The sequence below is a fragment of the Ipomoea nil genome, unplaced genomic scaffold, assembly GCF_001879475.1.
Source record: "Ipomoea nil cultivar Tokyo-kokei standard unplaced genomic scaffold, Asagao_1.1 scaffold2705, whole genome shotgun sequence".
NCBI classification, from domain to species: domain Eukaryota; kingdom Viridiplantae; phylum Streptophyta; class Magnoliopsida; order Solanales; family Convolvulaceae; genus Ipomoea; species Ipomoea nil.
Genome location: NW_017619133.1, coordinates 3,153,919 through 3,226,007, shown reverse-complemented (window position 1 = coordinate 3,226,007; position 72,089 = coordinate 3,153,919). Strand labels below are relative to the sequence as shown.

General features: G+C 34.0%; 6 protein-coding genes across 13 annotated transcripts in view; 2 read left to right on the top strand and 4 right to left on the bottom strand.

The window, feature by feature from the left end:
• Positions 1-891, bottom strand: part of LOC109156418 (probable serine/threonine-protein kinase WNK4) — a 4,784-nt gene extending 3,893 nt beyond the window's left edge. For both annotated transcript variants that reach the window (XM_019304276.1, XM_019304278.1), the window contains exon 1: positions 483-891. In XM_019304276.1, coding sequence (XP_019159821.1) covers positions 483-566 — 84 coding nt within the window. In that variant the 5' untranslated portion in view covers positions 567-891. The remainder of the gene's footprint in view (positions 1-482) is intronic.
• Positions 892-13,227: 12,336 nt separating this feature from the next.
• Positions 13,228-20,457, bottom strand: LOC109156416. Of its 4 annotated transcripts, XM_019304274.1 has the most exons (11): positions 20,033-20,457; positions 19,564-19,861; positions 17,662-17,847; positions 16,999-17,091; positions 16,196-16,378; positions 15,992-16,094; positions 15,628-15,813; positions 14,518-15,072; positions 14,009-14,478; positions 13,571-13,929; positions 13,228-13,486 (listed from the first exon to the last, which is right to left on the bottom strand). In XM_019304274.1, exons 2-11 carry the CDS (start codon positions 19,783-19,785, stop codon positions 13,453-13,455), a joined length of 2,391 nt encoding a protein of 796 aa, XP_019159819.1. In that variant the 5' UTR covers positions 19,786-19,861; positions 20,033-20,457; the 3' UTR covers positions 13,228-13,452. The 4 variants fall into 4 exon arrangements, with proteins under 4 accessions (XP_019159819.1, XP_019159818.1, XP_019159817.1 ...); XM_019304273.1 differs by having other exon boundaries at positions 14,009-15,072; positions 20,006-20,457; XM_019304272.1 differs by having other exon boundaries at positions 14,009-15,072.
• Positions 20,458-24,859: 4,402 nt separating this feature from the next.
• LOC109156342 (protein FAR1-RELATED SEQUENCE 5-like) lies at positions 24,860-26,793 on the top strand. Its single transcript, XM_019304177.1, has 3 exons — positions 24,860-24,893; positions 25,012-25,852; positions 26,436-26,793. Exons 1-3 carry the CDS (start codon positions 24,860-24,862, stop codon positions 26,791-26,793), a joined length of 1,233 nt encoding a protein of 410 aa, XP_019159722.1.
• Positions 26,794-26,802: 9 nt separating this feature from the next.
• On the top strand, positions 26,803-27,813 carry LOC109156341 (protein FAR1-RELATED SEQUENCE 5-like). The gene has a single exon (XM_019304176.1). The coding sequence runs from the start codon at positions 26,803-26,805 to the stop codon at positions 27,811-27,813; it is 1,011 nt and encodes a 336-aa protein (XP_019159721.1).
• Positions 27,814-39,616: 11,803 nt separating this feature from the next.
• On the bottom strand, positions 39,617-43,309 carry LOC109156363 (uncharacterized membrane protein At1g06890). 3 transcript variants are annotated; one of them, XM_019304194.1, is made up of 8 exons: positions 43,184-43,309; positions 42,608-42,764; positions 42,021-42,205; positions 41,553-41,620; positions 41,141-41,273; positions 40,808-40,969; positions 40,464-40,736; positions 39,617-40,083 (listed from the first exon to the last, which is right to left on the bottom strand). In XM_019304194.1, exons 1-8 carry the CDS (start codon positions 43,283-43,285, stop codon positions 39,964-39,966), a joined length of 1,200 nt encoding a protein of 399 aa, XP_019159739.1. In that variant the 5' UTR covers positions 43,286-43,309; the 3' UTR covers positions 39,617-39,963. The 3 variants fall into 3 exon arrangements, with proteins under 3 accessions (XP_019159739.1, XP_019159742.1, XP_019159741.1); XM_019304197.1 differs by having other exon boundaries at positions 43,026-43,206; XM_019304196.1 differs by lacking the exon at positions 39,617-40,083 and adding an exon at positions 40,167-40,212 and having other exon boundaries at positions 40,393-40,736.
• A 10,735-nt stretch (positions 43,310-54,044) lies between these two features.
• LOC109156361 (nardilysin-like) lies at positions 54,045-62,044 on the bottom strand. Of its 2 annotated transcripts, none has more exons than XM_019304191.1 (19): positions 61,592-62,044; positions 61,351-61,426; positions 61,138-61,184; positions 60,810-60,922; positions 60,653-60,726; positions 60,425-60,520; positions 60,204-60,323; positions 59,571-59,804; positions 59,207-59,355; positions 58,790-58,946; positions 58,289-58,441; positions 57,430-57,803; positions 57,105-57,254; positions 56,792-56,974; positions 55,889-56,092; positions 55,673-55,779; positions 55,398-55,551; positions 54,665-54,786; positions 54,045-54,535 (listed from the first exon to the last, which is right to left on the bottom strand). In XM_019304191.1, exons 1-19 carry the CDS (start codon positions 61,907-61,909, stop codon positions 54,292-54,294), a joined length of 3,075 nt encoding a protein of 1,024 aa, XP_019159736.1. In that variant the 5' UTR covers positions 61,910-62,044; the 3' UTR covers positions 54,045-54,291. The 2 variants fall into 2 exon arrangements, with proteins under 2 accessions (XP_019159736.1, XP_019159737.1); XM_019304192.1 differs by having other exon boundaries at positions 60,810-60,914; positions 61,592-61,705.
• Between the last annotated feature and the right edge of the window lie 10,045 nt (positions 62,045-72,089).

The window sequence follows — 72,089 nt, the reverse complement described above, 5'->3', positions numbered from 1 at the left end:
CAATAATTTCCAGTAGTGAATGCTTATCACTACGTCAAAAACTATAACTAGTAGCGAATTGAAAGCGTAACTTTTTTTTTTGAAAACCGTCATCACATTTTCTAGAGGCAGGGTGCTAGACTTGGTCTTTCATTTCATTGACCTCCGCCCAACAATCCCCTAACCACCAATTAATCAACAAAATTAACCCACAGATTCTTGACCCACACAAAACTGTTCCAATCTTTGCCCACAAACCCAGATCGAAGAACTTGCAAAGATTACATTTTTATATACAAGTCCACCAGAACAACAAAGGATTTTCAACAACTTCTTGCACAATCGATTACCCAGCAATATATATATATATATATATATATAATATATCTCAATAAATATATGCATGCATGTATGTATGTAAGCCCCAGAAACAAAGACAAAAGAAATTTAATTAATTTGGAAAAGTGAAAAATAAAGAAATCAAATTAAGCTGAGTAACTTACGCGACCATAACGTCCAGTGGGATCATATTCGACATATCCGAGGCCATCTTCGTCGGAGCGGTCCGCTAATGCTTCCTTATACATGTTTTTTATAAGAAGAATAAAAACTATTTGTTTATTAGTTGTGTTTTCCTTAGCTTCCAGACAACGTAGGAGCTGAGGTAGCTAGCTAGGAAAAGCTTTAAGTTTCTTTTGTTGTCTATAATGAAAGAAAAACCAGAAAAAAAAACCAAGGCTTTCTGCGTCTCCTGCTGTCCTAGGAGAGGACACTCTTCCACTGCTTGTAATTATTAGGCACCACCTGATTTGATTGAGAAAAATAATAATAATAAAACCCAAAGTCTTATTATTATTAGTGTGGGATTTGACAGAGGAGGAGAATGGGAAAAAGATGATGTGAAATGTGGGGTTAATTGGTATCTGTTGTTGTATATATATCTTAACAATATAATGCAAGCCTACAAAATGTTGTTTTCGTTGACTGTAGTTACAGGGTGCAAGATTCCATTTTTAATCCAAACATTAATTAAAAGAACTAATATAAGGAATTGATGCTTTAATCGTGATTAAATTGAATCTGCATAATAATAAGAGAGTGAATTGAAGAAAATAAACGTGAGTTTTTTGTATGGGTTGGGGTAGAAGATGATTCTGGAAAAGCAGAGGGACCTGAAATTTGAAGAAGAATCTGAAACAATTAATATGTAGCCGTTTGGGTTTGACATTTGTCCAGTAATCAGCAATGTAATCTATCTGCAAGAAGAAAATGGGCGGAGAGAGGGGTTAGGATTAAGCCAATCGTTATACTGTGAGCACGTGCTCACCTTGCATGGAGCGCACAAATCTATATTCATAATTTTTATACTGTAAATTCATAATTTGTATACTATATATTCATAATTTCTAGACTTTTGGTGAGCTAAAATTTATACTTTAGATTCATGATTTCTAATCACGAATCTATATCTATAATTTTTATATTGTAAATCCATAATTTCGATACTGTATATTCATAGTTTCGAGACTCTTGGTGAGTTAAAATTTATACTTTAGATTCATAGTTTTAGCTCACCAAGAGTTTAGAAAATTATGGATTTATAGTATAGAAATTATAAATCTATAGTATAAAAATTATGGATATAAATTCGTGTGCATTATGTGTTATAGATATAGATTCGTGTGCATTATATGCATGGTGAGCACGTGCTCAGGGCATAATTTGCCGGATTAAGCTAAGGTGGTGTCATGTGACTTGACGTTATGTTTGACGGAGTTAAAGAGATTCCTGTTGGGGATTGCCAATTGCCAAAGCTTCAACATTTCTTCTTCTAATAAAACTCATTTTCTCCCAGGCAAATGTCAGTATGTCACTCCACTAAAAATGAGATACAATAATATTGTATCAAGTCTCATTTTCTAATTTTTCATTTTGCTTTATTGCCAAGTACATTGTATAGAATTTTTTTAGTGCAATTTATCTCTTTTACATAATTTATGAGCTATATATATAAAAATGTATTTTATCCATTGTTCACCTTTAGATAGTAACTGTTGGTGGAAATACAAGAGATAAATGGTAGGTTTTAAGTACGAGCCGAGCGAAACACTCTTTCCCTAACTCCTGTAAATAAAACATAGAGTTGTAAAATCTAGTTAAGTCATGACATTAAATTAGGCCCTTTTTTCAAGCTCATTTTGAAATTTTGAAAAAAAAAAGTCTTTATGCTATACAATTTAATAAGTTTTAGAGCGGTTCTTGTATAAATAGTGATGTAAACTCACTTCTCAAATCAATGTGGGACAAAGGCTACTTTAAAGTCTTTCGCCTTCTTTTTCCAACTCAAATGGGTCTACTTTGATAATTAATTTCTCATCCACTCATTATCTGTTTTGAGCATACAATATATTAATCTCTTCGTCTCACTACGAAGAACTCAAATCCACTTTGACCCGACCCAAAATGGAAGTGGACATCACTAATAACTGTACCACAAAATAACCACTTAAAATGTCATTTTATGCTATTTTTTCAACAGTATGTACAATTTACAGGTTTTTCTCATTACTCAAAAAAACAAAAAAAAAAAAAAAAAAAAATCACGAACTGCTTACCAATTGGTTAACTCTATTATGAATTAATAAAGAGAACTGTGAGTATACAAATAATCAAATAAAAAATTGAATGACCAAATGAATATCATTGAGTGATTTTATTAATATGAGAGTACATCATGACACTTTATTTAGTTAATGGATATATATAGAATTGCATTCTGGTGTGAATATGCGAATGCCTGATATCCGTTCACGTGTCCAGATTTAATGGATGAGAAACAATGATTTTTTTTAAAAACGTGATGACATTTTCGTAAATAATTGAACATCGAAGTGCAAATAAAATGTATTACAAGTGCATGTAAAATGTATTATAGGTGCAAGTAAAATTTACATTACGCATCAATACTAAGTGCACCTATAGTTAGTTATAAGTAGTTGCACCTAGGTGCATGAATGTTTGCGGGTGGTTTTCACGAGTACTACTACCCGCTGAACTCCCCGCAAGAACAAAAACCATGCCAAACAGAACGAACTTAGATCAATGAATGTTAACAAGACAAACTTACATGCACTTGCAGGCGAAAGTAGGTGTACTTGTAGGTGTACCCGATCAATGAATGCAGGCAAAAACTACATGCACTTGCAGGCGAAAGTAGGTGCACTTATAGGTGAAAGTAGATGCACCCGATCAATGAATGCTGACACGTGGTGCGCGCTATTGATTCACATTTCTCTCCTGGGCACCTATTCACACCTGAACGCGACCCTATATATATATATATATATATATATATATATATATATATATATATATATATATATATATATATATATATGTAAACACAATTTGTAATTTAAGAGCTAAACGAATGAAGCCTGTAAATTGACTGGATAGTCCAACGTAACTCTGTATCTTGGTGCAAAAGTAAGTAACCATTAGCAATTGGTGAAAATGCGAGACAGTGGTAGGATTAAAGTTATGTGTATGTGGAGTGTGCAACGAGCCCACAATATATTGTGCAAGACTGGTATAGTGCCCAGAAAATTAAGTGCGACAGTGGTAAAACAAGTTTCGAAATCATGAAATTTAACCACAACACGAACATAATATGGAAAATAAAACTTAAAGAAAAAACTTCAAACATTTATTCAAACAAAACGAAACGACTAAAGTCACCACACGAGCAGAAAACTTAAAACAAAAATAAATAAATGAAAGTTTGACTCAAATAATAATTCCAATGCAAAAGCAAGCTTAATTTTTCTCTTTGCGCATGGGGCAAGTACGGTTATTATGGCCATACTCGTCACATGTGTGGCATTGTCACTGACGACGTTTCGACTTCTCAACAGCTAACTCCCTCGTACTTTTGATACGTTTGCCACAACCCTTGTTATTAGAGAGAGGAGGGGGACGAATATCAACGTCACTAACAACCTCATCACAAGAAGGATTCCAATACTTCGTCCCATCGGGAAACACGTCCATGACACAAGCCTGTTGAGAACTCGACCGAACTGCACAACCATCCATCCCAAAAAACTAGGTAAACAACATGATTAAAAACGTGTTACAAAAATGCACAACATGCCCAAAACAAGGAAAAAAAAACACACTGTCAGCACAATGAAACCCCCCATACATGCACAGAGCAAAAAGAACAAGTATCAACCAAAAACATATGTTGGCAACCTACACAGTTTTGAATATTGACAAACTAATGAAAGGAACTAGTTGCACACAATGTACAAGGAGGCTGCTTGCAGTCTTACAAGAAGTGGTAGTGCACAATTAATTGTTGCAGATATAGGGGATATAGGTACTGGTTGCACACTAATCAAATGTGGGAGTGCACAAACTATAGTTGGAAACATAATTTGTTACACATTGGTTGCACAAAGTAACATGGTAAATTGCACAATTTAGAATGAGGAAAATGCGTAACTAAAAACAAAAACGAACTAGATACAAAACAAGACTAGAAAACTTTAACAAAAATGCAAACCCCAAAAAAAGGGAGAAAAAAAACCGATAATAACCTTAAAAAAAAAAAAAAGAAATAGGTACAAAACAAGACTACAAACATGTAACATAAACGCACACCATATCAGAAAAATAAACAAATTGCCACCACAAAGACAACTCCCATGCATGCACACTGCATACCCAATCCCCCCCCCCCCCCCCCCCCCCCAAATACCAAATGCAAAGAAAAAAAAAAAAAGGAAAACGATAATAACCTAAATAAAAACTAAAGCCAGATAGGTAGAAAACAAGACTACAACGAAACAACAAACCAAAAATAAATAAATAAAAAATTAAAAATAACCTACTGTATGCACAATGAAAACTCTCATAGAAGCACAGTGCGTAACCAAACGCTACAGCCCCAAATGCAAAAAAAAAAAAAAAAAAAAAAAAAAAAAAAAAAAAAAAAAAAAAAAAAAAGAGAAAAACATAATTTAAAACTAAATCCCACACCACCACCCCGCCACACGAAACATAATTTTCAATATACAAAGCAATAACAACACAATATACGTATTTAACAAGAAAAAAGAAAAACAAAACGCAAATGAATACTAATAACCATTGAAATTGTACAAAGCAACAACCCAGTAATAAAAAATTGCAAAAAGATCAAAATGAAAAAATGAAAAGAAAAAAGAAAAACACAGGCACCGCAAACGAAAAACATATTTACCCCAAAAAATACACCCACCGTATATGCGTATAAGAAACAAATTCCAAACGCAAAAAAGGAGCATAATAATAAATACATTAAAAAAACATCAACAATATTATACAACACGATGAACTTAAATACTACATGCATACAAACACCAAACCCAAATGAGCCCACAACACCCACACCTAACAACTACAAAGGAGATACATAACTACGCACAAAAATTAAAAACAATGATGCACAAAGAATATACATTTGAAACAAGTCGACACCTACACCAGATGGTCAGTAACACCCACACGTACAGAAATGAATAAAAAAATAAGGAAAAATGAAGAGTCAGCACCCCTATCAACCCCAACAATAACACACCAAAATAACTAATACAGGAATACAAAAAGATACACAACAACAACATTAAACGGTGCACAACGAAAATATATTGGAGACAAATAAAATACACACCTGGAGAATTCATAGCCACCACCGCGAAAAAAAACACAGAGATACTGAAGAGACAATAGGGACTGATAAAACACAATGCAACACAACTGAAACCAGAGAACTAGGCCAACAATATATAAAGACACGGTACAAAAATGATGGAATCGATAAAAATCTTAATTGCCATATTTAAGCCAACTACAAACATGCAATCACCCAAAATAAAATAAATAACTAAATGAAGGAAAAAATAAAAAGACAAAAAACACCCCACCTAAAGTGGCAGCAACAATCAAATAAAATCCTCCTAAAAATAAACCAAAAAATAATAGCCATAGATCTAACTAAAATCAAGAGTCAAGATTTGACCACAAACCTCATATAGCAATATGACCTCATTTGATCCTCTACCTCATATATAAAGTGATGAAATGTATCTGTTTATTTAAAGAAAACGTATCTGTTAAAATCTACTATACTAATAAGAATCAATAAAGTTAGGCTTATAACAGGGAACTAAAAAATATATGTCCAATTATTGGATGAAATGAATGGTTCAAGTAATCAAGTTATTTAGATTTTAGTATTTTTTTTATTTTTCTAGTTCATATCCTATTATATTATTTTGTTTTATTAAATAAATCACATCGATCTCGTTAGTATAAACTTTAGTAACGAAATATTTTGTTAACTATTTATTATTGTTATTTTACTCATTGATTTCTATAAGAGAGGTCTTAGGTTCGAACCACATTGGCATAATTGTTAAACATATACTACAAATATGTTAGAGTGTAATATTAAAAAAAAAATACAATATAAAATTTAACATAAACTTTAGTCAAAGAATTAGACTAACTAAATATATAGCTTTCAAAGTTGAGCATCAAACATTATAAATAAGGAACATTGAAAATAAAATAAAAAATAAAAAATAAAAATTAAACAAGTTTACAAATCATTCTCAGAATTTTATCAAGAGTAAATACCCAAAATGGTCCCTCGACTATAGCTAAATTCACAAATTGGTCATCGACTTTTAATTTCAACCAATTAAGTCCTCAACTTTGTAATTTTAACACAATTTGGTCATCTGTCTATTTGACCGTTTGTTGACTGTGATTTTTGAGAATATATATGTAATTTCATGGTCTGTCGTCAATTTTTTAAGGTTCCGATTGCATTTCCAGACCGCACAGTTACATTCGAATCCACTGTCGAAAGCAATCTACCAAATCCGGTGGCCTTTCTTCATCCTCCCTTTGGATTCAATGTAGTTGAGTTCGTAACAGAGCGAAGAAGACGACATGTTTCCGAACCGGTGCAACGTCATCCTGGAGGCCTCCACGTGCTCCGACGAGAGCTGAAGGTTCTTATGGAGATCGTCGATCACGGTCAACAAACAGTCAAATAGATGGAGGACCAAATCGTGTCAAAATTGCAAAATTAAAGACTTAATTGGTTGAAATTGAAAGTCGAGAATCAATTTGTGAATTTAGCTATAGTCGAGGGACCATTTTGGGTATTTACTCTTTTATCAATGCATGAAAATTCTAAAGAAATTTATAAATTAATTTTTTATTATATCATCATAACAATATTTATTGTAACCATATATTTCGAATTATTTATAATATATATATATATATATATATATATATATATATATATATATATATATATATAATTATTAAAAAAAAAAATCGATGCAAGGCTTATGTAGATAAAATAATTAGTCACAAACGAATGGAGCCTCCAATTTTGAATTCCAACGTATGGAGATGGAGATAGGTCTTTGTAGTAAATCTTGTGCAATGTATCATCACCTTCTATTTATTATAATCAAGTTCTCAAAGATGCAACATATCATCACCTTCATGGAGTAAATTATTTTTATTAAAAAAATATTAAATTCAATCTTAGAAGATTCAGGTAGTCTGTGTGAGACTTCTTATCTGAGATGAATAATACTTTTAATAAAAATATAATAATGTGTATAAATCAACAAGTATTATGTTTTTATTTATCTTTTCAAGAAATAAGTAATGTTTTTTTAGTGAAATATAATACTTGTTAACTCATAAAAAGTATTATATTTTAAAAGGTATTACATATTTGAGATCAATCTCATGTATGTATTACTGGATTTACACAAATTTTTATTTGTGTAGAAAATATTGTTCATTTATGTCAAGTAAAAAATGAAATTAAATAAAATAGAAGTTTTATATGACTTTTTTTAGTAAGAAGAAAAACAATATTACTTTTTAAATAGTATATGAATGTATTCTAACAAATTAATAAAGAGTTAATACCCAAAATCGTCCTCGACTATAGTGGTTTTTCTCAATTTCGTCCTAAACGACTTTGGTGACCTAATATCGTCCCAGACTTTTGTGTTTCGCTCAATTTAGTCCTCCATTTGTTATTTCATCAAATTGGTGTTAAATAAAGAGACAATTCAGTAATGTCAATATTGATCTCTCTTTACTTTCAACATATGAAGTGCGAAATTTCTCTTTCTTGTACGAATTACACCCAGAATTACTCCCGGACCTGCAAATCAAATTTTATATTCGCAGTTTTAGGAGTAATTCTGGGAGTAATTCGTAAAAAAAAAAAAAGGTTTTCGCAGTTCACATGTCTATGAGTAAAGAGATGCCAATATTAAAATTACTGAATTGTCTATTTATTTAACACCAAATGGACAGAATAACAAATGAGGGACTAAATTGAGCAAAAACACTAAAGTCTGGGACTAAATTGAGCGAAACACAAAAGTATGGGATGATATTAGGTCACCAAAGTCGTTTAGGACGAAATTGAGAAAAACCACTATAGTCGAGGACAATTTTGGGTATTAACTCAATTAATAAATAAATATTGAATCTTAACATAATTAACAACAATTTGCTACAATACATCTAAATAAACTAGTATTCGCATCCCACAAAATGAAACTAGTATGATCTAGTCTTTACTATAATAAAAACTTTATAGATATTGAGACTATATTTAGTGTATGAAATCAACCTCTTTATCTCATGAAACACCTAATTAATTAAGTATTGGAAAAATTATATAGATAGTATCTACTCACAACTTGAATTTGGAAAAATATAAAACCTGTATGGGCAACTCAATTGGTTATAGAGGTGAAAAGTTGAAAAAAATACCAGGAATCGAGTCTCACCAGCAGTAGTGTGGGAGCAACCTCTCAAAGGTGATTCATGTTCAGAAAAAACCGAGCAACCTCTCAAAAGTGATTCATGTTCAGAAAAAACCGACGACTTCTCTGTTAGGCCGAGACTTTTTTTTAAAGCTTTTTTAAATATTTTTTTTGAATAAGATGCTATACAAGTAAAATTAACTAATTTCAATTCCTTTTAGTAACCTATTAAAAATGTTAATTCCATAATTTTAACAAGTTTAAGAATTCAATTGAAATTTTGTTTTAATTCAAGAGTCTAATTTCATTTTTGATATAAAGTCTAGCTATTTCACTCTTTTCTCATTCTTAAATTTTATATACAATATAACTAATTATTTATTTATCAAATATTACTGTAATACATTACTAAAGATCAGACTAGTCAAACACTAAAATATTGTTTTGGAAAAAGGAATCCCTTGTGTATATCAATTTTCTTATTGATCTTCTTCTTTAAAGGCATACAATCATAGGGAAATAGCCACGTATTCCCGTTATCCATTCACATATATTATAAATATATAAATAAAGATGAAAAGATGAAATTGAAAACTTATAATAATAAATAATTAAAGTTGTACCTCAACTTTTGTCTTTCACTTTTTCTTCCTACCCTTTAATTTGTCATTATCCAACCTTCATATATACAAATATATGTATGTATATATAAGATAAATAGATAATGGCAAAAATATTAATTTGGCCCCTATAATTTTGTTTTATATCATTTTTAGTCAATTATATTCTATCTTTTGCACTTTTTGTTCAAATTTCCCATATTGTGAAATTATGTTAACTTCGATAGCACCAAATGTCAAATAAATAGAACATAAAGTTATCGATGTTAAAAATATTGAATTGAATAAAATGTGCAAATTATAGAATGTAATTTACTGAAAAAATAACATAATACAAAATTAATCAATTGATAGAAATATAGGGCCAAATTGATATTTTTACCAATAGATTATAAAGTATGAAATCATGGCAAACAAAAGGAAGTAGAATAAACTATTGCATTATATATTCATGGAGACATGAGGATCAACTCAACAACCCATGTCTTAGTTGGAATCTTAGAATATTCCATTTGTATAGTATGATGTCTTTAAATTGTGAACCATCAAAAGTTAATTTCTTTGTTAAGTAAATTAAAATTAAACATATAATATTATTTTTTATGAGAATAAAGTAATAAATCACAATTGCATCTAAGTAATTAAATGAAAATCCATTATTGTGTTAATTAATAAAGTTGCTACTATGAGGTCAAATGAAAAGTAGTTATTATCATCAATATCTATATAACAATGCAACATTTTGAACAAACTTATGCAATCAGAAGAATAAGAACGACAACAAACGAGTAAGTGTAAGTCGCTCTGGAGCAAAGAAAGACGTAATCTCAAAGTTTTATTGAGTTAGCAAGAATCTAAAATTAAGGTTCTGTTTATCATAAAATTTTAACTTAGGGTCCGTTTGGAAACTTGAAAAATGACTTCTAAAAAAGATTTTTAGATTTTCAGTGTTTAAATGCAATAGGAAAATCCAGTCAACGGAAAATGTTTTCTCTTGACTAGGAAAAATGTAGGCATTTTGGCGGAAAATGACTTCCGCCAAAATTTAGCAGAAGTCATTTTCCGCCAACACTCAAAACATGGTTTTCGCTAGTTTCCGGCGGAAACCAGTGTTTTTAAAAAAAAAAATTAAAAATAATATTATTTTTAATATTATTATAAATATTTTTATATTCTAAATAAAATATTTAAAATGTTTAATTATACAATTCTACTCATTTTTCAGAAAATGAACTAAACACACCAAACCATCTCCATTGTGGTCTGATGGTACCCGGTATAAACTTTCAAATGAAAGGTCCCAGGATTGATTCTCATCCCAAGCATGGGTCGGTTGAAATATAATTCCTTGAAAAAAGGGGGTTCGAGAATCAAGGGGGGGTCTAGAACTAGAGAACCAGGATCTAGATGCACCAAGGTGAAACCAGGAACCAAAAAAAAAAAAAAAACTAAACATACTAAGATTTTTCCTCTTTTCTAAAGAGACCCTTAATTAGAAAACTATGGGATAATTATTATAAAGTTAAGTGATTTTCCTGTTTTCTAAACAGACACTTAATTAGAAAATTATGAGATAATTATTATAAAGTTCGGCCTTACGAATAGAAATTGTCAACTTCGAAATTGTTTCTTATCACGAAAAAAAGAAAAAGATGATGATGATGAAGTAATTGACCAAATAACCTATTCCGGATACCACACGATTTATACAATGGAGAATGGGAAGTTACGTTTATGCGCAGTACTTGGAAATGTCTTTTCTTCCACTAAAAATTGTTCTTCAATTGTGCACAAGCACAAGCTAGCTTTCCATATTCCATCTTTTATTCTTCTGGGTTTGGGGTCCCAATCTTCTTGTATATTCTTCTTCTTCATCATCAATTAAAACCCTAATAATTGAGCTACATATATATGTATTGCGTCATTAGGTTATTATGGATTCCGTGGGGATGTGATTTACTTATTTCTAATTATTCCAATTCCCCACTGCCTTTTTTGAAGGCAAAGTTATTGACTCTATTACAATTTAGTATCTGTCATACATACTTTCTTAACTTACTGAAGCAGGTTTGAACCTAAGACCGGCCTCTCATTTGAAGGGCCACAGCTATGTCGCTCGACCAGAAGGCCTTTGACACGAAAGTTTTTATAATATTGTAAATTTTGTGAAGTTGTATTTTGTATAGTAAAATTTTCTATTATTATTTAGGATCATACCTATTATAAATTCTGGTCACTTTTTTGTAACAAAATATGAGCATTCAATCCTCCTTAATTATAATTTTTTTTTTATTTTGTACATTGCACTGTGGGCCGAAACCAAAGCATCCACAATATGGTTTTTGGATGGTTCTTTGTAGGGTCACATATGAGGTGGAAGTGAGAGAAGGACGACAGAGAATGTGAGAGATCTTCTCAAAGAACTCTGATTTTTTTGTTCACTAGTACAAAATGGAGCAGAGAAATATGATCTTAGGTTACCCTTCTTTAAACAAGTAGTGTATTGTTAAAAAAAAAAAAAAAAAAAAAAAGGCGGTGGCATAATTGTAAATAAATGAACAAGAAACCGTACCCTTTTAGAAAAAAAGGTAGCGATTTTCAAATAAGTAAAACGTAGCTCTTGGTACGCGTGAGGCGCACTAGAAGCGCCCAGTCGAGCACATGCACTGCACACTCGCTAAGTGAGTTAACAATTGCTTTTTCCTTTTTTTTTTTTTTTTAACTCATTTTTCTTGTTTTTTTTTTCCTCCCTCCTTCTCTCCTACTTAGCATCTAAAAATTTATGCAAAAAATTAAACTGATGAGGATGCTAAAACAACATGACTCACTTGACATCATTACTAATAATATTATAGTTTTAGTAAAATTGTAGGGAGTATTAAATATTTTGTCTAGGAAAAAAGAAAACAACTTGAAACTTGTAATACTAATTTTAATAAAATTGTACTACATATGTTGTGAATGGAAAACAAGAATACAACTTGAAACTTGCTACTGCGTGCACGTGATGAGAGTCAGACTAAAAAGTGTTGAATTTCAAAAGCAGATAAAGAAAGTCAGCAATCGGGGGATATGAAATTAAATTAGCTAACTAGTTTGTAGTTTCCATTAAAGAAGTAGCTTAGCTTAGCTGAATTAGTGGAATTTTCCACGCGCATGACGTGAACAGAAGAATTATGCTAAAGGTGTCAAGGTAGGCCAAAGTCCGCGGACTAACTCTAAATCATCCCGCAATAGGATGAGTTAGGACTTAGAGTTTTTGATCCGTAAAAATACGAACCTTGCGAACTTGACCGCACGGGCTAACCCAAATATATATATATATATATATATATATATATATATATATATATATATATATATATTTGAATATAAAATAATAATATTTTTTATTTTGAAGTTAGGCTCGCAAGGTAACCCGCTTGAAACAGGTTAGAGTTGCATAATTCTAGCCCATGGGCATTGCAGGCCGACCCACAAAGGCCCACAAAAAAGCCCACGTTGAGGTGGCCAATTCACATTGACAGCCCACCACCGGCAAATTATATCGTACACCGCGGTGCATAATCGTGGATAGGAGCAATATTTGTGCAGTGAGTGTGCAGGTGGTGGGCAGTTGTTATATCGTGCACCGCAGTGCATAATCGATTATGCACCCCGGTCCACGATATAACAACTGCCCACCACCTGCACACTCACTGCACAAATATTGCTCCTATCCTGCACAACTTTTGCACACATATCAAAAACAAAACAAAGAAAGGTGGCAAATAACTATGCAATATATTTTTCTTTTTCCATTTGATACAAGGCAAGGGCCAAGGGGGGAGAAAACATCCAACATTGTTACAAACATTCCTCACCAGCCAAAAACAACTAACAAAGGGAAAAGGGAAAAAGTCAGTCACCTATACCATCTCTACACTTCAGTTAGCACCTACAGTTTCCCTTCACATGCAAAAGAGGCCAAGGGGGGGAAGAAACACTCATCATTCTTCGGGGGCCAACGATTGATCTGCAAGCCTGAAATGAGACAGACAGGGATTAACATGATATTCCACCATACACCCAAAAAAAAAAAAAAAATCACTCAACAAATTTTCCTACCTATCTTTTCTGCCCCAAACAGGTTTTGCACAGGGCACTCTCTGGGAGAATCTCGTTGTGGCCCTTTCCTGATATGAGCCACCCTCGGGATATTGCCTCGCATATCCAAATTCACCGACACGAGAATCTCCAGCTGAATGATGAGATGGCCTGAATCCAGAAGATTTCCCGCGCTCTTGAGCTGCTGCAGGCCATGCATGTGAACCCTCTCTGCTACTGTTTTCAGAAGCACTATCCTTGGGGGGCAATGCAGGAGCCCATCCTCTGCTAGAAGTGCTTCGGTGGTGCACACCATGGCCCCCAAAAGCCCTGTTTTTCCCCTTTCCTCTCAATGCTCTGTCATCCCTGTAAGTGTTAACCTTGAACAATATTTGTAATGTTAGGTCATGACAAAAATAATAAAAATAATAATAATAATAATGAGATGAAGAAGAGTACCATGGTTGGAATGAAAGTTCCAGTCCCACGCACTTTCGATCTCTCTTCAAAATTGTACGTAGCAGTGGATGGCATAGCATTCTCAGCAGAGTAAAGCATAGATCCTACAAACACAGGTGGCATGCTTTGTTGGTCACTGAGCAATAATTCATTGTTTTGGAACCAAAATGGGGATATCCCTGCTACACTCAAAGTATAGCCTTGGCAAAACTTTCCATATAGCAAGCTCCTAATGTGACCATCATAATCCCCAGTGAGGTCAGCCAATGGATTCCAAACTTCCGAATCTCCAGCTATGCTAGCAACATCCTTTTCCCTTAAATCCAGTGAAACATCCTCCTCTACAGTGCAGGTCTTCAAACTTGATATTGCTGATCCAAAGCCCTCGCCATACTCTGTTCCAAGCTGGCAGCCACTACTGCACCCTGGGCGAAATTCTCCATGTTCAGAACCAGAGCCCAACTTCTCATCCACAGAATCAGATCTGTGACTTTGACATACATTCCCATTCTCACCCCACACGCTTTCTGCACATAACATAGTGGAGGGCAGGTTCTGTGCAAAGTGCTCTCGGCCATAAAGAGAAGCACTGTAGGTTCCACCTGATGAACTTTCATTTGCAGAAGTTGGGTTCTGATGAGTAGAGGTGGCAAGGTCATTTGCATCACCAGATAGACACTGTTGCAGAACTGATGGCTCAGCTGCCAAGCAGCTAATTTCTGAAACCATCTCCAAAGACACTGCCTTTGTCAACATAGAAGTGCACTTATCTTCCACTTCTAAAGCATCGTGATCAAAATCACCAGCAGATGATTTCAAAACTAACTCCTCCTCACAGAAAAACTCAGCAAGGGATGGTGTAGACGATGATATCCCAGAACTGTCAGCATCAATACTTAGGCTTGAATTCTTTAAATTACCTAAATGACTGTATCCATGCCTCTTAATGGTGTTTGAAAAAAACTTTTTGATTCCATCTCCAATTTTATCTTGTGGTAATAAAAGGATTTGGCCAAACTTGCGGACCCCATACCTAAAAGCGCTACATATACGGTAGTAATTACCTGCACACAATGAGAAAGGAGTGAGACGACTGTTCAAATGCAATTAGGGTAAGTATCACAGCTTACATTTTAAATAATCTAACACATATTTTTCCATATTTAGAAATTTATGTGAACAATGGATAGTCTTAACACACTTGCAAAAAGCTTTACTTACATAAAAACAGTGTTATCCAATCCAGACCACATGAAGGAACTAGTGTTTAAAGTATGACTCACCTACTATTTTTATAATCAAGTTTCCAAACAAATCATATGGCCAAGAAAAAATTTTGATTACCGTCAAAAACATTTTAATGTCAGAACTTATTTTTTTTAAATGTATTCACATGTTTATTTTTGCAAAGTGGGATGTAAATATCCTTTTAAATTTATATTTTAAATGTTAGGATGACTTTCTTTAAACAAAGCCTACAATAGATTACAAGATTGTCTGTTCTCATATATTATCCACAGACTAAACAAAAAAGGAAAAGGGGTTACCTAAATAATGATTTATTTCCTAAACCAATAGAAAAATCTTGTCTAAGAAATACAGATTAAAGCTTACTATACCTCTATGAACACTTCGCCCAAGATTGTTATTTTCCTTCAAGGGATCAATTATATTAAGATGTTTTTGCTGAAATACTCTTTTGTTACTTTCATGGGTCCTTGCTGGAACTGAGAACATTTCCATATAGTTCCTCAAGAATTCTTCGCTAAGCAACAAACTATTCCTTCCATTGTCAGGCATCTCAACTGCAAATGAGAATAAAATATCATAAGTAAAACTGAAGAAAACATCGTTCTTTCCTGAAAATAAAATAACAGAAAGGAAAATAGAATAATCTATATACAAAGCATGGAAATAGACAAGAAAGTTACAGGTATTTAAAACAGTCAACTAGTCAAGTTCTAAAAACAATCCAATCCTTACCCACTATCTCAGGGAGGGAGGATTTGCGAACTGGACCACTCAAACTGATACAGTACTTCTCCCAATCAAATCTGCTGTAGCAATCCAAAAATCTATAGAGAACCTAAAAGCAACCAAACAACTATCATAAGTAAACTTGCAAAAGCACCTGTGCATAACCCGTGCATAATACAAAATCCCAATCGCAATTTCATTTTTAATTACCTCTACAGGAGTGTTCAATGATGCATGGAAGAATTGGAAGATATACAAGACCAGTATTTCCAATCCATATGTGGAGATCAAGCCGTGATGTGCACCAAGAATACGGCTTTCATAATAACACCAACACTTTATCAGCATAATACTTTGCTTGAAAAGGTGGTTCTTCCCAACAAGGCGATCTACCTGGTTCAAAAGAATTAGAGAAGTCAACAAGAAAAATAACAGCCAGAAAATACAAGATTTCAAAGTTTGAGAATGAAAAATCAAAGTGTAAACTAAATGGTATTTAGAATATTATGATTGAAAAACATAACAGGACTCACAAAGGATGCAAATGGAAGATAACTCAAATAGATTGAAAATATTTAAGTACAAGGTAAACTTATAAAAAGAAAACACATTATTTTTATTCACAAGCAGAGCAGAATCAGGTCACTGAACCACATAAAAGGAGGGAATTGCAGATGATCAACTGGAAAGAGTTAGTCCAAAGAAACTAGAGTTGCCAAATTAGCATGAGAAAAATTTAATTATCTGCATATAAAGAAAAAAAATCAACCAACTGCAAAATTCCTAATAGGAGAGTATTGAACCTAAACAATCAGCATAAAAATAAGAAGTAAAAAATTAAGTACGGTAAAATCTTCTACAGAATCATTTAATTGATTGTTTCTAGTTATATAAATTGAACAAATAGAGTTGAACAAATATGTTTAAATCGCTGCCCACAATAAATTAAGTAATATCACATAACAGGCGTCAAAGCAACAAAAAGAGGAAGGACTGAAGCCTTGATATCTTACCTGTTCAAGAAAACAAAGAGAGCATAGCCCGCCTAACTGATTAAAAGATATATCAATCACAATATCCTGTACAACACATTTCACCAGCTTAACCTGTTACCAAAAATCCAAATCCAAGTATCTCAGTAAAAGGAAATACATGAAACTGTGAAACATTAATGTAAACAATTACTTGTAAGTTATCAAATAAAAGGTCTGCTTAGGAAACAGTTAAATAACAAATCCACATTAAGTAAGCACACTATAAATTACACTTGCAGAAGATGAAACATATTTAACATCAGAATCAAATGCACAAAATAATGCTCATTAACTTTCAAAGAGAAGGCTTACGGCTTTACATTTCTGAACGCTAATACTTTATGCCATACATTAACATAGTGACAGGTGGAATTTTTAATTTTTATTTCAACTTTTTGGTATCAGAGGGAGATGGGGGCAATAAGATCCGTAACAAAGTCTCTAACTTGGAAAGGGACTTGGGTTACCACCTCCACCAAGCTAAGTCCTGAACCCCAACATAGTGGCAACTGGAAAAATTACCCATAATGCCAGAAAGAACCGAACAAAACGAAATGCAAATGCTCGCAAGTTGCAACTAAATTATTAATTGTGTAGAATACACAATAATATAAACCATTAAAAATTCAAAATAAAGAGAACCTCAGCATCAATAAATCGGGTATCCCTGACATGGTACTCAGCATTTTCATTCAGTTCTTCTGCCTGCAGAATAGCAAGGACTTCACGTGCCAAAGATTCTTCATTATCAGGAACGCTAAGAGCAGTTAAATCTATATCTCCATCAGGAAGATATGTCTTTAGTGGCACTGATCCATATGGAAAAACCTGAAAAAATACCAAATATTTTTAATGGAAAAATAAGCTATGATATAGGTGCTCAATACCAAAATTAAACAAATAATCTGTAACAGTAAATTATAATTATTACAGTATAAGAACACTAATCAAGCACATAATTATTGCATATCAAGTTCTTTTGTATTGTGGATCATCTAGAATTACACATTAGCTAATGGCAGTTAGGTAACAAGCATTAGGTTTTCTATTTGACAAAAAAAAAAAGTCATCAATCTTTGCTTAAATTAAGTTACTATATTGTCTTCATTTCTCACTGTACTTTTTTTTATTTCTTTCTTTTTGATGTTCAACTTTTTCTTCTTTTTTGGAAGGGTAGTGAGGGGTTTGTTTTTTGCACAGTATTCAAACATGTGAGTTATTGATGGAATTCCTCCAAAAAGTTCACTTGCAATGAATGTATTGCAAAATCATGCTTCTTAGATATTCAAAGTAAAACATTGACTCAATACATTACTTGATTTCAGTGATAGTTTCTTTCCTTCTACGAAAAGGCACATTTAATATTTGGAAGCTCTATTATTTTTATGTATATGTATATTCTTTGGCTTTCTAACCTCTAGAAGTACTAAGAATGGCTTATCCATCATCAAGCTTTACCACAGATCAGTCATTGGGAGAAGGAAGGCCAAGAACAAGAAACTTCAGGACTAGAAAGGATACTTATAATAGAATAAAATATTGATCCTTTTACATAAAAATGTATTATAGCAAACAAAGTGTAGTATGAACATTTTATTAGTGCTACAAAGCATCAACTCCACCAAATTTCAACTTCATTTCCCTTGCTTCAAATTGTATTTCAAAGGTTAGTGGGCAATATTTAAAATTTGGACATTAAATAAACTTTGAGGGTATGAATTACTGTCCAAGAACAGTCAAAGCCTAATTTGCTTATTTGTCTATGTAATCTGATAAGATGAAAACACACTGCATTTCTATCAGGCCCTATTTCAAAAGAAGCTTAAAAATTCAACGAAAAGAAAAACTGTGATAAATACTATGAGCATTAAGCAAAGTTAAAAAGTAAAATTATATTACAAATAGTAATATCCTGCGAGCCAAAAAATTGTGTGTCTTGAATTTAAAAGCAAATATTGAATCAAGACAAGCAGAACACCAGCAATCTCTCACAAGCACCACAAAATGTCATCTTGCACATCAATGTGAGCAACGATATCTCGTCAAAAATGTTCCCTGGTCAGCCTCACATAATCACACACTAAATACTTCAATTTCAAAAGTCAAATAAAATGGAAGAACATAAAACATATACTCCCCGAATGGTTCACACACAAAATGCTTCAAATTGGATAATAACATCTGATGGAAAATAGAATACTACCTCACTCATAACAGCACTCACCCATAAAATCCCACACACACACACACACACACACACACACACACACACACACACACACACACACACAAAAAAAAAAAAAAAAAAAAAAAAAAAACTGAACTTCAAATTATTGACACAAACAGAACAGACTAAATATTTCAGTCAATTAATCTATAGGACCAAAAGCAAGATCATGTATGGAACATTTGAAATAATTTGTTTTGAATAAATTAAAGAAAAAGCTATAGAGAAAAAGGAAACTAACTGATTACTAGAAAACACATACATGCAAAGATAATAACAAATGATAAATAAGAGAAAAAGGAAGCAGAGAATTATACCTCACAGGGAGCATAACATCTGATGAGTCTCTGCATGAAGTCAGTGACGTCCTTCCTCTTCTCCTCGGAGTCCATGGTTGGGTGGATATAATTCACCACTTCCTGAGCCGTTTCCTCGGCTAAGGCCCAGATATCCACATCAATCGCGGAGGGATCAGGGTGAATCGCTGTCCGGCGGCCTCCCATTCCCATCATACCAGACCCTCCAGCAAAAAAAGCCATATCGCAGAATTCAAAACCCAAACACGAAATCCACAGAAGCTTAGGGTTTACAGAAGCCCAACGGTGCAGAATGGGGCTGCGAACACAGAAGACACGAGAGACAGAGAGAGGAGAGTGAAGAGAAAAAGGGGCAATCAGAATGAATGAGAGCTTATCGTTGAAATGTATCTCACATATATATATACACGGAGAGGGAGAGAGAGAGAGAGAGAGATAAAACCTGAATGCATTTAGCGCAGATAGATACCTGTAATCTTCTTCTCCCAAAAGGTTGAATCCCCAACCCAAACCCAGATGCCTATAATCTGTTTGTATTAATGCTGGATGAGAAAAAGCAACGCCACGATTGGGAGACGGGCGACGAATTTCACAAATGCCGCATCTCCCCAACCCCCCACTTCTCCCCCCCTTACCTAAACGAATTCTCGTATTGTTCTTGTAATTTCAAACCCAGGCCCCCGGGCATCATATTTCGATTTCGGTTTTGTTTTGTCGATATTTACACATACATTCTGTATCTAAACTCAAAACCAAATTCATCTCTATTCCTTCTTCCCCTTTCTCTCTTCTCCCGTCGGGAATTCCCGCGGCAAGGCGGAATTGCGCCGCGACGCCACGAGAAAACAACCCCAAAAACCAAACAAATGCAAAAATGAATATACAAATATTCTTTGCGCAGTGCGCCAAATCCAAATGCAAATGCCCATATTATTATTATATTCTCTTCAAAAACTAAATTCTGATTTTTAGAAATACATACACATTTAGTTACATTTTAATTTATTATTTAATATTGGAAAACACTCCTATCATCTCTAGTTGAACTAAACTCATCCCATCATGCAATATTTCATTAAATTATTTGGTATATATGATACTATCCTTTGTAAATGGAGTGATAAATATGACTATAACTTATAATTTGGCTTTAAATTAATAAATGAACAAATATTAGTGCAACATATCCAATAATAGAAAAGTTGGACTTAATATATACTTATATAGTGATAATTAGTTGGCATGTTACATGGCATATTGTACAATTTATTAATATAAGTAAATAGAGTAATTACTTGTTACTTGCTCTAAATATTAAAATGATTATGGGATTTATCCTATGCATACCATAGAGTAATCGTTGCAGATTTTTTTCGTCACATAAAAAAAAAAAAAAATTAGAAAGTCATGTTACATTAGGTTGAGGCAAATTCGAAGATTTATCTCTTACAAGTAGTGTTGTAAAAATCGACATATGTGTCGACTAGGCACTAGGCTCCCTTAAGTTGAGACAATTTCAACCTTAGGCGTCTTTTAGTTGGCCTACTAGGCGTCTTAGGTGCCGAGTTGGGCACCCAACTTGACCGAGTCAGCACTCAACTCGGTTGAGTGATTTTTTTTGCCTGCTCAATTACTCATCTTCTGTATTTCTCTGATCATGTATTCAACTAACCATCTAACATATATAGTTTACTAGTTTGCAAGATTATAACAGTTTAACAACCAATAGTCTTGAATGAAAAAAATAGAAACAATGTACTTGAATTACTCGACCACCTAGGATGCACGCGACTAGAGCCTAGCGCCTTCGGCGACATTCTTTACAAGTAATTTTAATATTCATTTTGTGATGCATCATTATTGTCTTTCTTTTATTATTACATTTTATTAGTATATCGACTCATTTTATTACAATGTTTATATAATATAATTAACTCGTGGCAGGATTGGCTAATATTTGATTGACCCATCAATTGTCATATTAAAGAAAGAACATTAATAATTAATCTTCAAAATAGAAACTATGTATATTCATTAACTCTTAAAGCGACCACTCGGACACATTAATCAAATGAGTAAAAGAAAAAACTTATTTAATAATCAAATACAAAGGAAAAATCCCACAAATATAATTATTTATACTCATTGACTACGAATTAGTTGACAGACCACAAATTAATCAAACAAGAACTTATTATTATTATTATTATTATTATTATTATTATTATTATTATTATTATTATTATTATTATTATTATTATTATTATTATTATTATTATTATTATTATTATTATTATTATTATTATTATTATTATTATTATTATTATTCAGTAGAGAATACTTATGTCTTTTGTAACTTATTTCATTAAATATTCTTTAAATCAAACAAACACTGAAATATTATTACTACAATCTATTATTTCACCGAACCAAACAATATAATAGAATTTATATTATATTTATTGTCTATTCCATTCCTTATAGAAGTGAAATAAATATGATGTAAAAGGTAAAAATAAAATATACCAGAGTTTTAAAAGGTAATTTTATAAATGAAATATATCATAATTTGATTATATACTAAAATGATCTGTCTTTATGTAAATTTAGTACAAAAAGTTGAGACAATTAAATTTTAATAATATAATTACCTTATATATGATATATCGGGCCCTAAATAATTTACTGTCATTAAATTGGCATTATGGCATACCCCTCACGTGAGTCAGCATGGCGTAATCCAACTTATCCAAGGCCTAAATTACATTCCTATTTTAATCTAAAAAGTTCTATATATTAATGGGTTTGAATGCAATTTTCCATATAATTTTTTTAAGGGTTCAAATGTAATTTTATGCATTTTGAAGACTTCGAATGTAATTGTACATACAATTTACAAAATTTGGTTTTGGAGGTTGTAATTTAAAGCCTTTGGACCAATATGTAAATTAATAACACAATTTTCAAGTTATTTAGCATGGATTATTTTTATTTTATCAAAACAATAAGTATTCTTGGGATTATAATGCTACAAGCTTATGTCGAAACGCTACCTAAGGTAGCGTTCCAAAATAAGCTATTATTTTAAGCTATGAACTTATTTTGAGAACATTTTCAAACAGGATTTATAGCAGCTACGAATTTATTTTGGAAACATTTCTAAACAGGGTTTATAGCTTATTAATAGCTTAAAATGAACTATAAGCTCCTAAATAAACTCTGTCAAACAGACTCAATATTTGAATGAGTGCGCACAATAACACATATATTAATAATTAATTTATTACACAATAGAGGTGAAATGTTGAGACAATCTAATATGATCTAACCATAATTAGACAAAATATAAATTTTGTGACATGTGTTCAGTCATAGTGATCTCAACATGGTAAAGACCAAATACCCAACAAAAGGTAGTAGAGCATGACCATGACATGCAATTCAAACTCATATCATATCACTAATCACTCTACATGTATAAAATAGTGAGTACTACCACATAATATATAGGCATGTAATCTTTTATAATTATATTACGCTACAAATCGTAAATTGATTCAATACTTATAAAATACTAAGTTTAGGCACAAAGCTCTTAGCCGGTTAAAGTTATAATTACCCTTTTTATTAAAAAACGGTTACTTAATTTAATCAACAAGTACCAATTCCCAATATCTATGGGTCCAAAACTAAATAAGCATAATACAATTTATAAAAACGAATAATTTAAAATTTAAATTCCAAAGATTTTAATTAATGTTATCGATAAATATTGAATCCAATCACTGCAATTTGATTAAATAATTATCAGAATTTAGAATTGTAGTCATTATTGCATCCACATCATTTGACATTGGAATGAGCAAAATATGATGTTGTAAACGGAGAAAATTATGTGAGCAATTACTTTTTAGGAGTCAGGGAAGACCAATAAGAAATTATATTTGTAACGGGCTTTGACTTGAAACACCATCCTAACGAAAGAATGAGAAATTATGTGGATTATGTGGATAGGGAGTAGGGTGTTAGATTACAGATGAAATTGTGAGCAAATTGCATATTCAGTACCCGATTATTGTAATATTAGTACATTTGATCTTCTTTTTAAAGAGGAGGATTAAAGTAGCCTTCATCCCTGAAATGGATCCACTGCAATTTGACGTGGAGATCCAAGTCAAATTTTCATCTTATCTTTTTAATTTTTGAGATTCAAATAGTAATGGCATGATTTCAAATGTTGCAATGCTTTTAACAATTATTCATTACATGTTTTCAAAAAAAAAAAAAACAATTATTCATTACATATTTTCTCTAACTTTTAGCCATTTTTTGTACGTTTTCTTATATTATTTAATAATAAATTTAAACATTATAATTATTATTGTTATTGTTGTTATTATTATTATTATTATTATTATTATTATATTTTAAGAGAGAGTTAGAATTGTAAGTGATGAAGAAACTGAATCAATGCCCAAAGTTGAATGCATCCGGGAAGTAGAGGTCTACGGATTTAGTATATATATATATATATATATATATATATATATATATGTTAATATATTAATTTTATATCTCAAAATTATTGGCTTATATATTTGAATTACTTTCCTTATTTAGGTGAGATTGTGAGATTAAATATTGTGCATCAATCTAATAAATTTAATGGTCTAGATCAATTTAGATTAATCGTGTTCGCACACATTTAATCGCATTCGCACACACTTAATCTAGATCAATCTAGATTATTAAATTTATTAAATTGATGCACAAGATTTGATCTCACAATGTCACTTAGATTAATCTAGATCAATTGCATTTGCATACATTTAATCGTGTTCGCACACACTTAATCTAGACCATTAAAATTAATTAGATCGATACACAAGATTTAATCTCACAATCTCACAAACAGGTAATCTCATATATATATATATATATATATATATATATATATATATATATATATATATATATATATATATATATATATATATATATATATATATAGAGGGTAATTTTCTGGTGCACACCTTATTAACCGTGTGAATTTGTGGATCATTATGGTGCATTGATTTAATGAGTCCGACGGTCAGAAAGATTATGTCGCATCTGACTGCAGTGCACCTTGCCACACGTAGTACCCTGGTGTTTTACGTAATCCCTTTATATTGCGTTTAAAAAGAGTCCTAACCCGCTAAGTCTTTTTTCTTGTACGGGTTCGTGCGTAATTCTCCCCCTTATACTCAGGATGGTCGGTTCGTGCACTGTCGGAGGCCAAGGAGGGACGTTGACGATGGATGATGAAGACACCGGTTGTTCAACAGGTTGTATGCGCCTACCGATCCTATATTGCATGCGGCCGTTTGGCTTGGACGGCGTGATGATTTGCGTACCGCCGTGCGAGTGCATTTTATTTTTCCTAACTTTTGGATTTGACTACTGTAGGTGCCACAGAGATGTTGCCAGTAGCAGATGTTGCCGCGCCCGGTGCGGTGGGGTTGGCGACTTCACATTCGCTCCAGTGGAAGCCCAACGTGGATGATTCAATTTTGCCCGTAGTTGGACGCAAGTTTAGAACACTAGAAGAAGGTATCGAATTCTACATGAACTACGCTCGAATAAGTGGCTTTGACGTTCGCCAGGGGACATTGAAGCGAGACAGAGATGGGGTCATATTCATGCGCTATTTACTGTGTAGCCGGCAAGGGATCAGAGGTGGTGGGAGGATTAACCGGCTTCCAGACCGTGATGTTGGTAGAGGAAAGAACAGGGAGCGCCGTCGAAGGATTTCTAACAGAGTCAATTGCAAGGCCAAGATCTACTTGAGGAAGAAACGTTCTGGGGATTTCATCGTGACTGTTTTTGTAGAAGAACATAGCCACAAACTGTGCTCTGAACCTTCTAAAATGTTTATGCGGATTAACCGGCAGTTGAATGTATCCCAACAAGCATTCCTAGCAAACTGTGTTAAGACCAATATCGGGGCATCGACAGGCTTGCGGTTTTGCAAGGAGGTGGCAGGTTCCTACGGGAACGTGGGTGCAACCGACGTAGAGTTCCACAATTTTAAACGTGACCTCCAAACTTACGTCGAAGTCGGTGATGGCGAGATGATCATTGAGAAGTTCAAAGCGAAGCATGAAGTGTGTAGTGACTTCTATTTTGATTACCAGCTCGACGAAGACGATCGACTAGCACGACTTTTTTGGGCTGACCCCAGCGGCAGGCGCGCATTTTCTTGCTACGGTGATACTATTTCGTTCGACGCAACTTACGGCACAAACAGGTATGATGCTTACCCTGGTTTATCTATCCGTGGTTTATTTGGGTGTTGTGCATGACTTCCATTCTGTGTATTATACAGTGTACAAAATCAATCGTTATAACAGTGTGCCCAAAAGAAACAAGCAAAAAAAATTAAGAACCAGCATTAGCAATCAAAACGGTAAATGTGCCACAAAGAAACCACTCTAAAGATCATATAAACACATGGCAGAGAATTTGAGCCTGCACAGAATAATTTTATGCAATAAAGAAATCAACCATTTCGATCTTCACCAAATTATTGTGTGTGGCATCATTATGATTTTTATTGCTTTGGTTAATTTATTGTCTGCAAAAGAATGAATGGCATTTTCTAGTGTCATAAGTTTGTGTGCAGTAGGTGTAATAAGTTTGATTTGCCTCCCCTAAATAAAATTGAATTGCAAGAGTTATAACCAGTGGAATTATACCCAATAATGTATCAATGGTGTGTATGGGATATGGACTAATCGTATGGAATAAATAAATATTTAAGGAGTGCTATAATCACGACAAATATTCTACTGATATGGTTAACCGATTATGCATACCGTTTTATTGTTCAGGTATAGTATGGTGTTCGTGCCATTCACCGGGGTTAACAACCACAAACGATGCATCACTTTCGGGGCCGGTTTGCTCACTAAGGAGGATGTGGACTCATACAGTTGGCTATTGGAGAGATTTAAATGCGCAATGGGAAAGACCCCATTGTGTGTTGTGACCGACCAAGACCCTGCTTTGAGAGTTGCTATCGAAGAAGTTTTACCAGGGAGCCGTCATCGCTTCTGCATGTGGCACATCATGACCAAGGTCCCGGAAAAAATCGGGAATGAGTTAGCTAAAGACGAGAAGTTTCGCAACAAATTAAATGCTATCGTATGGAATGAGAGAATCACTAGTGCTGAATTTGAGGTACAATGAAACCTATTAATGGATGAGTACAATCTGACAACCCATCGGTGGTTTTGCAAACTGTACGCAGAACGGGAGAGCTGGATCCCGGCTTATTTTACAGATTTGCCATTGAGCGGGTTGGTACGTACCACATCTCGTTCGGAAGCAGAAAACAGTGTGTACGGAAAATTCACACGCCTTCATTCGAGTCTGGTAGAGTTCTACATGCAATACGAGAGTGTCCTTGAAACGCAACGCTACAGGCAAGCAAAATTGAATGCAGAGTGTGAGGGATACCTACCAGAATTCAAAACACCTTTAGCACTCGAGCGGCATGTTGCACAGCTATTCACGATAACTATTTTTTATGAGCTGCAGAAAGAGATCGAAGCTGCCTGCTTTTACTCCCGGGTTGTAGGAGTTCGCGAGGACGGGGGGAGCATCTATTACGACATCCGAGGCGAGTGTGACACAATTTTCAGCGTACACCACGATCCGAAGGGGCTCAGTGCATCGTGCACCTGCAAGTTGTTTGAAAGAATGGGTCTAGTCTGCAGGCATATGTTCCTAGTGTTCCGAGACGCACAGCTTGAGCAGTTGCCGTCCCAATACATTGTGACCCGATGGTGCAAACATCTAGCCTGCGGTGCATGCAGTGGTCAGTTATCCGTTGCAAACGGGTCAACATGTGGAGCGACACAACTTTGGGCTGAGATTAACACGTGTGTTGGGTTGGTGGGCAGTAACACGGAGCGACAAGCACGTTTTATCGATGTACTGAAGAGTCTTACGGTGGAATTTGCAAGCGATGGTAATACTGGGGAACCTATTAAGGGTAATCGTGGCGCCATTCAGGCATTATGCGGTGTGCAAGCACCACAATCCATAACGATCAAGGCCCCCGCACAAGCAAAAAATAAAGGTACTGGGAAGCGTATTAAGAGCAGCCGAGAGCTTGCCATTGAGAAGAATGTCAAAACTGGACGAAAATGTGGGATTTGTGGGAAGTATGCCCACCATAACGCACGTAGTTGCCCTCACAAGTAATATGGTAGTGTTTTGGGTCGTGTTTTATTTTCCATTAGTCAATGATATTTGCACTATAATTTAGTATTGAGACTATTATGCTTAGCTTTTTCGATCTGAATTGTTAATTATTTTCAATTGGTTTATTTCCCATTAGTCAATGATGTTTACCCTATAATTTAGTATTGAGATTGTTGTGCTTAGCTTTTACCAACTTAATTGTTAATTATTTTTCATCGGTGAATGGTGTTTATCCTATAATTTAGTGTTGAGACTGTTGTGTTGTGTTCAGCTATTACCAATTTAATTGTTAATATGGCATGAGAATTTACCAGACTGGTAGCAGCTGAGGGGGACATGGGTGCATACATGGGGTTGTCTCCTGTTTCTTTTTTAAAAATTGGGTTACCTGATGTTGGTATGGGCGTGTGAGCAACTGGGTTTATTTTGGTGCGAGTTGATGTGAGCAATTAACCAGAAAAATAACACCATATTAACAGGAATATTGCTGGCCATTTTTTTTTTAAACGGACACCAATACACAAAACTCGTAGCCCAAAAAGGAGCAAAATTGTGCTAATGGTTTGCGCGTAAAAATTGACCGTGCTCAGTAAACCAGAAAAGCATACACAAAACTCGTAAATAATTATATCTAGATAACTTTTAATGCTACCCGAAATTATTAAACTATTAATGTGATATCCCATTGGATTATGGACAACGAACCAATTGACTAAGCTAATTTAAATATGCCTGAATTTTAAATACGCTATTATTGTGGTGTCAACACTACAAACCACTGGCTACGAGGACTATTGCATACGTAACTTATTCATGGCTAACCAGTCCATACTGACGCTCCATCATTGTGGTGGCTGCCGTGGCCACCGAGCATCTGTGCTAATCTTCGGCGCTCAAACTCCGATGCGCGCGCCCCAATGCTGCGTGCATGAGTATTGGCCACGCTTAGTAGTATATTATGCATGTATCGTTTGCGTAGATTGACTAGTTGCGCGGCATTACCCCGCTGCAGGCCAGTGTCCCAGCTCGCGCACCCCTCCCCAAAAAAAGCCTCCATGTGCCGCATCGTGAAAACCCCGGAATCCGACGTAGAAGTCGTATCCCTCCACGCCATCTGCATCCTCTTGGGTTTCATGTTTTCAAGGCGTGCAGCGCGAAGAGGCTGGAGGTTAGAGTCCAAGAAACCAGCAAGGCATGTTATCTGCACCAATAATCACCGAAAACCGAACACACCCCTTTAATATATTTATGGATAACAAATGACAGCACTTAAAGTGCAAACAGTGTACAGAAGGCGAACATATGAGAACTAAACAGAGTTTGCACTTAAGAAAAATGCATCATGCATAGTTTCCACCCAGTACATCAAAAATTTAAGCTAAAAATAAAGCTAAACTTCCAAAATGAATGAAACAAATTAAAAAAACATACCTATATTTCTAACACTAATCTAATAGATTTAAAAGCAGAAAATTATACACCAACGTACCGTAAAACACAGAGGAATAAAATCAAATTCGCAGAGTAACGAACTTAATAATAATCCATTAAATCGCTCACAACTGTGAACGCTAATAATTTGCAGAAATTTGCAGCACACATAGCCGGCATAAAACGCTAGGGCGTGAACATATATTTCGGAGAATAGAGACACATACCAGCTCCTCCGGAGCGCCACGATACATTTCTTTGTTAGGCTTCTTCGCCGACGAGCTGTCGATGATGTCAAAACGGTAATGCTTGAAGTTAATGGCCATCATGTAGTATGTGCCATTGTCAAAAATCGGGAAAATGAACTGCATTGCCATTTTAAACGATTATTAAAACATGGGCGGTAGGCGGTGTGGCAATTATTTTACCGAGCAGGGAAACTCACCAAATCTATGTCGGCCGTCCCCCGACGTCCTATACTTTGCAACACCCCGTCCATGTGCTTCTCGAACCAAGCCACCCTCTCCTCCTCGCTCGATGAGACGCCAACCACAGTCCCAATCTGCATAGCACAAGCAGTAATTAGTTTGAGTTTGAAATCCACAAAGTCATGGGTGTGCACCAAGATGCTTACCGTCGTGCTGGTCGGTAAAAACAAGCGGGTCAGGTCACCAGCACTGTTAGCTGCCTCCCGGGCATTCATGACACAACACCAAGCATCGACTACAGTCTTAGACAGAACCGTCACCTCCCTCAACGTTTGCATTTGTGCCCACTTGACCGTCCGGTCACCGTGTTGGAATAGGACCTCGTTGCTACAAACCAAAAGCCATAATGAAAACGTGTGAATATTATACGCATAAATTTACAAACACCCCAACCCCACCCACACCCCCCCCCCCCGAGAGTGCAGATGCATTAAAACCACTTACCGGTCCCCCTGGGAGCACCTAAATACCCACATCCACACAACATACACGTGCGGCAGCGGAATAGATGGGTACCCATATGTGGTGTCGAAGAAAATGCCAGCAGATTGGTCGTGCATAACAAGTGGTTCCTTCCCTTTATGATTTGCCCCGTCTACCCGCCGAGTGGCTATGCATGGTGCAGCAAACTGCGTTGTGAGTCCCACACGTTGTGGCCGAGCTGGTGCCTACATATGTTCGTGTAAAGCATTAGCCTCAGAACAACCAATACCTAAGACATATGAACACAATCTACCTGCAGCGTTGGTGGTGCAACGGTGTCCATCTGATTGCCCTTCTTGTCCGCCTGCACCGGCCTTGCAAACTCCACAAGTGGTTCCTTCCCTTTGTGATTTGTCCCGTCTACCCCCCGCGGGGCTGGTGCCTACGTATGTTTGTGTAAAGAATTAGCAACAGAACTTACAGTACCTCTACCATATGAACGCAGTCTACCTGCAACAACGGTGGTGCAACAGTATCCGCCTGATTGCCCTTCTTGGCCGCCTGCCCTACTCTTGCAAACTCCTGAGTCAGCCCTAGACTAAAACTAGGCACATCGGACATGCCAATGGCCCTGGTTGCAGCCAACTCGGCTTGATCCAGCTCCCTTAGAAAGTCTGCATCGAACCATAACGATTCTTCGTTACTAACCGGTGACAGAATAGGAACTGGCGGTGCTGGCCTCTAAACAACCCTTTCCAACATTTTGATCGAGTCCACGACCCTCTGGTAATCGCATTCTTCCAAAGCTCTACTGGGGTGCTGGGAAAACAGGCCAACAACTCGCGTAGTGACCGAAATCAGCTCACCAGTGATTTCTGAACGCCTATGGCCAACCCCCTGCACCACCACCCAACACAACAGACAACATATAACATAGCAAAAAGGGAAACTGTCTAAGACATACATAATCTTATAACGGCCACATAGGGCTCAATTGGAATGCTTACCACATTATCCCCGGGCTCAATTGGAGTTAGAGCTTGCACAAGGTTTGCAAGATCCTTCGGCGATCCCAGCGCGTTGAACTGGCCTTTGCTTGAACGCTCCACACGTGTTACCCCGCACACCACGCCCCCGTCCAATACTAGCAGTGGGGTATGGAACTCATCATTTGAACCGCTCCCATCATCACTTAGCAGAACTGGCTGCTGGTTATTATAGCCTGCACAGAACAAACACTGCCCATGAGCACCACTGGAGTTGATATCCAACCTATTAAACAAACTTGCATCACTATTTTTGATAATACAAAGTCAGCAAATTACATTTAAACAATAATGGCATAGTATCAAAACTGTAGACCTCTAAGCAATGTAAAGGCCATAGTAAATATAATTGCATTACTAGATATGGTAAATCTGAAAACTAATAACAACTAAAAGCCCGAAGACTAGTACTGCACTCGGCTATTTTAACAGGAATGCAAACCACTGCACTCAGGTACTTTTAATTTAAAACATGGCATCACTGGTGTACATTTTTTAACAATACAATAACAATATGCATATCCATCCATAAATCAAGGAATACATGTTGCAGACTCTACAGTCTATTCAAGAGGTCTGAATATCAACTTTGACTAATTAAACCTTTTCCTCTCTTAAATTAGGAAGTATTCTTCTTGATAAGGAAAGAAATAATAATATCAGTAGAAGGCCCTAAGCCCTATATAAAATATATATATATGTTTATGGTAAATGGAAACATATGACTGCCATAGAACAATATTCTGCATTTTATTATTCTTGACAATATTTCTAATCTAAAATACATAAATGGTTTCTTTCAGGTGTTTATCACCTTGAAATCAAGAGGGAATTAACTGTCTAAACGACCCCCAATAGGGCAAACACACTCAGAACCACCCCCCCCCCCACGCAGAACTAACCTTTTTGCCCCCCCCCCCCCCCCCATTGATTCGCCCTCCTCCGTGCAGCAACCCTCGCTGCTATCCCTGACGCCTTCCGACCGACATCGTCCCGTCCACCGGAGCTAGAAACACGACGGCGAAGCCTTCGTTTAAAGGGCCGCGACGCATACCCTATCCTAAGGCTATTGGTAGCAGGAGGGGTCGCGGGCGTTAATTGATGGCCGCTCGTACCCCGCTTCGACCAGCGATCACCATCCGACCTCGCCATGAGCTGGAATTGGAGAATTGATCGACAGAGTAGAGTTGGAGTGGAAAAGTCCTAGGACGGAAATTTGGATGAGACGGACCAGATGTGTACGGTGAACAGGAGTATCGCACCAAAACCCACCCACAGAAAAAGAGATACAGTGCGAAGCATGCACATCGTAAGGCCTACACCCAAGCTCACAACCGTCCATCAGTAAAAAAAGGAACGGTCGAAAATAATTCACACGTTCACATCTTAAGCAATGTTCACACCTGAACGAGACTCTATATATATATATATATATATATATATATATATATATATATATATATATATATATATATATATATATATATATATATATATATATATATATATATATATATATATATTAGAAATCAATAATTTTTACAAGTATACGTTTAAAATTATTTTTATTAATAAATATTTTATTTTCCATTAATAATTTTAACAAATTTAATGTTGGGTTCAAAACTTCAAATCATTACACATTACACGTAAAAAGTATAGTTATATGGATAAGAGTCAAATATGTTCTTGAACTTTTAAGATGGAAAAAATAAATTTAACTATTCAACTATGTATTGCTAGTTGTTTTGGTCCTAATCCTCCAAAGTTACAAAATACACCTTTAGCTTTACAAAAAAAAGTTGTGATTGTAGTTCATAGAATAAATTATATTGTCCATCAGCCTCCTTTAGGATTATGAATTATTTATGGGTTCTTAATTAGTAGTAATTTGAAATGTGTTTTCTTTATTTTACCCTATTACAACCTCGTTATCATTATATTTATGTTCAAGAAAAAAACTAAATTATTAGTTTTTACTTAATTTTTATTTTTAATTAACTTCTTTTTATTTGCAGAGTTGGCCACTAGATGTATTAGAGTTGGGAGTGCTGGACCTAATTCTTCCCTTCCTACCATTTCTGTAATATTTATTTATTTGATTATTTCCTTTCATTATTCCAGTTTTTTGAATATGTAATTTTCTCTGAAACGTAAATTATTGAATTGTGATTTGTGAGGCACTACGGAAAACTGGCAAGTGCAAATTAGCACAATGTCTTTGGCAACAATTGAATTGTTACTGCCCTCGATTCCTTTCTGTTGAAAGATTTGAGGAACTAAAAGTACTTTCTATTTCTTACATACTTACAAGGAAAATCATATTACAACTATATATAGTCTAAAGAAGGAACATTATGAAGAAACATAATAAATGCAAAGATTGCCCAATGAAAACTACTCCTCTCCTCAAGAAGACACTGCCTTAATAAGGCTGAGGAGAGGCTGCTCAAGGTGATATTTCCAACACTCCCTCTCAAGCTGGAGCATACCTATCAAAAGCTCATAGCTTGCTACAAATGAAATCAATCATAGGTCCACGAAGAGATTTAATGAGGATATCAGCAAGTTGATCATTTAACCCAACAAATGTGGTGATAATCTCCCTGGATGCAATCTTCTCTCGTATAAAGTGGCAATCAACCTCAATGTATTTGGTCATTTCATGGTAGAAATGATTGGATGCAATGTGTAGAGCTGCATGATTAGCACAAATTAATTTCATAGGACTGGGCTTAAAAAATTGAGTTCTGTGAGGAGTTGCTTCACCCAAATTAGTTCACAATTCCCTAGTGCCATTGCTCGGTATTCTGCTTCTACGCTTGACCATGCAACAACATCTTGTTTTTTGCTTTTCCAAGAAATCAGATTACCTCCAAAAAGAATACAGTATCCAGATGTTGATCTCCTATCCCAATGACATCTTGCCCAATTTGCGTTTGAATAACCAACAATTTTTGTATGTCCGTGATTTTTGTAGAGTAAACCTGTGCCTGGAGATCTTTTCACATATCTCAAAATTCTGATAGATGCACCCCAATGACTTTGACATGGCTCTTGTAGAAACTAACCAACAACACTTACAACAAAGGAAATATCTGGACGAGTGATAGTCAAGTATAATAGCTTACCAACTAATCTTCGGTATATGCTTCGATCAGATAGAGGCGCCCATTGTCCTGGAAGGAGTTTGACATTCGGATCCATGTGTGTGTCAACTGGCTTGCTATTTGTCATACTTGTTTCTCCAAGAATATCCAAAGCATATTTCTGTTGTGACATGTAGATACCTTGTTTGGATTGAACAACCACAATACCAAGGAAATACTTTAATTTTCCAAGATCCTTTGTCTCAAAATGGTGAAACAAATGTTTCTTTAGTTCGTTTATTCCTTCCATATCATCCCCTGTGATAACAATGTCATCAACATAAACTTCGTACTAAATATATGCTTTTTCCAAATAGATGTCTATAGAAGACATAGTGATCAGCTTTGCTTTGAATCATGCCAAATTGTTGGATCACAACACTAAATCTTTCAAACCAGGCACATGGAGATTGCTTCAATCCATAGAGATAGCATTTGAGGCAACAAACAAGATTAGATCCAGTCCTAGCCACAAATCCAAGTGGCTACTCCATATAAACTTCTTCTTTCAACTCCCCATGTAGGGGTGACCGCGGTTCCGGTTGTTCCGCAAATGGACAAATCGGAACCGAAACTGCAAAGTACAGTTCCGGTTCTTACCGGATTTTATTAAAAATAATAATAATAATAATAAATTAGAAGCCTAAAGAGGCAAAGACCAAAGTTTGGTCTTTGCCTCTTTGCGCCACTACCCACTGCCCAATGCGGCAGTGAGGCAGTATGTTGCAGGCCTACGGCCTGCAACCAACAATTAATTAATTTTTTTTTTACAGTTTGGAACCGGAATCGTCCGGTTCCGAACTGGAACCGGCAGTTCCGGTTCCTTTATTCCACAAACCTTAACCGGAACCTTATTGGTTCCGGTTACTACAGTGTCGGTTACGGTTCGAACCAAACCGTGGTCACCCCTATCCCCATGTAAGAAGACATTTTTGATATCCAACTGATACAAGGTCTAGTGACGATTAGTTGCCAATGAGAGGAAGAGACGAATGGATGTGATCTTAGGCCACTAGTGAGAAATTGTATGTGTAGTCAATGCAAAAAACCTATGTGTACCATTTAGCCACTAGTCGGGCTTTAGGCCTATCAACTTGTCAATCTGGACCAACCTTCACATTATACACCCATCTACAACCAACCACAGTTTTTCCAGGAGGCAAAGGAACTAACTCCCAAGTTCCGGATGAGTGTAGTGCTTCCATTTCATCAATCATTGCTTGCTTCCATCCTGGATGAGTTAATGCTTCTTTGACACTTTTTGGAATAGACACAGTAGATAAACTGGTAATGAAAGCACAATATGACGAAGACAATTGTTTCTGTGTACGAAAGTTATAAACATGATAAGGATTTCGAGTGGATCGCTTACCTATTCGACTTACAATAGGAGAGCTTATTGTGGAATTTTGAATCGTGTTTGTGGGTAACGCTGGTGTGGGACATGAATCAACCAAACATCCATCCTCTTGGGAACCTTGACGATTACGCCGCTGGTAAGTGTACAAAAAAGGTGAACTATGTCTTTCTTGAATGTTTGTCATTGGTGTGGTTCTTTTAGGAACATCGGGAAATACATGCTCTGTGAAAGTAGGGACAGTGAGATTTCTATGGCTTCAATTGGTTTCTCCAAGAAGTCAGATTCCTCAACTGAAGTGGAAAAGAAAAGGGCGTAGTTTCAAAGAATGTGACATCAAAGGAGGTATAGAAATGACGTGTTTTAGGACAATAACACCTAATAAAGGTTTTTTGCAGGCGAGAGTACTCAATGAACACACATTTTATTGCATTGGCATCAAGTTTGTCTCGTCCTGGTGAGGAATCATGGACAAAGCAGGTACACCCAAAAACCCATAATGGAAGCTTGTAGAGAGGTTCCTGTCGGAGTACAAGATTAAGAGGAATTTTCCTTTGCAAGGCAGAAGAATGCAATCGATTTATGAGATAGCAAGAATGAAGTATAGCACCCCCTTACCCCCCCCCCCCCCCCCCCCCGCCCCCCCAAAAAAAAATTAGGAACCTTGTGGTGAATGAGCAAAGTGTGGGTTGTGTCAACAAGATGACGAATTTTCCGTTCAGCAACACCATTTGTTGATGGGTTCTAGCACATGAAGATTCATGTAGTATTCCATGTGAGGAAAAAAAAAAGGAAGTGAAAGAGTCTGAAAAATATTCTTTAGCATTATCATTGCGTAGGACTTTGAAAGAAACTCCAAATTGATTTGTGATTTCATTATAGAATTTTTTAAACACATCAAATAGTTCAAAAAGATTTTTCATTAGAAAGACCCAACTACACCGAGAAAAACCATCAATGTAGACAACAAAATATAAGAACCCCAAGGTGGTTGGAACACGACATGGTCCCCAAACATCAGAGTGAACTAAAGAAAATGGTGTATTAGCCCTCATATTCATTCTACTAGGATATGAGGATCTCGGGTGCTTCCCAAGTTGACATGACTCACATTCTATTTCTTTTAAATTGGACAAACTAGGAACCAGTTATCTTAATCTATTGATGTTTGGGTGCCCTAGTTGACAATTATTAAGGAGAAGTGAAAGAGTAGTCATGCAAGTTGTGTTGGTATTGGTGAAACATAGAAGATGGTAGAGTCCTTGTGATTCATGCCCCTACCAATCGTCTCCCTCGTTTGTCAGTCCTAAATAACCACAGAATCAGAAGAAAAGGTAACCAAGCAATTAAGATAATGAGTAAGCCGATGGATTGAAATCAAGTTGAAAGGGCAACCGGGAATATAAAGAACATGGTCTAAAGAGAATGAATGGATAATGACTTTTCTAATTCCTTTAGTTTTTCCCTTTGATCAGTAACAGATGGAAGAGAATATGAGAAATCAATTTGGGAGACAAATGAGGGATTACCAGATATGTGATCGGTGGCTCCCGAGTCCAAGACCCAAACAGAGTTTGATTGTGAAGCAAGAGTAGTATGGGAGATGTCAGGAGAAATGGTTGTCTTGGCAGCCTTTAATTGCAAGAATTATGCATACTCAGCTTTTGAAATAACTTGCGTATTTGAGTCCTCAGTATTCGAATTCCTAGATTGAACTATATTAACCATTGTTGATTTTCCATTAAGTCTCCAGCAAACCTCGTGAGTGTGGCATTGTTTGTTGCAAAAAATCACAAAAAACGAGTAGAATTTCGTCATCCACCTCGACCTCTTCCTCTATTTTAACCATGATCACTTTGAGTAGTAAGAGCAGAATGATCAACAATGGTTGATGTTGATGTATTTCCTTTAATAGAGGAGACTTGATGAAGTCTTTTAAACATTTCCTTAGTGCTTGGAACTGCTCCATCACCGAGTATACTATTTCGAACTTGCTCAAATTCTGGTTCATGCTTGGCAAGTGTAAGAACGACAAAGAACTTGTGACGTTGAGTAAGTTTCTCTCCGGATGATCCTCCAATGGACATGAGCTTATTGAATTCAGCCACGAGTCCTTGAATTTTTCCCAAAAATTTTTCATGGACATTTCTGACTTCCAGATATTTAGTATCTCACTTACAATGAAGTAAAGCGAGAGATGTCATTCCTATAAAGAGATTGAGCTTGTTTCCACACTAAGAAACATGTTTTGAATGGTCTAAACATGGGGATCAAATCAGGAGCAAGGGACTGCGATAATAAACTGCATAGTTAGGCTTCAACACTCCCCCAAATATTCCTTTCATGCTGAATTTCGTCTGTTGTGGTAGTTAGGTGATCAACCACTCCTTGAATAAGGCAGAGGAGAGGTTGCTTAATGTGATATTTTCAACACTTTCCATCAATTCTATGAGGCCCCTTGACTTCCTTGAGTAAAAAATATGTATCAATATTAGTTTAGTAAGTGTTTAAGCCTTTTGCCTTGATTCATTGAATCATGAGTGCATAGGTCTTATGGTCATTTGATCTAGTATATCACTCTCCCTTACTTCAATTTTTTTACTCATTAGTCATTACTAGTTTTACTACTTTATAACTTTACGAAATACTAACTCTAGTTGTTGTCAATGGCTATGATGATGCTTTCACCATTTTTGTCTGAATCAAAGGACTTTGGGTCTATTCCAAAACTCAAGTAGCAATTTGCACCCAATCCTACCTTGATATGAAAAAATAGCAATCTGAGTCTTTTTCCTTTCTCGGCACGACTGTGATAGTGTGGTTCCAAGTTCCTATAATACATTTATTTTATTATTTAGCTTGTGTTTGTACTTTGTAGTTGGCTAATGATTTTAACTTTGAGCAAGAAGATGATGAATGTTGAGTGCCTGAGTTGCTGATGTTGAAGTTGTAAACTTTGTAATTTGGAGTGTTGGAGACTTGGGTTGGAGTTGGACAATCTAATTTTGGAAAATGTAATTTTGTATATTTCTAAATTTGTATTTTAATTTTTTCATTTGAACTTTTAAAGTTTTAAGTTGCAACATGTAATTTGTATTATATTACTTGTAATCAGTTCATTAAACTGTAAGGTTTAACTAGTTTAGTTCGAAGTTTTTAATTTTTACTAGTTTTAAATTTTTATTTTAATCCGAACAAAATCAAAAACAGACAAAAAACTGATCGAAACCCGAGTAATTAATATCTGATGTGATTAATACATAAGTAAACGGATTGAGTATAAATATTACAAACCAAAAACCGGACAGGTGGAGGATTCACAAAATCGAGTCGCCCGAACCCGTCCGATGAATTGGTCTAGTCACCTCCTCCCTTCGATGCAAAGAATTATCTTACAAATTACAAGTATGAAGACGTTCAAGGTGTTTCTCAAAGCGAAAATTGTTGCTAGTTCTTTTATTTAGCTTCTCATCCCCTCCTTTTTATCTAAAAAATAAGTATCCCAAGTTTTACTCAATTTTTATCCTTCCAAATTATAATAGTTAAAAAAACAAACAAACAAACAAACAAACAAAAAAACAAAAAAAAAAAAAACAAAAAAACAAAAACACACACACACACACCAAAACTTATACTTTAATTAAATATCCAAAATACTCTCAATTTTTACAAATTTCACAAAATCTCACCCCATTGTATTTAAAAATATTTTAGACTTAAATGAATTTTTTAAAAAATAGAGATTAGTTGAAATATTTTAGACTTAAATGAATTTTTAAAAAAATAGAGATTAGTTGAAAGAAATTAGAGTGGACACAAGTAAGTAATTATGAATCGTTTAAAATCATAGATGATAGATGCATGAAGCATGGCATAGAGGTGAAGTAGAGGAGTGGGAAACGCTGATAATTAAACCAATACCATCATCCTTATTCAATTCGTATGAACAAAGTGACTCAAGACAAAATCTGTGTTTTGTTATACCAATATATATCTGTTCCCGGGACAACAGATGTTCTCCCCTGGGGAATATATTTTGCATACTCGTACATGTCTTTTAGATTAGATAACAAAACTTGCTCTGTGGAGACATATTCTTTAGACTGCAAAAATAGAAAGTAATTTTTCCCCGAATGCCCACCATAATGGCTAAAGGAAACCATGGCAGCAACATCTTCATCCTCGTCGTAACAGTCTCCAACTCTGAATGAGGTGAGGAGGGCAACCCAATGAATAATAATTTGAAGCGGCTGGCTTTATGCCTGCAAGTCTTTGTTTGAATTCCACCCCGGGGATGATTTAGCGATACCACTCTCCACTAAATGACTACCTCCTTTTTCGGCACTTATCAGGGGATCAGATTCACTTTCCTTAGCCTTCAATTGCACATGATTATCATAGTCAGTTTTACTGGACATAATTCAACTACAGGTGGTGAATGCATGGAATAGCAATTTCGTTCATAATTCATATTTTATACATACACCAAAACCCTACCTAATTGGCAATTGTTATATCGTGCACCAGGGCGCACAATGCATTATGCGCCCTAAAAATCCCATGTTTCGTATGTTCATAATTGTATAGTAGAATACACATAAACTCTTAACATAATATACGTAAAACTTTTAGGGCGCACAATGCAATGTGCACCCTGGTGCACGGTATAATTTGCCCCTAATCGGATACTTGTTATATGTTGGAAACACACTAGCCATAGCCCATATGATGGAGTAAAATGCAAATAGTTAAGTACCTGAGACGCCTGCACTGAAGCTTCACTAGTCTTTTGCTGGTTCTCAACTGTGCAATAATATGAATATAGTATCATTCCAACCAGTGCGATAAAGATCCCTAGAATGTTTCGCCAGCTGAAAGGGTCACGAAGGAGAACATATCCAAAGGCTAAAACAAGGCATGTTTTCAGATGTCCTAAGACTTGGTAGGTGACAGGAGATGTCTTGCCAATTACCAGAAAAGTACTAAAGTTCACAGAAACTGATATTAAGCATGATAGAACAATGAATGCCTGCCATGAAAGCTAAGAGTTAATGGGTTTTGCAGTAATTAAGAAACAAGGGAGAATGAATTAATCCTCACCAGCACTTTCGGTGTGTAGTTGAAAGCAAATACATTTTTATTTGTCAAAAGTCCATCTAAAAAGGGTCCAGTTACGAACAGTGTAATTGCTTGATATGGGCAAGATTGATATAGAAGCTGTGTAGATGAAACCTTGAACTTCTTCTGGATGGTATTAGTCATCTGAGTGAGATGGGTTAAGATAACCCAAATAAGAGGCAGGAAACAAAAGTAACATTTAAGATGAACGACTCTCAGCTTCTAATTTCTGCAAAATATCATATGCTAGATAAAGAAATAGCAGGGATGCAAAAAACAAGCAAATTAAATGAAAGCCACTCCTCCTGAGGATACAATCTGTGCAATGCACGTCGTAACAATTGCAAGCAGAGATAAAACAGAACCCAGCAAGTTGAGCTGTAGATCAGTCACTGTTGCAATTCCAACACCTAAGAGAAGGACAACCAGTGCAACCTGGACCTTCCTACTGCAAATCATAGTCCAGAAAGTATTAATAGGCTAGCTTATTACTGAATGAACAAAGATTAGATCAGATGTGTCCAAGTATATACAAGCAATTTCATAAAATACATACGTGATTCTATAAAGAAAAAATATAGTGGTTTAGGGTTTAGTTTGATGGTAAGCTACACTCCTTTCCAGGTAGTAGTAGTAGACCTAGGGTTGAGTCCCAATAACCCTACCCCCACCCCCAATTTGATGTGCCAAAATAAAAGAAAGAAAAAATATTAACAAAAGACTCCACCTGAACTTTTTCCTGAAGAATAGAGTCTCCAAAAGAACTGTACAAGGGATGATTGCCAATTTTGTCATCTACAATGTTAATCCATGTGAGGAAGAAGTCAGACAAACTACATTTTTAATAAATTAAAAAAAAAAAAATCAAGTCTAGATGCATTACCATTGCAGAAATGAAGGGCTAGTATACACCTAATGGGGGTGGGGGGCTTAAAAAATCATTAAGGAAAACTAAGGATATATGAATCAAAATTATAAAATATGCCTATTTGGCAGCCATTTGCTCGCAAGAAAATAAAGCAACCACTCATTCATATCTTTCCAGAGAGAAGAGAACTAGACTCTATGAAATAGCATGTGATTGCTAGTAACATCATTCCTAGACATTTTGAAATCTAGTACCTATGCAATTCAGTAAACTGTTGAAATATGAAACCATTCTAGCAAGACAGAAATAAAGAAAGAAATAATTTACCTGATAAAAGCCAACAGAATTGAACCCCAGACTTAGATTGAGAAGGCCAATGGAAGTCCCATTCAGTATTCCAAACCCCATGACAGCTCGTGGATCAAAAGGCTTGTGCTCAAACAATTTCATCCATAATGCCACATGAAGGGAACAAAATGTAACCAGAAGATGCCAACTCGTCAAAGTTGTAGCTGAGAAAATAAGATATTAGGAGAAAACTTAGGCAAATTCAAGTTAATTTTAAACATCCTAAGCTCTTTTCTGGCTGGTCATTTGAAATTTATCTAAAAAACCACAAGATCCCCCAAGAAAATGGGATTCCACAATCCTCAAATTAAAAATGTCAGAACTATCACATTTCTGAATCAAACCATTATTTTAATGCCTCCAAATTATTTCTGAAAACACACCAAAAGGCGACATACATAAAATCGAATGAAGCAAGTTTCATGAAACAAAAATAACATGTTTTGGTGGCAGAAATATCTACATATCCATTCTTATACAATGATTGGCAAGAAGCCAAGAACTATTTACTAGTCAAAAACAAAACTATTGCATTCATCATAAAGTGGCAAATACAAGAAACTCACCAAATGTGAAATCAAGTGTGCTTATAAGGGCCTTGTTGCAAATCACAATAGAGACAGAAGATACCACCGACAAGCTGAGTGCCCCAATTGTCCCCAGCTGAAACCGCTGGCCTTCGCTCATTTTCGCACCCACTTTTCCAATCTCCAGTCTCAAAACCTACAGATCACACACAAACACACACACATCACAACTCCGCCACTCCCACATCAATCACGCAATTCAAACCACCCTAACACTACACACACACCAAAAAACCCACAGAACACTAAACCAGCTTAGCTCCGGGAAAATGAACACTTAACGAGGAGGAAAAACACGAATAACACCGCAATTACAATGCATAATACGCGAAAGCAATTACCACTTCATTGCAAAAAAATAAAATAAAAATAAAAATAAACAAAATCAAATTCACACCAGCTCTGCTCCGTGAAAACCCTAGATCTGCTACTTCAGGTCCAACTCCAGATATTATATCATATATTGTGTGTATGCGAGCACAAACATGCATGTATATATACACATATTTCAGTGTATACATTGAGAAAGAGAGAGAGAGAAACATAGTATAGAACCTGTAGGACATAGGATCCTTGAGAAATTAATGATATGAAGCTATCGGATTTAGCAATTTTTGATTTTTGATGGAATAAAAATGGTAATGTGAAAAATATCATAAGCTCAATGGGATAAACCGGTCTCACTTTTTTTTTTTTTTATTCTTTTTATTTTACCAAAAAATTCATAATAATATTGTTTGAGGGTGTATACTAATAAATCTCGATTTTGATATAATAGCTCGTAAATTAATGAGAATTCTCTCTCTGTGTGTGAAAATAAAATTATTTGGAAAGTGAGGGGACTTCTTGCTAAGTGAGTCTACGTAAGAGCAAATCAAATTTGACATTTAACTGTGTTTGTATGGTGGGTTGCGACGGATCATTTGAGGTAGTATGAAAATCAAATTATTTGAAAAGTGAGGGGATTTCTTGCTATTTTTGGTTTTATTTGGTTACCCAATCATGTGTTGAAAATCACCTAATTGAGCGTACTTGCTAAGTGAGTCTATGTAACAGCAAATCAATAATCGTATTTTATAAATTGTGTGTGTGTGTGTGTGTGTGTGTGTGTGTGTGTGTGTGTGTGTGTGAAGGAATTTGACATTTAACTGTGTTTGTATGGTGGGTTACGGGATCATTTGAGATAGTATGAAAATGAAATTACTTGGGAAGTGAGGGGGCTTCTTGCTATTTTTGGTTTTATTTGGTTACCCAATCCTGTGTGGAAAACCACCTAATTATATTTCATAAATCTATATATCTATATATATATAAAAGTAAAATCCTCCTAACAAATTTTCCCCCCAAAACTTTTGTAGTAAAACTTATTTGGTAAGTCTATATATATATATATATATATATATATATATATATATATATATATATATATATATATATATATATATAAAAGTAAAAATCCTCCTAACAAATTTTCCCCCCAAAACTTTTGTAGTAAAACTTATTTGGTAAGTAAATGTAAAATGAAAAATAAATAATAATAATAATAATAATAATAATAATAATAGTAATAATGTTATTACCTTAAATAAATAAATTATTATATTTTCCCTTAAATAAATAAATTATTATACTTTCTTTTTGAAATAGTATTTTCTACCTATAAATACAATGGCTTCTTCAATCAAAGAATCTCAGACTCATCTCTCTGCTTTCTTTTTGTATGAATTTTCTACATTTTTCTAACTATATTCTCACGTACTTCAATATGTTTTGCAGATTATATCATCTGGTATGAGTTTGAAGATACTTAAGGAGGTTCTGCTTCAACAAAAGGAAATTGAGGAGGAAGAGCATTTGTAACAGAACCCTATTGGTTTAGTTTTTATGGAAGATTGTAGATATGCGATCGAGGATGATAAAGACGATAATTTTGATGATTTTGTAAGATTTTCTGAAACTTAGAGTTAGTATGTTGACTTCGAGATTTGTACATGCCATTCAAGTTTCTATGTTTTTTTTTTACCAAGCAGAGTTCATTTTACAGCATTTTTATAATTAATATATATATATATATATATATATATATATATATATATATATATATATATATATATATATATATATATATATATATATATATATATATATATATATATATATCACAACTTGAGTAGAGTGTTTGTTTAACCTATTAAAAATCTCGCTATATTTGATTTTTTCTAAATTTTTGTAAAACACAAAAATAATGATTATTTAAAAAGTAGAAATAAATAACAAATACAATTTTAGATTTTGTGTTACTCCATTCACATATTAGTATAAATAAATAAAAAAGTAATAAAATAAAATACAAAGGAAATATAAATTTTTAACCAAAAATTTAATTAGAGAAACCTCCCAAAAAAATCCACGTTGTACTGAACCCAAATAAAAAAATACTGGCAATGGCACAATCATAAGGATCAAAGGGAACAATGGAAGACCTAGAAATCCAGACATCATTGATGTACCGAACGGTGATGAGAGACTCAGAAATAGGAATATCATTATGAATGAAAACGGAGATTTTCTTGACACCCGAATTTAGTTTAAGGAGAAGTTTACTCTTGAGTACAAATGTCTCCTCAATGGATTTTGTATGGACATATAGAGTGTATTTATACACCATGGATGAGTTCAAAATAGCACAATATTGAAATTATAAAATGGTAAGAGATCTCAAAAAAGGTAAAACTTTCAAATTTTCAATTAATACAAAAAATGTTATAATCGCCGAAAATATACTTTAGACAAAAATTAAAAACGAAATCATAAACAATTTTAATAATTGACTATTTCATTTCTATGTTTCTTGAAAAATGATGGGCATGAACTGGCTGACTCATCGTGAAATATAGTAATTAATGAATTACCATTTAAATTAGTATAGTAATGAAAGAATTGTCATTTGTATGTTGACATTTTCCCCTGTTTATTACCATTCAAATATTTGATACCAAAAATTATACTATATAAACACAAAATATGCATGTATGGTAAATATGCAATTTATATATATATGCCCTTAAGTTTTGGGGATAAACTTGGTTAGGAGGATTTTACTTTTAAGCATATATAGATATAGATTATTCTCATAATTTTTCTTTCCTTCTTTTGTGTTATTATTATGGTGATTTTATGGTAATGTATTTAAATATTGGAAAAAAACGAATGTTATAATTAATGAAATTATTGTGGTAATTGCCACAATATTTGGTAATTATAATTAATATAATTAATGAAATTGAGAAATATATGATTTCTTCTGTAAACATATTTGTGACAATTTCATTAAATTATAATTAATAAAATATGAAATATAATTAAAGAAATGAAATTATAAAATTAACAAAACATGAATATTTATAATTTTTTTAAATATACATACATATACTCTTTAAATTTCTAAATATAATTTTTTAAGTATAAATCTATCAATATAAATTATAATAAATGAAATTATATTATAGGACTTTCCTATATACATATTAATAAATATTATGTGTATATACAAAGTATTATACAATCATATAAGAATATGCGTCCGATTAGAATATTTATTTATTTATACAAAATTTAGAATTTACATTTTTTATTGATTTCTAAGTACAATTCTCTTAGTTTTTATTATTCATATTTTTAAATTTTATATATAGATATGAAATACAATTTGGAATAAATCAACTTAATTATATGAATTTTTTCTATAAATTTATCTAAATATGTACATGATTAGAGAATATATTAACCATACAAAATTTATTTTTTTTTTTAAATTTGATACTTGACTAAATATATAAAAGTCCAACTATATTATTATATTGTACATTTTAACATCTTTTTATTTTTTCTATTTTTATTTTAAATTCATAATAACAAAAATAAAATTTTGTGCAATGCATGGATAAAACACTATATTTAAAAAATACAATTTGATAAATATCATAAATTAATTAGTAAAATATCATTTATGTTTATAATAATTAAATAAAAAATAAATAATTCAACTATGTGAACCAATAATAATAATAATAATAATAATAATAATAATAATAATAATAATAATAATAATAATAATAATTGGTAATAATAATAATAATAATAATAATTGGTAATATTATTGTTCAATATAATATTTTAAAAAAAAACTTATTTTAATTGGTAATGTATATTCTATATTAATCTATATTTATATTCTATATTAATTAATAAAAACAAATCATCCTTTACAAGCTCCCGCCTAAACAATTAATAATAATATGAAAAATGAAAAAGAATGGAAGGAAGCCGTACCCCCAAACAATTAATAATAATATTGAAAAGAAAATTAATAATAATATGGAAGTATGGAAAATAATGGAAGGAAATATTATTCATGTGAATGTTTTCTACACTCTGAAAAATGAAAAAGAATCAATAAGCAGTATAAGGAAAATAATCATTAAGATATTTTACTATTAATCTTTTACGGAAGATTTTGCTTAAAAAATAGAAAACGAATTGGTTATTACTAATTTAGTCTTATTTTACTATTAATCTTTATGAAAAATTCTGCGTAAAAAAATGTAATAAAATTGGTTATTAATAATTTAGCTTAATTTTACTATATTAATCTTTAAGAAAAATTCTGCGTAAAAAATGTAATAGAATCGGTTATTAATAATTTAGCTTTATTTTACTATTACTCTTTAAGGAAGATTTTGTTAAAAAATAAAATAGAATTAATTACTAATAATTTAAATTAAAATTAAAGTACATATATTTTCCTATCCATAATACAATTTTACTTACTGTTTTACAAAATCTTCAAATAATAATTGATAATATTATTGTTCAATTATAATAAAAACTTTAATTTTAATTGATAATCTATATTCTATATTAATTAATAAAAAACAATATCCTCATTTACAAGTTCCCGCCTAAACAATTAATAATAATATGAAAAAATAGAAATGAATGGAAGGGAGCCGTACGCCAAAATAATATAGAATAATATTGGGAAGGAAATTAATAATAATATGGAAAAATAGAAATGAATGGAAGAAAATGTTAGCCATGTGAATTTTTTCTACACTCTGAAAAATGGAAAAGAATCAATAAGCAGTATAAAAAAAAAAAAAAGAATCATTAAGATACTATTAATCTTTTAGGAAAGATTTTGCATAAAAAATTGAATAGAATTGGTTATTAATAATTTAGCCTTATTTTACTATTAATCTTTAAGAAAAATTCTGCATAAAAAAATGTAATAGAATCGGTTATTAATAAGTTAGCTTTATTTTACTATTAATCTTTAATGAAGATTTTGCTTAAAAAATGAAATAGAATCAATTTATCTATATCTATATATAATTACAAACAAAATCATCCTAATTCTCCCCCCCCCCCCCCCCCCCCCCCCCAAACTTTTGTAGTAAAGCTTATTTGGTAAGTAAATCTCAAATGGAAATTAAATAAAATCTATTAATTCGTAAATAATAATAATAATAATAATAATAATAATAATAATAATAATAATAATAATAATAATAATATATAAGAGGAGCAATGCTCTTCTTACAAATATAATTGTTTGTCCATCAATGTGGACAAGTATTGAGAAGTCCAAAGGCAAATATTTTATTTTTTGAGTACTATTGACATGTCAAATTATGTTGTGGAATCGTATCCACCTAGCAAGGTAGACACGGTTCTAAAATTGCTTATAATTATATATATAGTTCAAAAATTATGAATATATAGTTCTAAAATTATGAATATAGTGTTGTGAACATAATTATGAACATATAGTTATGTAATTATGAATATAGAGACTCAATAATTGTGAATATGAAGTTTAAAAATTATGAATATATAGCTTTATAATTATGAACATATAGTTTAGTAATTATGAACATAGAGTTTTGTAATTGTGAATATAGAGTTCAATAATTATGAATATGAAGTTCAAAGATTCTGAATATTTAGCTTTATAATTATGAACATATAGTTCAGTAATTATGAACATAGAACTGTGTCCACCTTGCAAAGTGGACACGGTTCCACAACATAACTATTTGATTCACCGTGTTACATGTAGTATCTGTTCATATAGACTTACTCAACCTATTGAAGCCCAACGTTTCAAAAGGCTCTTATTTAAGAAACCTTATTTTAATGGCTTCTTATTTTAGTTTTTTTTTTTTTTTTTTTTAATTTATTAGGGGGTTTGGCTAAGATTAACCCAAAATGTATATGTGTTGTTTTTAGCAGTTTGGAGAAAATTGTTAAGTTATTAAATAATATTTTTGATGTTTTGATTAAATATAAAATGTTAAACAAGCGAAATTTTTAAAATTTTGGAGAATTCTCCAAATAATCAAATTACAATAACAACAATAACAATAACAATAGCAATAACAATAACAATAACAATAACAACAACAATAATCATAATAATAATAATAATAATAATAATAATAATAATAATAATAATAATAATAATCCAAACAAAACTATATACAAAATAAAATTAAAATTAAAAAAAAAAACAAGAAAAAACAGAGAGGAATCACAGACTCCTTTTGTAAATGATGTGGGATCATTTTGATCACACATTGAAAATGTTTGAAATGAGAAAGCTTATCTATATAAGAGGAGCAAAACTCCTCTTACAAACATAATTACTTGCACATCATTGTGGGCAAGTATTGAGAAGTCAAAAGGTTCTTATTTAAGAAGCTTTAGCGTTGTCTTCTTATTTTAGTTTTTATTAATTTATTTATTTATTATTAGTGGGGGTTTGGATAGATTAACCCAAAATGTATGTGTTGTTTTAGTTTTTAGCAGTTTGGAGCAAATTGCTAAGTTATTAAATAATATTTTGGGTTTTTGATTAAATATAAAATATTAAACAGACGAATTTCTTAAAATTTTGGTGAATTTGCCAAATAATCAAATTACAACAAAACAACAACAACAACAACAACAACAACAATAACAATAATAATAATAATAATAATAATAATAATAATAATAATAATAATAATAATAATAATAATAATAATAATAATAATAATCCAAACAAAACTATATACAAAATAAAATTAAAATTAACAAAAAGAATAAAAAAATAAATAAATAAAGGCAAAGGGGAGCCACATGCTCCCTTTGTAAATGATGTGGGTTCATTTTCATCCCAAATTGAAAATGTTTGAAAAGATGAGCTCCTAAGCCCTTCTATATAAGAGGTACAAACATAATTGTTTGCCCATCGATGTGGCGAGTATTGAGAAGTCAAAAGGTTCTTATTTAAGAAACCTTAGCTTTGTCTTCTTATTTTAGTTTTATTTATTATTTATTATTTATTATTGAGGGTTAGGAAAGATTAACTCAAAATATATGTGTTGTTTTAGATTTTAGTAGTTTGGAGCAAATTACTTAGTTATTAAATAATATTTTTGGTGTTTTGATTAAAAATAAATTGTTAAAATGATGAATTTTTCAATAATAATAATAATAATAATAATAATAATAATAATAATAACAATAATAATAATAATAATAATAATAATAATAATAATAATAATAATAATAATAATAATAATAATCCAAACAAAACGATATACAAAATAAAATTAAAATTTTAAAAAAAATAAGGAGAAGACAAAAGGGAGTCACGGGCCCCCTTTCTCGCATTGAAAATGTTTGGAAAGAGGAGCAATGCTCCTCTTACAAACATAATTGCTTGCCCATCAATGTAGGCAAGTAACCTGAAGGGTGTGGTTGAGTGTAAGGGACTCATCCATCCTTAACTAAAAGTCAAGGGTTCGATCCTTGGATTTGGGAATGGAGCAGCCTTAAATCTCTAAGCCAGCTGTCCCACCCAAAAGAGGTGCTTACAATTTAGCGAGGTGATTAGTCACTGTGTCCAACGGTGGAAACCCTGGGTTTACCAAAAAAAAAAAAAAAATCAATGTGGGCAAGTATTGAGAAGTACAAAGTCTTTTTTTTTTTTTTTTTTTTTTTTTTGGTTAAAAGTAAAGGAAAATTAAAAATGGAAATGAATACATCATCAAATAGTAAAGACATATTTTAAAAAATAGTAAAGATAAATTAAAAATGGAACAAAAATATTTCATTAATAATATTTTACATCATCAAATTAAAATGGAACGAAAATTAGGTAAAAATATCACTGCATCTATATTCTAATTGACTGATTGATTGAAAATAAAAAAGAATAATTAACTGAAAATGAATCTAATATTACTAATTGACTGAAAATATAAAAGGAAATGAATATTAATAATTGACTGCAAATAAAAAAAATGATCTATAATTGACTAAAAAATGGTAAGATCATTGCATTTTAATTAAAAAATGGAATGAAAATTAAAAATTGGAGGAAAATATTCCAATAATAATATTCTACATTATCAATAGTAAATGCATATTTTAAACAATAGTAAAGGTAAATTGAAAATGGAACGGAAATATTTCAATAATAATATCTACATCATCAATTAAAAATGGAACGGAAGTTAGGTAAAAATATCATTGCATTTGATATTTTAATTGATTGAAAATAAAAAAGAATAATTGGCTGAAAATGAATATGATATTACGAATTGACTGAAAATATAAAAGGATAACTAATTGAGTGATATTCTGTCATTATATATTTTCACCCAAGTAACCCGTCCTGATGGAGAAGATGTTAGCTCTAGACGAAGATGAACAAGATTGTGTTGTCACTACCAATGTCGTCTACAAAGAGGTTTCAATAATGTGTAAATATAATCGGTGATATTAATTTTTTTTTAAATAAAAAAATTGCTATATATCTAGACAAAAAAAAAAAAATATATCTTCCATACAAATGAATATGGATAGCAATTCATTTCTATAACTGAGTTGTTAGAGAACGAGCACATTTACCTAATGTATGAAAATACTAAACAATGATAAATAAAATCATCAAAATTATAGGACCGCATCCGTACATCTAGACATTAGCTATTAATTTGAGCAATTATTTGCACAAATTCAAGCAATGATAACATCAAAATATATAAACGATTCAAATCATATCTTTAAGTGCAAATATAATATTTGATGTTCTAATTTAAATAATTATATATCGATTCATATATTCTTAATATATTACAACATATTCATTCCGTGCATCGCACGGGTGCAAATACTAGTTGTACTAAATCAACAATTATATTTCATAAATTGTACTAAATCCTCAAGATTTACCTCTTTAAATGCTTGATTTTATTTTCTTATTTAAAAAAAAAGTGAATCATCAAATTTCCATTTTAAAGAAAATTATAAAGTATTTACTGTGCAAGGTTGACAAAATCATAGATTTATATGAAAAATATTGTATGTGATTCTGTAAATAATGTACTATATATGCCTCAAATTTGACCAAAAAAAGTTAATGATTAATTACTCATACCATCTCAATTAGAGTTTTTTTGTTAAGAGGTTAATATAAATAATTAAATTACATAATTCATTATTAAAGATTCTGACTTTAAAATTCTTGACAACTAAATAAGATGTTATTTTCAACTAGTGTTTATTGATTAAAAAATAGAGAAACTTGAAATCAACTGCCCTTATCCTAGATGGTCATGGATGAGGACAAAGGGGTCGGCAACCTTGGTCACTACGACTAAGAGTGAGACTAAGTTACATAGTTTATAACTAAGGGTTTTGAACTCAAAATTTTAACATTTGGATACAACATAACATAAAAGCTTAAATTCAAACATCATGTTGGGTCACCATGGATGAGGACAAAGGCATCCTCAACCTAGATCACTAAGGTTGATTGAAGATGTGATTAAGTTAAATAATTCATGATCAAAAGTTATAACCTAAATACATTGTACTGTTGGACAAAACCTTGATCGCTGTGGAGAGGACGAGAGATTTTAATCTCTTATTATATACAGAATTTTGTTTATCTAAATATATAAGTCAATAAATAACAAATTTTTGCATCAACTTTAATCAATATTTGATCATTTGTTAACTTGTTAAGAGTTGTAAATAATTAGAGTTTTTTTTTTCTAATTTGGCAGTGATATTGGATAATCCAAAATAGTTCAAAATATCATTTAGTCTTTTTTCCCTAAAGGACATTCCCATTAGAGGTTATGGATTGGTTTTTGCATATATAAATGGGGAGGTGATTTTCTAACAAATGGGGAGGTGATTTTTTGAGAAAATTGACTGTTATAGGCATTTTTCTTTGGTATTGGACAAAAATAGGACGCTGACTAATTTTGGACGGTCAAGGGAAAACCGGGTTTGGGATACGCGGTTGGGCTGAAAACCGCATTTCCCAAACACGATCAAAATAAATGCTACTGCGTATAAAATACTACAACTGCGTTTCCCAAATGCGGTTGTAGTGTATTTGTAATCCGCATTTGAGAAACGCGTTTCTCATATTATACGAGAAACGCGTTTCCCAAATACAAATATACTTGCCGACGTCCCGCTGGAAGTGAGCCGACAATCTCCTTCTCCTCAATGAAGAAGATAACACCACCATATGGGCATATGGTCATCAACTAATACCTCAAGATCAGTGCAGAATCCCATTGCACAACTTTTGCAGGGGATGGCAATGAAGAGAAGAATTTTCTGTGGCAGAGTTTTGATTACCCAACTGATACATATTTGCCTGGGATGAAATAGGTTGGAACTTTGTAACTGGGCATGAGACATACCTGTCCTCTTGGAAGAGCAACAAAGATCCAGCCACAGGGGATTGGCTTCTAGTTTAGTGGCTCACTTCCGACGGGAAGTCGGCAAGTATATTCGCATTTGGAAAACACGTTTCTCGTATAATACGAGAAACGCGTTTCCCAAATACGAATTACAAATACACTACAACCACATTTGAAAAACGCAGCTATAGTATTTTATAGCCAGTGACATTTATTTCAACCGCGTTTGGAAAATGCGATTTTCAACCCAATCACATTTTCCAAACTCAATTTTTCCTTAACCATTCAAAATTAGTCAGCGTTCTAATTTTGTCCAACCCCAAAGAGAAATGCCTATAACAGTCAATTTCTCGATTTTTTTTTGAGGTTTTTACTACTGCAATTTTAGTTTTTGGGTAGACCTATTAGTTGCCAATAACAATGGGGAAGTGCACACCTACTGCACCCAAGCATTCCCCCTCCCCCCTTTCCTTTTTTTCCCACTTCCCTCTACCCCTCTTTCCTACAGCTAGGACAAAAACCAACATAAAAACCTCACAAATGAGATTGCTCAATATAAAGCATTGATTTCACCAAAGAATACAATATATATATATATATATATATAACTGTGATAGGATTCGAACCTAAAACCTTCCTTATGCAAGATAAGTATGATATCAACATTTATAAGAGTTTAAACCCAAGTTGACGTTCAGTAAAGGCAGACAAAGGTATACTCCTCAATACTCAAAAAATGTCTTGTTTAAATATCTTTTTTGGCCAACTGCCAAGCATAAAATTGGATATAGTCCACTGCAGGCTTGCAGCATATTTCAGTAGTCCTGTAAAATGGTTCTCTGCACTACCTGTTAACAAAAAAATTATGGTGACATAAATTTGAAGTTTTTAACAAAAGCTTGGATAGAACTCAGATGACTTCTTGAAGGCCGTCGGATCTTTGATGACCTTAGCAGGCTCCATACTGGCATCACTGTCTTTCCGTTGGGTGTTGCAACCCCAAACACGCACAGAAAGTCTTCTACATTTGGGAAACGGTTGTTTTAAATACGTATGGTACCACTCAATCAAGTCACTTTTGCGAATGCTTTTAAGCTCTTCTGCTTCCTTCTCGGACAAGTCGAACATATACCTAAGAATCAACAGGATTTCAGAGTTTAAACACAGCCTAACAGAACTGTTTCAAGACAGCAAGTCCTAGCAACGACAGATTGTTGTTTGATTATGGAAGTTATCTGTAGTGGAGCTGCTTGTTACGTACCTTTTATCTACGATTTGACCCCATAGACGATTTGTTTCATATGAAAGCGATGGATCTTTCTCAAGAAGCTTTGCTATAAGCCCACTTTTGAAATTTTCAAAAGAGTCGTCATCAAGGTTATCCTACAACAACCAATCATGAAAAACACCAAACGACTATTAGATGGCACCATGCATGCAATAGAGCTCAGCACTAAAAACAAAGCATAGAAATAGACAAATCTTAATGGTAAATTCTCAAAAAGACATGCAGGCAAATGCATGCAAAAACAAATGTACCATATCATGCCAATCAACACAGATTTTTTTTTTTTTTTTTTTTTCTGTCAAATATTTACAATTAAACGTTCAACTTGTTATCTAGTTTACAGTTTACATGCATATCTGGAACAAAGCTCTCATGCAGAAGGCTCTCAACCATATTGCTTCTGCTGATTGTAACACATCTAAAATTACCTAACCATCAAGACATTCTGTGGAATGAATTTCGATCATTGTGACATGTTAACATTCCAACATGTTTCCCCTGAATTTCATAGTCAGAAATGTCTCTCCTTTTAAAAATGGAGCAGCAAACCTTTTCAACCAGTAGAGATGCAAAGATTGGAAAAGCACTAAAACAACTATTTTTATTTTTAAAAAAGGAAGGAAAAGAAACTTGAAACACAAAGAGAGATTTAAATTAAACTGCACGGGCATGGAATAAAAAATAAAATGGTATGGATGATGCATACCAATATCTCTTTTGCATCATTTATGAAGTTATCTATCCTTCCTTGCAAGTATATAGGGTCATACTCAGAAGACTGAACTCGAAAGCAAAAGCCCAATATGCGGTATGTTACCCTCGGGCTACAATCAACAACATACCCAAGTTGCTCCTTTGTCCTATATTAACATGGAAAAGAAAATTCAACAGATTGACAGGGATCATCGCCGTATATCAACAATCAACAAGACATCTTGTGCAATATGCCTAATAAAAGTTGGAATCTTAATCTTATTATACCTTAGCCGATCAAAGAGTGGTTCTTCCACAATTTCATCAAAAAGATCTACCAGTGCTTTTAGTTTGATCAATTCAGAGCCTACTTCAGGTTCAATCTGAAAATAGAGCTATATAGAGAAAAGCATGGAAAATCATCAACTAATTTATCAAACACATCTTTAACTATAAGAAACAACCACATCACTATGTTTTTTTTTTTTTCTTTTTGGGTATTACCTCAACCACTGAGTTTGTATCCAGTTTGTTTTTCACTTGTACATCTCTAACCAGGTCAGCACCAGAAGGAAGACACATAACATACTCTTTATGCCTCATTTCAGCTGGTAGTGGTGGTACAGAGAAATAACTTGTAAATATACTTGATATATTTACAGCTTCTTCTTCCAGCATATTGCCATGGCAAAGACCCTCAATATATAACTGCAGTACAAATCAATAGAAAGTGAGAGTGAATATACATTTAGCCCATGGTGGTAAAAGTAGAACTAAGTAGCACATGGTGTACATGAGCTTAGATGGAGAGCAGAGCAAAACAGGAACCAACAAAGCCCAAACAACAATCTATTATTTATGGAGAAAATTATTAACTTAAAAAGATTCTTATTGCATTTATTAATTTTTATTATTACAAAAATTCATCCTATTTATATGAGTGTGGGTACATGAGACAGCCTGACATACAAGGATTTTAAAGGAACAGGATGACTATTAAAAATAAATCCTGCCCAACAATTCCAGTACTTAAGTTATTAGCTTTTAAAAATCTTATGGATTTTATTAATTCCATCAGTATTATTACTCGGTATTATAAAAATTTACCTGATTTAGATCAATATGGGTAAATGGGACAAGAACGAAATGTAAGGACTTTAAAGGAACAGGTCATTAAAATTCTCCAAGACCAAGTAGGGTAATGCACACATGGATGGCTAATATTAAGTTATTAACCATAGATGGGGATTCCCCTTTAGCATCCTTACTGGCAAAATAACCATACTAGTAATCAATATAAAACAACAAAAGAAAATGCTCTTCAGAAGGTTCAATGACCATAGAGCTGGTCACTTGCTACATGAATTGTTATTGGATGACATATTAATGAATTATTAACTTTCACACCTGGGAAAGAAGATCTGGAAGAAAAGCCTTCAGATCGGCAAGAGATAAGCTATTTAATAAGCATAGCTTCTCCTCCACATCCCAGAAGCTCTTGCACAAAACTTGGAGTCTCAAGTATGATGCATGATTCAAAGGCTTCATGTTGGTATTCTTCAAAGTTCTTTCCATATCTTCCTTGATGACCTATCAAAAGCTCCATCAAAGCAATGGATAAATTACAAAAGGTTACACTGTAAAATTATTTGCACATATATATGAATAATAGTGAAAGATATAAACATAACCAATTGCAAGTAATAGCTTTGAAATATACCAAAAAGCGGTCATCTTTAGGTGAGAAAGACACTGTCACTGCCAAAACTTTTGATAAAAGAACTGGTAGCTTATGATTAAAACCGTACACTTTTAGCTCCAACTTGTCACCATACAAGGAAACAGAAGTTTCTAATTTGGCCACACTAGCCTGCAAAATAGTAATGGGATATTACAGACATTGCAATTTACAAGCAGAAATATATGAACAGATTATAGATTATAGATAGACTTATAAAAAGTAAATGACAGTATAACCCTGCTATTCTTAGTAGACTTCCAAAGCTTTAGATCCATTCAATTAAAAGGAGGAAAAAGTAAATTACCTGATAGACAATCTCATTCAGCTCATCTTTTAGAAGGAGGACAAATAATTCAGTCAGTAGAGCATTTCTCAAATTACTGTATGCCCCTTTAAGGGTAACACGGAAATAAGTATTGGCACGAGGAAGCTTAAAAGTGTTATCCAGTTTGTACCAAAACTTCATCAAGGGTTCATCAAGAATGCATTTTGGAGCGTTCCCTCCATCACAAGATATTGTGTCAGCACGGATTGAAAAATCTGATGGAATAAAATCATTCTTTGCAGGTAAATGTAGTGACACATCAATCTCTGGAGGATCCTTCCACAATTCCAACAGAGATGAGGGTATATATTCTTCAACATATTGAGATCCAAACCATGGTTCACATTGAACATCTGAAAAAAGGAGTCACATAACAGAAAAAAAAAAAAAAAAAAAAAAAAAGATTATTTGGAATTTCAATAAATTAATACTTCTTAACATGCATGCATTGCACTGTAGACTATATGTATAACATGGTGTAGACAATTTACATTAATTACGATATGCAGTGAAGAGAAGCAAACATTTACTATCATAATCCAGTGAAGAATGAGGCAAACTGAGAAATCACTTGAAAACCAAACGTCCAAAGCACCCAAAAAATAGACTAGGCAATACATATCATAAGAACCTAATTAATCAATTATAGCAAATTGAATAAAGGGTCATTGTTGGCACTAAATTAAAACACCCATTTTAAGACTTTCCACTAGTTTTTGTTTCATTTTTCAGTTAGGATACGAGCTTCAGGCTGTTAACTGAATAGCTTCGAACAAGAGAATAAATATTAAACTGAAATTCTTAATTGGCATCAATAGAGATCTTCACAAAGACTTACCGCTAGAATTATTTAATGACTTCGTTACTACGTCAACTCTCATATTGTCTGCCCTGAAGAAACCCAAAATGTCCTTTATCAACTGCTCATCCCAAATCTCATATGCATAGTCACCATAGACAACGTCTTCAGGAGGATAAACAAGCAAATTCTCTGCAATAACAAAATCTCATCACAATTTAAGAAATCACAAATCATATTCTTTTGAGGGTCAAAACTCAAAAGAGCCATCAGTTGTTTCTATTGTTTAAAAAGGGAATATGATCTAGGTAGGGAGGACATTCAAAAACTTTCCTCTGACTCCTAAGGTGGGTTTTATGCCCCTATGGAGCCAATCTCTTTCCCTTCAAAGTTGTTAGGGGCAATGACAAAAGACTAATGATGTAGAGGTTACATAAATCTAAGCACAATCCAGGCAATTAGTTCTAAAGGAACAACATATGTTAAGAAATTGAACACAAATCAAAAGTTGGAGCAAGTTTTGCAGCATAAGTAGATAACCTGCAAGTTCTGCAGCATATTCATCTTGAGGCTCTTCCTCTATAAATCTGAATTCCATGAACCCAATATCTTGGAGTTCCTTAAATATCCACTCCTGTGGAGAAACTTCCCGCAATAACTTGAGGTATTGATAGACAAAACCAATGATCTCAAATATCTGCAGAACCAGATGAAATGCTTAATCCACCAGGAAAAAATAGAAAATGAATAAGAAATAATAGGCACATATATAAAAGGAACTGAATTTTATGGGATAAAGCAATTTGATGTAAATGTAAATGAATTGCCGACAACAATCATGCAAAACAAATAAATAAATGTTTGCTTGCATCCTAAGTCAATATGTTCAGTGTGCAAGCCATACTATCTGGAAATAGAGAGCTGAAGAACCAAACAAGTAATGGAGAAGAACTCAACCTTTTTCAAGCCAGAGTCTGTTAGGTGTATTGACATGCCAAAGATATAAGCTATTGAGGACCGATGCATTCCTTCATCTCCAACACCAGCAGATATGGAGGTAACCCAGCCTTTGGTTTTTAAGAAGAAAAGCAAACTCCCTTTGCCCTCTGGAAAATATGTTATCCATGTTTAGGTATTTAAATCCATAACAAATGCCATCTAACACTTAAACTTGCATTAAAAATAATAATTAAAAAAGATAATCACTACTATACGTTAATGAGTGCGGATATAATTACATTCCAACCACACAACATAAAATAAAATAGAAATATAACCAACTGAAAATATCATAGCCATTACCAAGTCCAGAAGGCCTTACCATGCCCAAGTAGATGTGCCAAATAGTCTTCAGCTTTCCTCAAATAATCCTTCCGAAGAGAAGGCAATGTCCACGATAATTCTAGGATATGAACATCTTTAACTGCCTCTAACCAATAAAGCTTGCCAGCTTTCCAGATAGGAGTTTCCAGTCTGGAACTGGATTTTACCATATCACCTTTCTTGACAGTGCTAAATAATTCAAGAACCCAACTCTCAAGGACATCTAGAGTCTCTGTAGCATTAAAACTACCATAATGAGCATAGATGTAGGAATGTGTTACCAAACACTTCAGAACCCAGCTAAACCTCAAGTAAGAAAAATTTGATATGCAACACATTAAGCATAACATGAGACATTTGTATGAATACATGCCAACTGATTAGTGATTACAATATAAGCAAGGATGCAGTCAGCTAAACTAGTGCGCATGTGGAGAGGGGATAAGCACATCAACCATTCAAAAAAAAAAAAAAAAAACACACACACACACACATACACCCAGTGAATAAAACATCTGACAATTTAAGCCAACTATCATCTGAAAATAACTTCTAGTTTCAAGTGCATTATCATGCTCAATAAAAGCTCTGATAAATGTTTAATAGATGTTTAGTTTTAAGAAAACATTACCTCCCCCTATGATAACTAGTTTCATCTTTCTGCCATAGTAATTATCATGATATAATTTGAAAATCTGCTCCCTTAAGTTGACTCCCCTCTCTGTGGCATCAGAAAGGCTCTTCTTATTCCCTTCATTCAAGTAAGGGAGATATATGTCAACAAACAATCCGGGAGACCAAAGTCACCAAACATCACAAGGAAAAGAAAAGGCCCTGATTTTGAGAATTTACCCCAAAAAAATCGGTTAAAAGGATGACCCGGAGCAGATGTATGGCACTGCAATTGCTGTAGGCGGCATGAATCATTTTGCAACACCTGATTAAATTCTGTTACCCAGGCATGATATAACAAGTACACCAGTAATCAGTAGGAAAAAGCCACCAGCAGATGAAAATCAATGGAAAAGAAAGAAACAAAGAAAAAGCATTACTATCAAAACTGAAACAAGATTAACAAACCTGAATCAACAGCAAGTACCTCACGCTCCATGGCTTCGGCCTTGACTAAAGGTGAAACAAAAAACTGAGAGAACCTGATTAGAAACTATACCAGTGTTAGTTATCTGCCCTATCCAAGTCAGACCAACACAACATTTTTTGCATAACAGATGTGTACCTCTTTAAGGCACCATAAAGAAACTCTCTTTTAACCTCAAAATGGTAGCAAGTATGCTCTGTCTCCGTATATGCATTAGAGGAGCCCCCATGCTTGGACAAGTAACTGTCATACTAGTTAAGAAAGAGTCAACTAGGGAGTGGAATTGACTACAATGGCACAGTAGCATCTTCAGAATTATGGAAGTATAAGTTTTATGAAGCATCATGGTATGGGAAATTTTGCAAATGTGAAATGTCATCCCAGTATAAGCACTTAGTTAGGAAAGAGAAAAAAATAAAATTATCATTGCTATTCAAGAAGCAAAAAAATTTAAACATAAACACACCTCATTCTCATCTGGGAATTCAGTACTCCCCATAAATAGCATGTGCTCTACAAAGGGGAAAAATCATAAGAATTTTTAGAACTTTTTGGACTTTCAGGAGTACATTACCAAATGCACTCTAATGAACAAACAAAACAGACTTCTTGTATCCAGTGAAATAGCAGACATAAATATGTAGGTGACTTCAGAGTAAAAATGGTCGGTCAGCAATACCAAGGAAATGCGCAAGACCCTGTGCCTCATACGGATCCAAGAAGCTGCCCATTCCTACACACATAGCAGCGGCTGCCTGCAAAATCCAATAAAATACTCCACAGATAAACCACAGCCCTCATCCCACAAAGCAATAAACTCAATGTTAAGATTCACCATCCCCAAAACCACTTTCTGTGCACGAGTAACATCGACTACATTCTCATTTTGAGTATATAATTGAGCAGCAATGGAGAATGACCTTCTTATGAGAGGAGTCCTTCTTATCTTCATTCCCTTCTTCACCTTCCGATTCATCTTCATCTCCTTCATCGTCCCCCTCTTCGTCTTCATCTTCATCTTCGTCCTCATAGTCAGATTCTTCTTCTTCTTCTTCTTCATCTTCAGTTCCTTGGGAGTTTCCAGAAGCTTTTACTGGTCCTGGGGCATAAATTTCAGGATCGTGAACAAGCAGAGCACAGAGACCATTGTGAAGCTCAATGTATCTGTACAATCGCTGGTCGTTTGGGGACTTCTTGACGGTGTCATCAGACGAGAAAGTGACGTCCCCAACCGCCATTACAAGCAAATTGAATAGAGGAGAGCGCGAGCGAGATTTACACGGGCGCTTTCCTCAAACTCCCTTCAATCTCTGGTGATCCTGATTGCTGCTGGGAAGATATTTATATGGGGAGGTGAAGTGAAGTAGTGGACTCCTTTAGGCTTTAGGGCGGGCTGCTTCTGCTTTTTGTTGTGCGCTAATTTTACCGTCTTCTGCTGTTTTAGTGCGGGCCGGTTCGGATAATTTTACTAGTCCACTCCCACTTCCTCCCAACTTATCAAAGAATTGATCAAATTCACGATTTGATTCGACTCCTCATTTATGCTCTTGATTTTTCTCTGCAATAATTTGGAGTTGTTGGCGTCTAATCGACTCACGCACAGCTGGATCTTCTATCAAATTTAAATTCATCATTAAGATTTTGTAATCTTCTTTTCGTTTTGCTAATGCCATTTTTTCTTTTCCCAATTTTTGTTTGTTCGCTACATTTTGAGCTGTAAGCAAATCAAGCTCATATTGTTTTTGGAGTAGTCATGATTGTTTTCAAACATTCCTTTGAATTGTGCAGTTTGTTGTTCTATTGCGACAATAAATTGATTGCGCTCATCCAAGAGTTTATGCTTCATCTTTTCCTTCTTCCTTCCAGTAGGACGTTCACCTACATTGTTCATTTCATTACAATGTTCATCAGTTTCAAAATCATCATTCAAATCAACAGCAAATGAGGAAGAGCCTATTGACTTCTCGGTTCCGAAAGATTGTGATTGTGACCCTTCGGAAGTTCTTTTTCGACCTCCAACATTTAGCAAGCTCCTAGTTCTGCAAAATTTTTGCATGCCTTTGACAATCGGCCATACATGATCAAACTTAAATCCGCCTTTGAATTTGGGATCTTGCTTTACTAACTCCTTTGCTCTATCAAGCTGTTATAAATAAAATATAATTCTAATTAAACAATGCAATTAAAACAAAAAATAAGAGAAAACTAAATAACACAAATTTACAAGATACTCACAATATCTTGTTCAGATGCACCACTTTGGTTCATGTTCTCTATTTGTTGAATGCACCCTCTTAGTTTGCTAACCGCTGTTGATATATTTGCCCAACGACTATGCAACGATCTTGAAGTTCGATCGGTACAAATGTGTGCCGGTAGCATTTGTTTATATTCTTGTGCAATGTGTTCCCATAAATCTGGTGCAGAGCGATCATATTTTCAGGATCTTGGGCAATATCCATAAATATAGTACAAAGGAGTTTATCTTCTTCATTAGAGTATGAGGAAGTTCGGATTGAACGTGATGAATTTGACATATTTCAATGACTGTTAAACTAGAAAGAGATATTGATATTCAAAAGATAGGTGGTATTACTTCTAAAATCAAATTGTAGTATTTATAGAGATACAAGCATACTAATGAACGGATGTGATCTTCGCGATCAATCTAACGGTTCTAAACAATCTAACGGTTCCAAAAAGAAGTTATTTGCGATGATGCAGGAAGCGTGTAGAAAAGACGTAGAACGTGCATTTGGAGTTCTCCAATCACGATTTGCAATAGTCAAGGGATCGGCACGTTTTTGGGATAAATGTGTATTGCATGATATAATGTCATCTTGCATTATAATGCACAATATGATCATTGAGGACGAACGTGATGAGCAAGCAGATATACAAGGTTGGAAGGAAGCACCGACTCCTGAAGTTGATATAGCTAGAGATGAGAATATTATATTTCAAGAATTTCTTGCTCGGCATAGACAAATTAAAGATAAAGAAGCTCATTATGCACTCCGTAATGCATTGATTGAGCATTTGTGGGAACGATTTAATAATTCCAATAATTAAATGTATTAGATGTTGAATGTTGTATTATTATTGTGGAATAAATTAAATTTTCAAAAATATTGTTAAATTCGATTTTTTAAAATAATGTTATAAAAAATTAATGTTAATAAAAATTATTATTTACATTACAAATTATATTTTATATTAAACTAATTAAGTTCGAATTAAATTATATTAAACTAACTATATTCGAACTAATAATTGAAAAATAAAATTATTTTAGTGTAAAAGTTTATGGTGTAAATGGGTTGGAGATGAATAAAATTTAGTGTGAGAATATGCTGAGAATATTCCTTCTGATGTGACATTTGCTGAAAAAATTTGGTGTTTTGGAGATGGAGGGGTTGGAGATGCTCTAATAAAAGTTGGACATTTATATCGTGCACGGGGACGCACGAGTGCGCATTGCATTATGCACCTTAGTGCAAAACAACATCGTTTTGAAAATTTTTTTTCTTAAGAATTTCGCTTCCCTGTACGGATTATTAATTTTCTTTAAAAAAAAATCTCATGTTTCAAAAATGTATATAATTGTATATTAAAATGTATATAATTGTATACTAGAATGCACATAATTGTATAACAAAATACACATACATTTTTTGAAAAGATAATACACATAATCTAACACAATATATAATACACATAAACTTTTAACATAATACACATAAACTCTTAACATAATACATATAAATTCCTTGTTTCGGATGTACATAATCAGTGTTGCAAAAATCGCGCCTAGGCGCCGATTAATCGGCACCTAGACGCTAGGCGGCCGGCCTCCTAGGCGCTCTAAGCTCCCTAGGCGGTCCCCAGGCGCCTAGAGGGCGCCTAGAAATTTTTTCAACATTGTACATAATTGTATAAAAAAAAAATGTGCATAATTGTATTAAAAATGTACATAATTATATAAACAAATGTACATAATTGTATACCATAATGTACATAATCGCGTCACCTTCCTACACAACTTAACAAAATGACGTCATTTTGGGAGGCGCGAGGCGCACAGTGCTGTGTGCGCTGTGATGCAGGGTATAATGATTGAATAAAAGTTAGGAAAATGCTTATTATCATTCCTAATTACTGAATTTTCTTCTTAGATTTCCCTTCAGTTTTTCATTTATATGAGTACCATGAATTATAGACTAATTCATCACTCATTAAAAAGAAAAATAGCAATCAATTAACTAATAACACATCATAAGAGATGAATTGAAAAGGAAAAAATAAAAGAGGTATTTTGCATTACTCATGACAATGTTTGGTTAAGGTATTCTTAGATTACCTTAGGTAATCTGAGTCTGATGTTATATTACCTTATATGGTTCAAGTTATGAGATTATCTAATAATGTCATATTACCTCAAAGATGATATGGCGGTAATCGTTATATCGTGGACCAGGATCCACAATACACTGTGGACCCTAGTCTAATAAACATAATTCATATTCATAATGCACAGAATTCATATTCATAATACACGTACACATAAACACGATATAATGAACATGAATTCTGTGTATTACATAGATGAGGACATATAAAGACTTAATATAATACACATAATTCATGTTCATAATACACAAAATTCATGTTCATAATGCATAGACTTCATGTTCATAATGCACAGAATTCATGTTCATTATATCGTGTTTATGTGTATGTGTATTATAAACATGAATTATGTGTATTGTGAAGTCAAAATCTGTGTATTCGACTAGGGTCCACAATGCATTGTGGACCCTGGTCCACGATATAATTTGTCGTATAGATTGTTTAGTTTAGAACTTGAACTGTTGGTTCGAATAATGGAATATTGTAACTTGGGTTTTAGATAGTAACCTTTGTAGCATGTGCGTTTGGGCTTGGTTGGTTGTCCAAGCGTGGCATATCACCCCTTTGTTTCTGTTGTTTATTTGAGCTTCCGATTTTTGAATTCTATCTTTCAAATTAAAATTGTCTTTTATTTTAAGTTTTCCGATTTTGAAAATTGGGGGTGTTACAATTAACCATCATGGTATACCGCACAGAAGTAACACACAACATCAATAAATCAATCCACCTTCGTGCAAAACCAAGTGCTATTAACATACCCTCCAAAAAAACTCCACTCCATTCTATTGTAAGCCTTGGCCATATCAAGCTTTAAAGTGGCCCAACCCATAAAACCGCAATTCTTCTTTCACAAATAATGGCATATCTCTCCCGCTACAATTACATTATTAGTCAAAAGCCTATCAAGAACAAAGGCACTCTGGGATGGAGAAATAACACAGTCCAGAGGCCCCTTTATACACTTTTGCCAACACTTTTGCCAAGACCTTATATGCCACATTGCACAATGCAATCGGGCACAGATCAGAAACTTTCCCAGCCACATTTTTCTTTGGTATCAAGACTATGTTAGTATCATTAAGACCATGTGGAAAAAAGCAACTATTTAGACAGTTCAATACAAAGATAGACAAATAATGTCCTATCACAGGCCAAATGTGTTGATAAAAAAGATGGTGACATACCATTCGGACAAGGAGCCTTCTCTAGAGCCATTGCAAATAGGGCAGCGTTAACCTCTTCGACAGTGAAAGGGCACAACGCTGGGCATTCATCTCCACAGTAACCAGACACTGTACCCGAGTAAAAAGGTTGGAATTAGTGCATGTAAACCGAAAGATATAGTTAAAATACATGAGCACCTCCATATTCATGTCATTGCCCTCCACCCACACACCATCAAGATTCAAGACACGCATTAAGTGATTATTGCGACGACGATACGGCCCCGAGTTATGGAAAAACTTAGTGTTAGGATCACCATGTTTCAACCACATTTGCTTAGATCTTTGCTTCCAGAATAATTCCCCTTGTCTCAAAAGTTTATCCAGCTCTCTCTCGGTTGCCAAATAATCAACTACAACCGATGGGCTTCTACATTCCTTCAGCAGCACTAATCTGCTACGTAACTGCCTTATGTGGCTGCCAAACTGCCTAAAGTGCTCACCACCCCACCGTTATAGGTTCTGCCAACAATCCGCAATTCGCTATTGGAATTCCACGCCTATAGATTACTGCCAAGACTGTTCCACCACCCTATGACACCCCTCCTCGTGAATCTTTCCAGAATAACGCTAAACCACCTCCAAGATCCACACGATCTACACAAAGCAAACCCTCATAACCCATCCTCAATCTCACTTGCTCCATCTGACTCGTTATAGACTTTGTTTCCATAAGGAACACGAAACTGGATTGTTGCTTGGACACAATACCTAGACATTCACGAACTGTCCAGGGGCAGGGGCTATCCAAATCCCGACAGTTACTCATTCGGATGTGTGGGTCTGGACCTCCAGACTCGCCGTAGACAAGTTTTTTTGTACCTCTGTCATGACAACATCTCTCCCATGCGAACTGCCAGCCTCCATACTCCTCTCACATCGTCTCTTAAGGTCACCATGCAATCCTCTATTCTCATCAATCACCGCCAGTTCCAAAGAAGCAAATGCAAGACTGGTGACAAAAGCCACCGTTTGTTTTGAAGGAAGCTCAGACAAGAGACACTTTGCACCCCCGCCACCCCCCCCCCCCCCCCCCCCCCCCCCCCCCGATTGAACTTGCTGCTGGGAAACTGCACGCAACTAGGCTTCATAAGGGAAGGCTTGTAGACCAATCCCCTCTTCATAAAATTCCTTGCAGAACTTATCTGAATGGCCTAACACCGCACAACAGAAGCAAAAGGTGCTAAGCCGTTAATATTTGAATGTCACCCATTGGGACGTACCATCTTTGCCACAAAGCTTCATCCTCCTCTTCAATAGCGCACTAACATCCAAACTTACCATAATCCGGTAGTAACTCCTCCAATTTCCTCCAAAGTTGTTCGGATCAACCACAAAAAAAAAAAAAAAAAAAAAAAAAAAGAACCTACATATCCCCCGATCCGACTAATAAACTCTGCAGTCGCGTAAACAACGGGGAGATCATGCACCTGGACATATAACACAACATAATCCAACATGACGTCCTCAGGCCATGTTTTTGGAAGGACTTGTTTACACACAAGTGTCTGGTTCTCGAACGACCAAGTACGATCGTCAAGTACACGCTGCATGCTATTTGGATGCGGGAGCTAGAAAAGGAACATGCTTTCCGTAAGAGGTAGAACACACATCCCCATCATCAGTCGCCACACTGAAGCCAATACATGTTGCATATGCTCAAACTTAATCACCTGATCCGTTAGAAAACGACCGACCAACTCCTAGTGAGGCATAACACCAATCGATGCATAGAGACCAGGTACCTCCAAACCCCAAACCCCAAACACCAATCATATGAAATGAATACTTTGATGAATTATGAAGCATGAGTGGTCTACCCAATCAATGGTTGTGGACATCGCATTTCAATTGCTTGGATGGGCATCATCCCAAAAAGCTATACACTCCATTTGGTAATTTGGAGTGAAGTTTGGATTAACAGTTTAGATATATGATTCACTGTTCTATCTCATAACATTTTTTCCTGCACTATATGGACACAAAGTGATTCTGTGAAAAAAAAAAAAAAATTCTCTTTAGACCAAATTAAATTGATTTATTAATATCAATTCCATTCTTCATGCATTACTGTATTTTAAGATTGTCTGGAATCAAATTTGGACCAAAATTTATTCTCTTTACACCAAATTAAATTAAGGTTGCTTAACTTTATTTTCGAATCTTCAATTTTTCACCAGGCTCATTTTTCTCCTAAAATTGTACCATTCACTTCTTTTATTGTATAAAGTTTATCTTTGCTATCATTAATTGCAGCTTCATCGACCAATAATCATTGAGGATCTGGAATCCGCACAAATTGATTGAGACGAGACCTTGAATAACAAGTTGATTGATAAATGCTAAAGGACTCGGTCTTATGTCTTGTATGCTTAATCCATTTTAATTAAGCAAAAAGTTTTTGGTCATTTCTTTTGGTATCATGATTCCCAATCTTGAGTAGCTGCACACACCCTATTTCAGGGATATGATTGTATATAATCCCATTGTAATTCTATGGTTTAAGCGGATTCATGTCTTTAGTTTTCCCTTGTCCATTTTCTGTTTCTTAAATTGAAGAAATTTATAAGAGAACATATCCTTTTTCTCAAAAGAAAGGAGACATTTTCCACATAATTTACATACCATTAAATTAGTATTTTCTTTAACTATTATAATATGATCTTTTTTCTTCTCTTATGCTTGTGAAGTTAAATTTAATGTTTAATTATTTAGAAGTTGAAATTTAAATTTTGTTGTAATTTCCAAATGGAGAGCTCAAGTGTTCAACGCGAAAAATTAGTAATTATTTTTGTTTGAAACGATAAAATTTTATTATTATTAGTAATTCCATTAAACATTAATTATAACAGAATAATATTTTTTTTTACTTTCAATGTTTACAAAATGATAGTGTCTTTTTTTTTTTTATAATAATAATCAGTATTTTTTAATATTAGACAATTGTATAATTTTTGTTAGGGAAGTTTAATATTTAATTCTTATTGAATATCCTTACCGTTACAATATATGATTATATGTGCCTAATTTGCATGAAAATCATCATTCCAATGGGAAAAAGAAAAAAAAAATGTTAAATCAAACAAATAAAAAATTAACAGTTGGAATTTGGACAATATTAGTCTGTCTTTACTGTGTAAAATTTCAGAACTGTTCCAATATTTCTACAATTTAACAGTTGGAAATAAGAGACTTGATTATCAAAGAATGATGATCTAAGGGGAAATTTGCAGGTATGGACGGGTCAAATGAGATAATAAGGGGTTTTGGAGTTGAGGGCTAAAAGTGTAATTTGAGATGGGTAAGAAGCTTCTTGGTACTTGGGTGTAACAGGTTAATTAAGGAAGAGATTTGGTGTTGACGTTGTGAGCTTTGAGTGATATATAAGGGATTGGAAAAGATCGGTATTTTTGGGTTTCGTTGTTTAATCATAATTTTCTTACCTAATATTCTATATTTTAAATAATTATTTCATAATAAAATTAATCAATACACAAATAGGAATTTATTTCCATATTACGATACTTTCTTATTTACTAATGCCATTTTCACTATATCAAATATATATACTTGTCATGTCATTATTACCATCTTTATACAATTGTGATTTATAATTAGAATATAGAATATAAATCTTAATAGATTTCTAATTTCAAATTAGAATATTGATGTCTTAATTAATAAGATTCTATAATATAAATCTTTATAGATTCCTAACTACACCCTTGGTGGCGGCGGTGGTGTGGTGGTGGTGGTGGTGGTTGCGGTTGCGGTGGTATGGTGGTGGTGGTGGCGGCGGCGGTATGGGTGGTGGTGGTGGCGGCGGCGACGGTGGTTGCGGTGGTATGGTGGTGGTGGCGGCGGCGGCGGTGGTAGTGGTGGTGGTGTGATGGTGGTGGTGTGGTGGCGACGGTGGCGGCGACGATGGTTGCAGTGGTATGGTGGTGGTGGTGGTGGTGGTGGTATGGTGTTGATGGTGTTGGTGGTGATAGTGGTTGCGGTGGTATGGTAGTGGTGGTGGTAGTGGTGGTGGTGTGGTTGCGGTGGTATAGTGGTGGTGGCGGCGACAGTAGTGGTAGTGATGGTGGTAGTGAGGTGGTGGTGGTATGGTGTTGATGATGTTGGTGGTGGTGTGATGTTGGTGTAAAAGTTGAAAAATGACTTCCCCCAAAAAAAATGGGAAGTCATTTTCCTCCAAAACAAGTCTATTTTCCAAAGTCAACGGAAAATGATTTTCGTTCACTTGATTTTCCAGGCACATCCAAACAATGAAAACTTGGAAAATAATTTACAGAACTCATTTTCCAGGTTTCCAAACACACCCTTAATCTACCCAAACAACACTATATTAATCCCTGTTCACTGGTATTCAACAAACACAAAACCTAACTTCTTTTGCAACACACACCATTGAAGGGACATTTTACAGGTATGAATGTAAAATCTCTTATCATTACTGCATAATTAATAATATAAATAATATCATACTTCTTCATATGCATTATGATTTATTCTGTGCTTCTCAATTATATTCCTCCAAAATCTATGCATTTTAGTTACTCCTTACTCCCAATTTTTCAATTTATGTTAAGGTTCCCATTATATTATTTCATTACATTCTTTATGAACATATTTTCAATGACAGAAGGATATTAGTCATGACAAATGCACTAAACTTATTTGATATTAACACATAAACTGTGGGATGGAGTTGTAAAGTTCGCGTCATTCCGAGTCTAAACAAACACTCACAAAGAAAAATTAATTTGCTATGCCGAAATTACTCTTTTCATGATAGATAGTTAGCTTTAGTTAGTGGTTTCTTTGTTTTTACTTTAGTTATAATTTAGCTATTTAGGATTTCTTTATCTTTTTATTCAAATATAAGCACAAAGACTATTTCTATTTCTTTATCTTTTATTAAGTTCATATTCATCTCTCTCATTATTATATGAATACTTTAACCAATTAAACAACACTAATTTATAAATACACATTGGGCATTGGTATAATCGCGCAAAGCGCGTGTCGTAACTAGTACTACTATACAACACGCTACTAGCCAGCTGTATAGTATATACACATGCTATATTTATGGGGCCCCCAAAAATTGGGGACTCTTTTCTTCGTGTCTTTGGATGTCTATGTTATCCTTACCTACGTCCCTATAACCGTCACAAAATGTCTTACAGATCTTCTCCTTGTGTCTTTCTTGGCTATCCTGAGTCATTTAGGGGGTAGGGGGTATAGGTCCATGTACTTACAGACTAACAAGATATATGTATGTAAGCATGTTCGATTTGATGAAAGGGTTTTTCCTTTCAGTGCTAAAAGTATTTTGTAGCCACCTTTGGTTCAGAAAAATCAATCGTGGGCAGAATTTGTGCTTGTTCCGGTCTCGCCCGCTGTTGCAGTTCAGCATGCACCGCCCGAAGCGGCCCTGGCTCACACTAACCAGCTGGAACCTGCCCAGGCCGAGCACACTAAGCCTGCTGAAACAGTGGCTGCCACCCGACCCTGAGGCACGCCTAGGGGTGGTAGGGGTGAGCATCGGTCGGTTACGGTCAATAACCGACCAAAAACCGATTAACCGATTGACTTTTTAGAGTTCTCATAACCGACCGTAACCGGCCGATTATTTATACACAACCGACCGAAACCGAAAAGGTCGGTTTTGGTCAGTTATATCGGTTATCGAATAACCGAGAATTGCACAAAGCAATGTAAATTTCAAATAAATAAAATTATATTATTACATCATATATTCAATTCTAAAAGGCAGAAC

What these genes read in the sequence shown, in the direction of transcription:
- LOC109156416 (XM_019304273.1), bottom strand. Translation starts at nt 19,785, where the DNA reads ATGGCTTTTTTTGCTGGAGGGTCTGGTATGATGGGAATGGGAGGCCGC. An exon ending in CATTGAACACTCCTGTAGAG is followed by an intron (nt 16,095 to 16,195) that starts GTAATTAAAAAT and finishes GGTTGCTTTTAG; the next exon opens with GTTCTCTATAGATTTTTGGA. An exon ending in GTTTGGGGCAGAAAAGATAG is followed by an intron (nt 13,487 to 13,570) that starts GTAGGAAAATTT and finishes GTCTCATTTCAG; the next exon opens with GCTTGCAGATCAATCGTTGG.
- LOC109156342 (XM_019304177.1), top strand. Translation starts at nt 24,860, where the DNA reads ATGGATGATGAAGACACCGGTTGTTCAACAGGTT. An exon ending in CACCGGTTGTTCAACAGGTT is followed by an intron (nt 24,894 to 25,011) that starts GTATGCGCCTAC and finishes TGACTACTGTAG; the next exon opens with GTGCCACAGAGATGTTGCCA. An exon ending in GCAACTTACGGCACAAACAG is followed by an intron (nt 25,853 to 26,435) that starts GTATGATGCTTA and finishes TTTATTGTTCAG; the next exon opens with GTATAGTATGGTGTTCGTGC.
- LOC109156341 (XM_019304176.1), top strand. Translation starts at nt 26,803, where the DNA reads ATGGATGAGTACAATCTGACAACCCATCGGTGGTTTTGCAAACTGTAC.
- LOC109156363 (XM_019304194.1), bottom strand. Translation starts at nt 43,285, where the DNA reads ATGATATTTTTCACATTACCATTTTTATTCCATCAAAAATCAAAAATT. An exon ending in ATTCTGTTGGCTTTTATCAG is followed by an intron (nt 41,621 to 42,020) that starts GTAAATTATTTC and finishes TTAACATTGTAG; the next exon opens with ATGACAAAATTGGCAATCAT. An exon ending in CTTCAGTGCAGGCGTCTCAG is followed by an intron (nt 40,084 to 40,463) that starts GTACTTAACTAT and finishes GTGCAATTGAAG; the next exon opens with GCTAAGGAAAGTGAATCTGA.
- LOC109156361 (XM_019304191.1), bottom strand. Translation starts at nt 61,909, where the DNA reads ATGGCGGTTGGGGACGTCACTTTCTCGTCTGATGACACCGTCAAGAAG. An exon ending in ACTAGTTATCATAGGGGGAG is followed by an intron (nt 59,805 to 60,203) that starts GTAATGTTTTCT and finishes TTAATGCTACAG; the next exon opens with AGACTCTAGATGTCCTTGAG. An exon ending in CTAAAGATGACCGCTTTTTG is followed by an intron (nt 56,975 to 57,104) that starts GTATATTTCAAA and finishes AGCTTTTGATAG; the next exon opens with GTCATCAAGGAAGATATGGA.